The 72,089-nt window shown below is 37.2% G+C and overlaps 2 protein-coding genes, 1 long non-coding RNA gene and 2 pseudogenes across 3 annotated transcripts; 3 read left to right on the top strand and 2 right to left on the bottom strand.

The window, feature by feature from the left end:
- The first annotated feature begins 12,685 nt into the window (after positions 1–12,685).
- On the top strand, positions 12,686–15,022 carry LOC105383128. The gene is made up of 2 exons (XM_048625299.1): positions 12,686–13,201; positions 14,371–15,022. Exons 1-2 carry the CDS (start codon positions 12,925–12,927, stop codon positions 14,415–14,417), a joined length of 324 nt encoding a protein of 107 aa, XP_048481256.1. The 5' UTR covers positions 12,686–12,924; the 3' UTR covers positions 14,418–15,022.
- A 30,949-nt stretch (positions 15,023–45,971) lies between these two features.
- Positions 45,972–47,623, top strand: LOC105389931. Its single transcript, XR_005254810.2, has 5 exons — positions 45,972–46,019; positions 46,191–46,385; positions 46,486–46,621; positions 46,891–47,032; positions 47,110–47,623. It is a non-coding gene; the product is annotated as a putative nuclease HARBI1 (long non-coding RNA).
- Positions 47,624–47,759: 136 nt separating this feature from the next.
- On the bottom strand, positions 47,760–49,831 carry LOC125489427. The gene is made up of 5 exons (XM_048625296.1): positions 49,727–49,831; positions 49,495–49,627; positions 49,202–49,384; positions 48,757–48,883; positions 47,760–48,437 (listed from the first exon to the last, which is right to left on the bottom strand). Exons 1-5 carry the CDS (start codon positions 49,789–49,791, stop codon positions 48,094–48,096), a joined length of 852 nt encoding a protein of 283 aa, XP_048481253.1. The 5' UTR covers positions 49,792–49,831; the 3' UTR covers positions 47,760–48,093.
- Positions 49,832–52,543: 2,712 nt separating this feature from the next.
- LOC125489430 lies at positions 52,544–56,414 on the top strand (annotated as a pseudogene).
- LOC125489429 lies at positions 54,091–58,400 on the bottom strand (annotated as a pseudogene).
- Positions 58,401–72,089: the final 13,689 nt, after the last annotated feature.

Consider the following 72,089-nt stretch of genomic DNA (forward strand, 5'->3'; position numbering starts at 1 on the left):
AATGGATTCCTTGTAATATAAAATCCATAGCTCTCTGGAAAGTAGCAGGAGCTGTATTTAAACGATTCGGCATTCTTTTAAATTCAAAATGTCCGTACTGCGTACTAAAAGCAGTTTTAGCCATATCCTCTTCAGCGATTTCTAATTGATGATAACCAGATGCTAAATCAATCGTAGTAAAATACTTGCTATTTCCTAGCTTGTCGAATATGTCCGCTATATTCGGTATTGGATATTTGTCATCGACTGTGATTTCATTTAATTTACGATAATCGATCACCATTCTATACTTCTTCTCTCCAGTTGCATCCAATTTTTTAGGAACCAAGTGAACAGGAGCGTTCCATGGTGAAAAACTAGGCTGGATAATATTTTCCTGTAGTAATTTATCCACTTGTTGCTTAATTTCCGCAATTTGTACGGGAGCCTGTCTATATGATCTGACATAAATTGGACTATCGGAAGTAGTTCGAATGTGATGTTTAATCTTATTAGAAAACGTTAAGGGAATTCCTTCACAGTAGAATATGTCTTTAAATTCGAAACACAATGAATAAATCAAGTCTCGTTCATGACTGTCAATGTGACTGATCCTTAATTTTTCATTTAAATTATCCTCCAGTAAGAGATTGTTAAGTAAACATGCGTTAGCGTTGTTCTCTAAGGGAATAACTCGAAATGGTTTAAAAATGTTTAAAGGTAACTCCGTGTTCGACTCATTGTTAACTACAATGTTAGCAAACCCGTGCACACAATGGACAAAGGGGCTTTCAATCGACACGTTCGAGCCCGGCCGCCCGCCTCGTCAGGCAGAGCTGGCCCGCCCGGTGCCTTCTGGGAGCACACGGAGCCCGGCCGCCCGCCTCGTCAGGCAGAGCTGGCCCGCCCGGTGCCTTCTGGGAGCACACGGAGCCCGGCCGCCCGCCTCGTCAGGCAGAGCTGGCCCGCCCGGTGCCTTCTGGGAGCACACGGAGCCCGGCCGCCCGCCTCGTCAGGCAGAGCTGGCCCGCCCGGTGCCTTCTACCAGCACGCAGCGCGCGGCGCGCAGTACCCGCGCGCGCAGAACCCCTGCGCAGACCACCCCACCGTCCGACCATCAGTGTTCTCGAGGACGACGAACAGTTTAGGGGGAGGACCAGGGCTGTCACCATGCTACTCCGAACGCGAGGGCGCTTAGTTCGGACTAGAGGGGGAGGATGTAACAAGACTGCTAACCGTTTTCCCGCGAAAACAAATCGCGCGCCGAAAACGGTTAGCGTCCCACGCCGCCGCGCCGTTTTCCTGCGCAGCTCTACTGCGCAGACCGCGTCCCGCGTCCTCCCCTTCACCCGCGCGCACCCCGCGCTCGCGCCACCGGCCAGCGAAGCCCGCGCAGTGAGTCGGCGCCAACCCGTTTCCCGGCTACACGCTCGCTCGCGCTCCTTGCGGACATAAAGTTAATTGTTCTAAAACTACCTCACTTACCTATACACCGTGTCTGTAGAACCTTTAAATACAGTGCTTTGTATTCCCTGAGTCGTGTGTTTCTATCTACCACTCCAACTATAGGACTACCTCATACGGTTAAATTGATAATTACGCAGACTATATTGTTTCTGAAAGTTTTCCTCTTCCATTACTATTTCTAATGCCTGTTCGAGGGTTTCTGGTGCTTTAAGCCTTACTATCCTCATAAGCGGTTCAGGTAAGTTATAAAGAAATACATTAAAAGCTGTATTGTTATAAATTTTTACTTTACTTTCTTTTAATTCCGTGTTACTATAGTCTTGTAGTTTTGCAAATAAATTACTTCGCGTTGATTGAATTCTATTACAAAATTCTTGGAATTTTTCATTAGGTCTAATTTTCATGGTCTCAAATTTTATAGCTATGCACTCCTCTGACCTAGGGTCTCCAAAATGTTGTTTCATTAATTCCTTCAAACTCAACCAAGTATTTATATCGCCTCGTTCACTAACTAATGCGGCGGCTTTGCCTGCTAGACGGCTAGTTATGAATTGCAAATTAGTTATTTCCTGATCAGCGCTACCCGTGTCATATAATGCCATTACGAATTCTGACTTCTTTATGAACAAATTAAGTTGACGAGGAATAGTACTAACGGTATCCATTTTATAAAATTGCCTTTGGTTGATACAAGAAAGTAATTGATTATTCGCGAGCTTTATTATTAAAAATGTCTTTCGCTTGAGCTAGGAGCAGAATTTAATTCGCAGTAGTAAAGTATACGCCTGTAGTGATTAAAAAGTTCTACTATTTTTTTAATTAGTTCGTTAATAACTTTTAAAAGAGTCCTAAGAGCTTCTATGTCTCTTGGAGCACTGTTTGTGGGCACACCTGTATGACTTCTTCGCATGTGTGCGCTTGCACTTATTACATTAAAATGGAATATTAAGATCACACAAGAGAACTATTTCAATTATAGGGAATTTTATACGAGCTTTAAATGATGCTATTAATTATGAACACAAATAGGTAATTCGCAGTGCGAAATATAAGGTTAGCCTGAAGGGCTAGTTAGAGGGTTTTTAAATACCGTGATCTTCGGTGCGTCGGTGCCACCTGATGAGTGATGTCCTCGTTCACGTAGCTCCGCTGCCCGATGATGTTGGCTGAGGAAGAGCTGCTGAGTTCCTCTTCCGAGCTGCTCTCCCGATTCTCTCCTTGCTGCTTACGTTGGTTATCCGCTCTGACCGAATGATTAGTAGTCTTCTTATTTAACGAATTTTTCATCAGCGAAACGCAATTTAATGGTAGAAACAATACTCGATGAGCTGCGCCACGTCCTGTCACGGTCGCCAGTTAAATTAGTTGGGGTGTCACGTATGACGAGTGGTTCTTCAGAGGGTTGTTAGGTCGAAGGGTTGTACCAGTAGTACTGATCTCGTGGTCGCTCGGTACAATGACTGTAAACCCGTAGAACCGTGGAAGGTAAGTCGGGGGTTCGAAGTCCGCCTTCCAGGGGTTTGCCGATGATGGTCTTCGAAGTTGAAGAATGCAGGCAGGGGTGAAGCACTGAATTTACCAATGACGAGGAGTTGGCCGGTTTGGAGTCAAACTCAAGACTTTGGTGAAACTTTTATTCAAGCGGAACACAATAACGTACGGTACGGAGTTCAGGATGAGAATGGACGCTCTGGCTACGGTCGGGGTATTTATACAATGCAAGTAGTCTTGTTCTCTTATCGGAGCATGGTGTTGGAGATAAGTTATTCCACGAAAAGTCGTAAAAGTATTTTTCTCGCCTTAGGTAATAAAAATCCTAGTTACATATTCGTAGTTTCTGCTTTATACATACATAGTCGAAATTATTTAAATACTGTTTTGTGCATGTGCCAAACTGGCTAATAAAATATTAAATTAATGGATAAATAATTGTGATTTGATCACACTTAATTCAGTTGCGTTACTTGTCAAATTAAATATTATAATTCATTGCTAAGATATTAAAATAATCTTGAATGTGTTTTTAGGGCTGTCTTCTTGTAGTATAATTAATGTTGAATTTATGATAATTATATCTTCAAATCTATTTGGGGAATGCACCCATATAACTAGATATCTGTTGTTTGTAAGCTATTCTTAAAGTCTTACGTCCTTTTGAATTTTATGTAAATCATCTTGATCTAAATTCCCAGTTATAGCTTTAATTATTGATCCTAGCCCATTAATCAATCCTCTCTTACTTCAACTTTGAGTATACAAATGATTACATATTTCCTTTAAATGTGCTATGATAATATTAATTCTATCATAAATGTGTTTTACTTCTATTACACTTGATTGTGGATATACTTTCTTAACAGTTATCCTTAACCATTCTTTATTTTCTAATATTGACTTAATATCTAACTTATTAATAATTGTCCATCTTCCTTCTATAATTCTGGTATTTTTCATTTCCACCATTACTAAATGCTCATCGGCACTGAGTGGTCGGAACTTGTATCTGATGACAACGATCCTGTAACAATGAGTTCCTCTATGTGAGAGAGAGATGTGTAAGTTCTGCCGTTGTTTAATGTGTACTTGTTATTCTCCTCACACAAGTTATTAGCAAATTATTTTTGTTGTATGGTGTATCTTTGAATGGCTACTTTCAGGTTGTCAAAACTTGAGTTTGGGTTTTCTACTAAAATTACTTCGAATGGTGTTTTGTTTGTCATGCTATGGTAAGTATTATTATATGCATGGGTTATGAAATTAATCTTTTGATCGTTATCCAATGCAGATTCGCGTTGCAGACGAAACAGTTCTTGTATAGTACTATGCAATCTTTCTACCAGAACAGAATTTGACTTATGATGTTGCGGTGACGTGGTGTGGTTTTGAATTCGGTGTCTAGGTATTTAGTAGCTCATTGAATAATTCACTACACTACGGAACGATTGTTGTCCGTCATGAATGATTTTGGTTGGGGGGACTTTACTTTTTACTGTCGCTTTTATTATGGCGTATTTTGAGAATTTATCTATTAAAGTAACTTAAGTGTTTTTTGGAATAGGGAATTTTCTATTGGCTTCTATTTTCTTTTAAATGGGTTTTAATTCATCATTGTTTAATATGTGCTCTAAGAATTCGATTTCTTCCTCCATGAATACATTTGTTCTTGTTTACTTTTAAATTCGCGTGCCTGAGTGCTACGAACACTCGTTGCAGTTTATTTATGTGTTCCTGTTTCCTTTTACCATTAATTATGATGTCATCAAAATACACTATCCTTAGAAATTTCTTCCCACGGAGATTGAGACGGTCTTATTATGTTTTCATTTAATAATTTATCTACTTGTTTTTTTATTTATTCTTGCTGCACATGCGGTAATCTAAATGGTCGCTGAACTCGCTGATAACTTGGTTCATTATTAATAAAATTAATATTGTTTTGATCTTCGTTGTTGCGCTGTTTGTAACGTCTTCTGTAAAGAGGTCATTGTATGTATTTCAAAGATCCTGTATGTTCAAGTTGTCGTCAGTCATATGTAATATTAACAACTCTTTATCAGGCATTGTAAGTTTCCGTTCTTTTCCATTTCTGTCCCCGTGCCGGTTCAGCGGCTTTGGTGTGTAGAGTACTTTAGACCATATTGTGGGTAATTGTATGCCTTAAGTATAAGACTTATTTCTTTAGTAATTATGATTTGTCCAATAGTATTTTAAAATTAGCATTACCTACGTTATCGTTCGAAAACTTTTCTGAATTTCAGGAGATGTTCCTGAAATGTTTCAGCTTATATAATAATGTCATCTAAATGTTTTTTATCCAATCGGTATTCTTTTGAATTCGAAATGTGCGTACGTTCTTAAAACAGTTTTGGCCATATCCTCGTCCGCGGTCTCTGATTGATGATAACCTGATACTAAATCAATTGTACTAAAGTACTTGCTATTCCCTAGTAAGTCGAATATGTTCTCTCCAGTTGCATCCAATTTCTTAGGAACCAAGCAAACAGGAGCGTTCCACGGGGAAAAGCTAGATCATGTTTTTACTGTAATATTTTAATTCCCTTGTTGTTGAATCTCCGCAATTTGTGCAGGAGCCTGCCTAGCCTGTCTTCACAGTTGAATATGTCTTATTCAAAGCACAATGCATAAATTTCGTTCAAGACTGTCACTGTGCTGTTTGTTTTTCATTTAAATTATGCTTTAGTAAAAGATTGTTAAGCAAACATCCGTTAGCGTTATTCTCTAAAGCAATAACTCCAAATGTTTTGAATATGTTTAAGTATAACTCCGCGTTCGACTCCATTGTTGACAACTATGTTAGCAAACCCGTGCACACAGTGTACAATGGGACTTACAATCGACACGTTCGAGTCAAGCTGTGAAGTCACTAATCTACCTTGACCATGGAGTAGGTCAGTGGGGATTCTGAACGCATGATTATCGTCGCGCTCGATATTTAAAGTGACGTTATCGGTTTTCAGTCGTAAATTTTTAATGTCTACTTTGCTCTCAACACTGTTAAAAGGTCTATTCAACATTACTATCGAACCTGCGTATAAACCACCTATTTCATAGAAGTAATTTATGAATTTTATTGATTCTGAAAATATTATTGTGACAACTTGGTCGTGTTCACTAATTGAATGCCTGCTTACAACTTGGAATGAAATATTTTAATTTTAGATTAATAAAGGATCGTATACTTCCTGTGTCATTGAAATGAAATGAAATGAAATCTCGTTTATTTTGACGTAGAATTAAAAAAAAACAATAGTCATAATAAATATTACTCTACCACCATTTCACAAAGGCCCTCATTAAGGAGGAAAGAAATGACGAAAGAAACTTCTCGAGCATCTTTTCAACTTTTTGCTTATATCTAGTATTTTTTTTTCTAATACAATTTTACTTAATAAAGTAATTTTAGTATTTCCATTTAATTTTTCCAACAGCCTTAGCTGAGGTGGGCAAGCCAACGCGTTTTTGTCATTAAAATAATTATTTATGCTATAAGGTTTATTACATTATGTTGCTTTTCCAAAATTCTTAATATTTTTCTCAGTAAGGTTTCATTCATTCATGAATTTTGCATTAGCTATGTTTTTCACTTATATTACTTGGTGTGTGTGTTTAGAAGTCGTGGGTTGTTCTACGCGCAAAGTATTAGTGTTATTATTTTCAGGATTTGCATTTTAACTCCTCTTCGTAACGTACTTGGGTGGAACAGGAAAGAACTTTCCTTGGAATCCCTGCGAGTTAAGTGATTTTTGACCTGGCGCTACGACTGTAGACGTAGATGGTCTATGCTTATTATTCTTTGGGTAGATTTTTTATTACAAATATTTTTTTGTTGGGAGTATTGTGGGACCTCACTGGGTACCACCAACCGTAGCAATCAACTTGACCTGGTTTTCTTGGTACGTTTACTAACTGCGGATACATAATTTGCTGTACTCTGAATGGAAGTGACTTTGGCTTTGAATCCCTTGTATAGTTTTTGAGTTGTCTGTGAAATTGGTTGCTACGCAGACTATATTGTTTTTGGAAGTTTACTTCTTCCATCACGATCTCAAGTGCCTGTTCTCATGTTTCTGGGGCACTAAGTCTTACTATTCTCATTAGTGGTTCTGGCAGATTATACATGAACACATTGAAAGCGGTGTAATTATATATTTTCACCTTGCTATCCTTTATTTCGGTATTGGTATAGTCCTGTTATTTAGTAAATAAGTTGCTTCGAGTCGATTGGACATTCTATTAAAAAATTGAAACTTTTAGTTTGATCTTATTTTCATGGTTTCTAATTTCAATGGTATGCACTCCTCTGACCTAGACTCTCCAAAATGTTGTTTCATTAATTCTATTAGACTCAACCAAGTATTTATGTCGTCACATAGCTTGGTTGTTTGCGTGTCTATCTCTTGCTGATGGTACACATTCAACCTAGCACCTGGTGAAACAGTCCAGACGATAGCCGACTTTAGATCGTTGGCCTCAACTGCTTTTTCATTACAATCGCTGAAACCGAATGATGTTGGTTCAAAATTAGTTGATCTAAAATCAATTCTAGTAGATTGTATTGATGCGCTGTCATCGTATGATCTTGCGTCTTTCATCCTAATGCATTCAGGATCCATTTGACTAGAATTGGATTCCATTACATACCAGTCACAGAAGTCATTGATGGGTAATTTTTGCTTCCTACACCAGGTCGACGTTACCACTTATAGTCACTGTTGAGGTCTTAAAGGAATGCATCTCTCCTTCGCTAACTCACTTTTTTCAGATGGTTTTGTTAAATGTGCCTGATGGGTGGTTACTCGGAGGGTTGTTAGGACAAGGGATGCACAGGGGTCTGACGGTGTTCCTCCTGGATCCCGTTACCAAGAGTACTTATCTCGACGTCGCTCGGTACAAAGACTGTAAACCCGTAGAATCGTGGAAGGTTAGTCGGGTGTTTGAAGTGCGCCTTCCGGGGTACCGGTGATGGTAATGATGATGGTCTTTGAAGTAGAAGAGTGCAGGCAGGGTCGAAGTAACTGAATTTACCAACGTCGGGGGAGTTGGACGGTTTGGAGTCAAACTCAAGAAATGGTGAAACTTTTATTTCAAGCGGAACAAATAACGTATAACCCTCCTTTTTTCTTCGTCGTAGTCGGGTAAATATAAACATACTCGAAGTCAAAATAATCTGATTCAGGGAGATCCAGTAATATCGAAATACATTTTCTTTTTATTTGCATACACCGTAGGCCTTATTGGTGAAATAAGTGGGTCAGATGAAAGAAGAAGAAACTGCTTTTATGCACACATATACCACGTTAGTGTGCACACATACACTACGTTAGTGTGCCCTGCCAACCATTTGACGTGGCCGTGCTGACACTTCAGGGTTTTATGCGTATGGATTTAATCTAGCGTAATAGTCTTTGGCTCGTTGCATTCTAATCTCGACCTACTCTGTAATACCAGAATTCTGGATATTGAAAATTGCGGTCTTGAGCCGCTCCCCGAAGTTTTTTGTAAACTGGATGGTAATCACTTCAGGCGACTGGCACAGTATTCTGTGAGCGTCTCCTTCTGAGAAAGCTCGGTTGTCACAAAGGAGCATGACCAACTCACCATTTTGTTCATTATATCTTGTGCCTCTTCATTTGGAATTATGTCTTCCGTCTCCACCGTCAACTGATTGTACTGCAATTGCAGTGTCTCCTTGTTCACACTCCAACTGTCCCCCTCCGCCGTTACTAAGTACATCTTCACCGGTTTCATTAGGCATTTCAGCCACTCGTCCGTGAGTTTGATTTGATGTTGTGCCTTGTTCTGGAAATATAGTAACTCTCCTTTCGGCATTGCAACCGAATACTTCACTTTGTCCTTCCCAGCTTGGAATTCCCTATTGACAAGCGGCGCACTTAAAAGTTCTCTTATCCGCTTCTGTGAGAACATATCGTAGTGTTTTACGATTATTGCAGGGAGCAAGGTACTCAAGTAGATGAGTAAGACATGTAATTTTCCTACACATAAATTGCTCTGTCTTAATAATTTTGCCAAGCTTACTGTTGGCCGCCACGCTTTTATTGGTGAAAATATACACAAGATGGTAGTGATTGTTTCTCGTTCTTGAATGGAAACTGATGACCTTCCAAGGAGTTCGGCTGTTAACTTTGGGTCCAATTTTTCTTCGCGTAAATAAAGTGTTGGGGTTTCCAACTGATTGATAGTGAGGATGATTATTGATAAGATGATGTTAATATAAGAGAAATATTTATTTTCCGAAAAACTATGCTAATGATAGATTATAGCTAAATGATAATGAGTAGTGAACCTTGATTCGGATACTAACGTGAACAAAGGAAATTATAATAATAAGTAAGTTGACGCGCGAACTGATGATGTTGCAGAAATAATTAGGTATCTACTTAACCATGTACGGTGTTCCGTACATAAAGAGCAGCTGATTTCAATAACGGATTCGCCGTCGAGGTTGCCCCTCCTTTGTTCATGTCTAGTCGTATCTTCTTCTTCGGTGCTCCTTCGAAGCTCGTGCGATCCACAGACGTCTTGGGAGTTATCTGAATAGGCTCCGGTTTCTCTGATTCCTCCTGGGCCTTCGGTGACGTCTGAGTCGCCTCGAACACTTCTTCGTCCGATGATAGATGGTCGCTCATCTTGTAAGTCACTCGGTTATAAATATAAACTGATATCAAGATTGGTTACAATGTGATAACCGTAGTACACTGGTGTTAATTCCATGAGAACACTGAATACTTTTTGACTCAATATTTATATGATATTCCATCGTGTTAGGTATGCGTAAAGAAAATATTCCAAGATCCATCATGGTAACTGAAGTCTCTCGTTGTGCTGCTGCCTCCAAATTATGTAGCTCTAACTAAAGGTTTAGCTAAACAAATGTAGCATGTCGCATTTGACTTAGCTTCTGAAAGATATGTATTAGGTCCTTACATATGATATTGGCGTTTTGTCGTACTGGCTACTTTCATCTCAAATATTACCTTTATGGTTAGGAATTCAAAATTCAAATTCATAATCATACAGCTATTTATAGTGCCACAATCTTATCTGATCCGGTGGTCAAAATGTGCAACAACGAGACCTCATTGTCAAACGTCATTTCATACTCGTTGCGTTATTTGAGTTGCCAATTTCTGCGAAGAAGCTGACGCTACGTTATTTAATTTGTTTTGTGATTTTCTGGGTGAAATACTGCCAAAAGCGCTGTAATGTGATGCAAGAAAATTAGAACTATATATATTGGTTTTTATACAGGAAGAATAACGTATTAAGGCGCTTTTAATTCCGTTTGAAAAATTGGAAGAACGAGTTGCAGCGGCTACAGGTTAGTGTTGCCAAATATGACGAATAATTTTACCCATATAAAAAAAAACACGCACTCACGCCTTGTACTAATGTACTCCCTTGCGGGGTAGGCAGAGGTGCATTGCTGCACCCACTTTTCGCCAGAGTGTTATGTTAGTCCCAATGTAATAGGGGGCGGGCCTATTGCCATTTTACGGGCACATCCAAGACCCGAGAACAAATATCTGTGTTTAAACAAGTATCTGCCCCAGCCGGGAATCGAACTCGGGACCATCGGCTCAGTAGTCAGGGTCACTAACCACTACGCCATTCGGTCATCCATATAAACGTCATATACAGGGTTATTTGCAAGTAGACCTGATCCTTTCAGGAGGTGATAGAGGAAGGCATTTCCAGTCAATTATACCCTATAATACGAGAGCGGGTCCATAAGTCCGTGACTTTTATAATTTCCCGCCACTTAACTGAAAGAACAACATAGCTTCTGTCAACAGGCAACTGTCAACTGACATCTGTCAAAATTTGGACCAGTTACGTCACTTGGTTTGTGTTTTACACCCGTTCTTAGCAACTACCGGGTGATTTAAAAACATAATGAAAAAACCTGAATTTCGTGTGCTCACTAAGCATGATTTTTTGCGGAATAAAACCATCACTGAAACCAAGGCTAAGCTTGATAAAGATTATGGGGACTCTGCACCATCAATATCTATGGTAAAAAGTGGTTTACTGAATTCCGTTCTGGCCGTACAAGTACGGAAGATGCCAGACGTCCATGGCACCCAGTTGAGGTCTCTACACCTGAAATGATTGAAAAAATTCACGACATGGTGTTGGCCGATCGGAGATTGAAAGTGAGAGGGATAGTGGAAGCCACAGGGATATCACGTGGCTCAGTGGTTTCAAATTTGAATGATCACTTGGGTATGAAAAAGCTTTCCGCAAGATGGGTGCCGCGAGTAGTATAATATTGGGCACGCTATTCCACCTTCCATTCGTTTGTGCTCACGCCACCCCGCGCCGGCGGCGGCGCGGTATGTCGTTCGCCCCAACTCATGTCAGGTGGAATAGGTGCCCAATATTATTTTCATTCCGATTAAATACCTAGTATTTGAAACACAAAATACAAACTACCCTCATTGCTCAACATGAGTATATAAATAGTGATGTTAAAGCGTACTAGTGACACTCGAGTGATGCAAATGTCACTGGAAACATAATTATTGTACATTAAAATGAAATTTGTTAAACAACCCACTTCACTAAACCTCAAGAAAATTGATATAGTGTCTAAAAAAACTTCATTTCGTCATGGTGAACTTTTGCCTACCACTATTCGTTGTTTAGTTTGTGGACCATCTAACTGCGGAAAAACAAACTTAATGATTGGGTTACTTTTACATCCTCAGGGATTATACTTCACTAACATCTATATCTACTCAAAAACTCTTTATCAACCAAAATATGTATTTTTGGAAAAAGTTATGAATATGGTTCCTGGAATGCGATTTTTTAAATATCACGACAGTGAAGAAGTTTTAAGTCCTAATGACGCATCTCAAAATTCGGTAATAATTTTCGATGATGTGGCTTGTGAAAATCAAAACAATATTCGCGATTATTTTGCTATGGGTAGACACAAAAATATCGACTGTTTTTACTTGAACCAAACATATAGTAAAGTTCCAAAGCAACTGATCCGAGACAATGCAAATCTCATTATCTTATTTAAACAAGACGATATAAATTTACGTCATGTGTATGATGAACATGTTAGCACTGATATGACATGGATGCAATTTCGTGAAATGTGTTCCCAAGTTTGGAAAGACGCATATAACTACATAGTCATAAATAAAGATTGTCAAAAAAATGACGGTTGCTATCGATTGAAGTTTGATACATTTATTAATGTTGATGATTGATTTCCATAAATTGAGCTTCTTTGTGATATATGAACCACTTTCGTATTTGCCTTTAAGTGGAAAGGTTTACGTACACTTTGTGAAAATGGACGACGAAAAAGCAATAAAACAACAAATAGTTAAATCTGCTGAGGCAGTCAAAAAGAAGGTTCACAGTTTAAAAAATAGTAGACTCGATTCTGAGATTGCATTAGAATCTATGTTCAAACCAGTAACGGATCCATTAAATCAACTAACAAAAATCAGTAACGCTGTCGAAAATAGAGAAAACAGTGAAGGAGATGACAATTTTATATTACCGAAGGTGACTCTTTCACGGAAGAGAACGTTATCAACATCTAGTGAAATATCTAATTTTGATGACAATGCGAGTGATTCAGAATTGGAACTAAACTCGAGAAATAACACGAGTGATTTATTTTATGAAACAACCTCTGATGCTGCTTCAACGCCAACTGCTAAGTCTTTATCATTGTCACATCACTAGTTATCATATCACATCTCTAGTTCTGTCAATGTCATCGATAGCAACTTGTCACTTTTTAACTTGCTCTGGTCTACAACATTGTGTCAACTGTGTCTGAAATAAAACAATATAAATTACTGTGCCAGTGAAGACTTTTTATTATAAATATATGAACCCCCAAACAATACATGGTGTCAAGTGTGGGGTACAGAAAAAGCTGAGAAGAAATACATTAAAATTGTCAAGATGGACTCCGATAAAGTCAAGCCGATGTCTGCTGAGCATGTGCCGCACAAGGTGAAGATGGACTCCGACAAAGTCAAGCCGATGTCTGCTGAGCATGTGCCGCACAATGTGAATGCACTGCCAATTCTGCACATTTCGACGGATGCACTAAATAACAACGGTGAAGAGTGGAAGAAATGGTGGCAGCAATACGAGTTATACTTGTTAGCATCAGGGCTGGATGCCACGTCAGAAAAAAGGAAAATTGCCATCATGCTGCATTCTATGGGGGGCAAAGGTTTGGAGATATTTAATTCCTTCAACCTAGATATCAATGTCATCAAGCTGGAAGAAGTTAGAAAGAAGTTCAGCAACTACTTTGAGCCTCAGACAAATTTAACATTGTTGCGTCATACATTCTTTACACGCAAGCAAAATAATGCTGAAAGTATTAACGAATTCATGACTGATCTGGAAAATATCAGCATGAAGTGTGAGTTCGGAGATTTGAGAGAATCACTGGTCAGAGATATCTTCATAGCAAATATGTCATCAAATCTATCACACATACGTCAACGTCTTCTACAAGAGTCAAAATTAACACTGGAGCGCACTATGGAAATTGCCAGGACAGTAATTGTTGCACAGCAGAATGCTGAGACAATCTCGAGCACAAGAGATGCCGTCAGGGAAAATGTTCTTCAAGTAAACAGTCAAAGAAGTAACTCAGGAGGTCGTCAAGCTTCATATAACCATAGAAGTCGAGCTTCAAGTCCAACAAGAATGAATCGTCATCCTGAGAGGTCGAGCAGTTCAGAGTCAAGTTCGAGTCATCATTACAATCGTCGTCAGTCACCATCAATGTCGTCGTCAAAGGAGCCCTGTGGAAGATGTGGTCAAAGGCACCGCTACAAATGTCCAGCTGCAGGAGCCAGATGCAGGTCATGTAATTCTTTTGGTCATTTTGCTAAATTTTGTTGGAAAAGTAAAAATATAAGAAATTTAGAGTCATTAAGTCTCAATGATGAAGATGCTGAATGCGCTGAGAGACATTTTATAGGCGCAGTAACTAAAAACATAAACAATTATTCAAGTCAAGCATGGCATTTAAAACTTATGATAAATAAAAAACCTGTAGACTGTATTTTAGACTCGGGAGCAGATCTAAACATAATGTCACTTTCAGATTTTCAGAATATCAATATAAATAACATTAACTTACAAAATTGTAACTTAAAAGTAACAGGATTTGGTGGGAAGGACATACCTATTGTTGGACAGTGTGAATTTAAGTGTGTGTTATATGGGAGAGTCACACATTATATTAATTTTGTCATTACAAACTTAGAATGCCAAACTGTATTGGGTCTTCCTAGTTGTCTAAGCTTGGGTATAATAAAACGGGTCTTTAACATTCAAAAAGATGATTGTGAATCAATATTAACAGAATATAATGATGTTTTCCAGGGTCTTGGATGTCTTCCGCCTGTCGTTCATCTCAACCTCAACCCTGACGCTGTTCCGTGCGTTGATCCACCGAGGAAAGTTCCGTTCGCCCTACTGAAGGATCTCCGTGGCGAGCTGGATCGCATGGTGGAGATGGAGGTCATAGAAAAGGTCACTAAGCCTACTTCTTGGGTCAATTCAGTGGTTGTAACTGTAAAAGAATCAGGTCAGTTAAGAATTTGTTTGGATCCTAGACATTTAAACAAGAGCATAATGAGAGAACATTATCCTTTAGTTAACATAGATGAAATTAGGTCAAAACTTAAAGGTGCCGCATATTATAGTCATCTTGACGCATTTTCAGGATTTTGGTCTCTTAAATTAGACAGTGAAAGTTCTGACTTATGTACCTTTCAAACTCCATTCGGTAGGTACAAATATTTAAGATTACCCTTTGGAATTAATGCGTCAACTGAAATTTTCTATAGGATTATGCTAGATTTGTTTGGAGATCTAGAGGGAGTATTAATTTTTGTTGATGATTTTTTAGTCTATGGTGAAACTGTTGAAATACATAATATGAGACTACGTAAGGTCATGGAAAGAGTCAGGCAAGTTAATTTAAAGTTGAATAAGTCAAAATGTAAATTTTTAGTCGAGGAAGTATGTTTTTTAGGCTATATCTTCAGTAAAGATGGTGTCAAAGTTGATAATAGGAAAGTCCAAGCTATTAAAGAGCTGCCAACTCCAACTAATGTCAAAAATTTACAGAGATTCTTAGGAATGATCAATTATTTAGGTCCATTTATTGAGAATCTTTCAGAAAAAACCAATATTTTGCGAAACTTATTGAAAAATGGTGTAGAATGGGTTTGGGATGAGAATCATGAACAATGTTTCAATAATTTGAAAGAAACCATCACAAATGCACCTGTGTTAGCTCACTATGATACAAAATTGCCGTTAACATTGTCAGTAGATGCGTCCAAGTCAGCTGTAGGAGCAGTAATATTGCAAGAGGGTCGTCCGATAGCTTATAGTTCTAGGACACTAACATCATCACAAGAAAACTATGCTCAGATTGAAAAAGAATTGTTTGCCATACAATTTGGATGTAATAAATTTCATCAATATGTTTATGGTAGCAGGGTTAAAGTAGAGACTGACCATAAACCATTGGTTTACTTGTTTAAAAAGCCATTGCATGATGTACCGGCCAGACTTCAAAGAATGATGTTAGCATTACAAGCATATGACCTAGATGTTATATATGTACCAGGCAAAGAAATGTTAATATCAGATACTCTGTCTAGAGCTGCAATGAAAGAAAATTTTATACCTAACTATGAGTCTGATATGCAATGTCATGTAAATTCAGTTTATTCAAACTTAGCTGTTAGTGAAGCATATAAAATAAAATTGTTAGAAGCAACTAACTCAGATAAAGCTTTGCAAACATTAAAAAAATACTGTCAGCAAGGCTGGCCTAGTAACAAAACAAAAGTAGAAGAAATGTTAAAATGTTATTGGAGTTTTCAGAATGAAATTCATGTCATAAATGACTTATTATTTAAAGGGAACAGATTGATAGTGCCACAGGCTATGATCAAGGAAATGTTAATAAAAATTCATGAAGGGCATCAAGGCATAAATAAATGTCTGAAGTTGGCCAGGGAAATATTGTATTGGCCTACAATAAATGTTGATATAAAAAATATGGTAGAGCAATGTCAAGTTTGTGCCAAATTTAGAGTCTCAAATCAAAATGAACCATTACAAAATTATAAAATAACTAAATTTCCATGGCAACAGGTAGGTATTGATTTTTTGTATTTTGAAAATTCAAATTATCTAATTGTAACTGATTATTATTCAAAGTACATTGAAATAGCTCTGATGGACAAAGGATATTCAGCCAAAAATGTAATAATTCATTTAAAATCAATTTTCGCCAGACATGGCATACCTATGTCTCTGGTGTCGGATGGTGGACCACCTTTTCTATCCTTAGAATTCAAATCATTCTTGTATGATTGGGATATAGAGCATGTAGTCTCAAGCCCATATCATTCACAGTCAAATGGACAAGCTGAAAGTTCAGTAAAAATTATAAAAAACATCTTGAAGAAATGTAAAGAAACAAACACAGACCCATACATAGCTTTATTGCAATATAGAAATACACCCAAAAATAATTTGCCATCACCAGCACAATTGTTAATGTCCAGAAATTTGAGAATGAATATACCTGTAACTCAAAATAGGCTCCAACCAAAAGTCGTTAAGTTTTCGCATTATAAAGAGTGTTTTCAAAAGAGAAACACACATGATGCCAAATATTATAATTCAAAGACAAAACCATTACCTTTATTGCAAATAGGTGATCATGTTTACTTTAAGAAAATTCCTAATGGAAACTGGTTACCAGCAATCGTTAAAGAAAAACTAAATTGTCAAAGATCATACATTATAGAAGCGAATGATGGTATTAGGTATAGGAGAAATAGAGTACATTTGAAATTTAGATTTCATAGTAATGTTTACTGTCATGACCCTCTGCCCATGCGAACCAGCTCGTTGGAAGGAACTGAAAGGGAAGGAATTGAGGATGATGGACAGGTGGAGGAGGTCAAGGCCAAGGGTAGTGAACCCTATATGACGAGGTCAGGTAGAGTTGTTAAACTACCAGCTAGATACATGTAGATTTGTAAATGTATCTATAATCGTAGGACTTCTTTATGATGTATACTTACTTATGTATGATGCCAAGATTATAAATATCTAGATTTGTATAAGATAATAAGTTAAACTTATCTTTAGCTAATAGTAACAAAAATGATCTCTATTGTGTACTTAACTTAGTTCTGTCTGGGTAATTAAACTTTAATATTTTGTATTGTCATAATATCATTTCAAACTTAAGAAAGGGGATGTCACATCACTAGTTATCATATCACATCTCTAGTTCTGTCAATGTCATCGATAGCAACTTGTCACTTTTTAACTTGCTCTGGTCTACAACATTGTGTCAACTGTGTCTGAAATAAAACAATATAAATTACTGTGCCAGTGAAGACTTTTTATTATAAATATATGAACCCCCAAACAATACAATCATCATGGTCTTTATCATCTGAAGTATTTAAAGATGTACCTTACGGAATTAGGTTAGAAAATGGTAAACCTATGATAGGTTCAGAACGTGTTACTATAACCGATAATGCATTCAAAATAGCAGGGAAACTCTTTAAAAAAACTAAAGGACTAGTAGAATTACTATATCAAAAAAAGCCAGATATGAGTGTGGTCACTGAAAATGATAAGCAAAATTATAAAGCTATGTTACTAACCACAAATGCTCACAAACGTAAATATGATCATGGTCAAGCAATTAATAGCAACAGAGGATTCAAGTATTTACAAATTATAAAACCTTTATTAACTTCCCCTTCTTCAACCAAATCCAATTGCACACACCCAAAGGGAAAGGCTTGCCATTGTGGCGACATCTATAATGAATACGCGCAAGCATAGAAGTCAAGATATAGTTCCAGCAAAGAGATATCATGGACGACCAACAGATGGCATGGAAGAGTGAAAGCAAAAAAAATACCAAATCCTACATCGCGGTATCTAAGAATTACAGCTACTCAGTATATATACAGAATCCCGACATGTAACCGTCGGGCAGTTGCCCACCAAGCTAAACCGCCCAGCTTGGTCGGAGGATCCTCCCTTTCCAATGGAGGAGTGGCAACACCTTCGCTCCTCCATATTGGTGACCCCTACAACCTGAACACGACCTGATGATGACCATGCAGAACAGCAGCAGCAGAACATCTTCCACCATGTCGATGACCTCACAGACGATCAGCAGACCTTCCAGCAGCTACAAGATGAAGTCCAGCAGTACCATCACCCCCACAGCATCCTTCAGCAGCCACCCGAGTCAACCAGCTTGCAGATTCCATGGGCACCGTGACCACCAGCTTGCAGCGGAAATGCGCGAGCCTGGTCACACCCTCGAGCAGACAGACTGCAGCGACCTTGCAGTGCACTTCGGCCAGCCGTAGCAGCGTCGGTCCAGGGTCCACCTCTCCTGGTCGAAGAAGCATTGGGGCAACGCACCGGAACAGTCGTAGCAGAGCGATCCTTGCAGTCCACTTCAAGCCGGTACGATCGAGCGGCAACTCTCCCGGTTGAAGCTGGATTGGGGACATCGCCACGCGCCTAACCATGCACTACTCTTCAAGCCGGTACGATCGAGCGTCAACTCTCCCGGTTGAAGACGAAGTGGGGTTACGGCGAATGAAGACCGCAGATACTCCTGAAAGGCGGACTAGCGGCAATCTGGCCTGGTGAACAAGACGTATCAGAAGCACTGAAGAATATCGACCTACGGTCTCGGGGGGGAGTGATGTGGCGACATCTATAATGAATACGCGCAAGCATAGAAGTCAAGATATAGTTCCAGCAAAGAGATATCATGGACGACCAACAGATGGCATGGAAGAGTGAAAGCAAAAAAAATACCAAATCCTACATCGCGGTATCTAAGAATTACAGCTACTCAGTATATATACAGAATCCCGACATGTAACCGTCGGGCAGTTGCCCACCAAGCTAAACCGCCCAGCTTGGTCGGAGGATCCTCCCTTTTCAATGGAGGAGTGGCAACACCTTCGCTCCTCCATACCATTATTTAAAGCAGTTGGTAAAAATGTAGATTACATTTTTTGGAACGATCCAAATGACTTGGTGGAAACTTTAAAATTATTGATAGCTTCGAGAGACGCTGGCAATACTGGTTTAGATGATGAAATTTTATCAGTTATCAATGAGCTTAAAAAAATTAATGATTTATAATGAATAAATACTTCTACATACTAATTTATGTTTTATTATCACTCTAACCTTCTGTTCACTTACATGATGAACATCGATAAATTCGGACATCATGTCCATAAAAGAATGCGTGTATTGGATCCTATTGAATTACTTCCATTTAGTAAAGCCCTTTTTCAAAATGAATCTGGTGATTACGATATAAAACAACGAAGATTAAAAGGATTGAAATTAGCTGTTGATGATGATGAAGCTGTTAGTAAAGCATACGTTGATCGAAACAATACCCTTTTGTGTCAAAAACAAGATTTTCTTGCTGAATTACGAAGTATAAAAACTGAAATAAATCTCCTGCAAAAACAGTTGAGTCAAAAGTGTTCGATGGTAGACGTGGGTAATATTATCAAAGATCAGATAATATCTCTGAGAGATCAAATTTATATATCCCAGTCAACATGAGTAAACAAGGTATTGTCGATGAAATTCATAAAGCGGCCAGAAGAAATTTCCCTCGACGTCCGGTAATTTTAAAAGGAATCGATGATTTATGGCAAGCAGACTTGATTGACATAAAAAGTTATCACAAAATTAACAAAGGTTTTAAATTCATACTGGTAGTTATAGACACCTTTTCTAAGTATGCGTGGGCAGTTCCATTAAAGAGTAAGAAAAAGAATGAAGTTGGTTTCGCGCTTCAAAGTGTATTTAAAAAAGGACGAATTCCTGTCAATTTACAAACTGATAGAGGCACCGAATTTTATAACGATGTATTTAATCGACTTATGAAAAGATTTAATATAAACCATTATTCCACATACTCATCAAAAAAAGCATCAATAGTAGAAATACTGATAAGAACATTAAAAGGAAAATTGTTTAAATATTTCAGTTTTGTCGGAAAGTATAAATGGTTAGGGAAGCCCTTATGTGATGTAGTAGATAATTATAATCATACCGTTCATCGCACAACAAAATATAAACCATCTGACATAAATAAGTTGAACGAGTCAATTGTCGCAAGTAACATACAAAAAAGTAGGAAATCTTTAGCTATATTAAAAAAGAAGAAGTTTGAGGTAGGAGACATTGTTCGTATTAGTAAATATAAAGAGGAGTTTCAAAAAGGCTATACGCCAAGCTGGTCTACCGAATTGTTCACAATAGTGAAAGTGTTACAATCTAAACCTATTACTTATTACTTACAAGACCAGCATGGACTTCCAATAAAAGGTTGTTTCTATGAGTACGAACTTCAAAAAACCTCTTACCCTAATATTTATTTGGTTGAAAAAGTTATAAAAAGTCTAAAAATTAAGTGTTTGTTAAATGGCTTGGGCTCAGTACAAAAGAAAACAGCTGGATTGATAAAGATAATGTTATAAATTAGTGAAGTATATTATATATTAAGTAGATTCGAATTTATTATTTTTCATTACTCGACTAGTTATGAAAGGGAAAGGACTTATCAACTCATTGATAAATAATTTAAATATAGAGTTACACTTACCAGGCTACCAATACTGCGGCCCCGGTACTCGGTTACAAGAACGTTTAAAAAGAGGTGATAAAGGAATTAACCCTTTAGATAACGCCTGCATGCTACACGATATAGCTTATGCACAGTATTAAAATTTAGAAAATCGTCATAAAGCAGACTTGAAGTTACAAAAAATGGCGAAACAACGATTAAAATCAAAAAATGCAAGCAACGGAGAAAAAGTGGCATCTTGGTTAGTAAATAAAATTATGAAAGCAAAAATTAAAACAGGTGCGGGGGTTAAGTCATTTAAATCCTCGGTAACCAAATTGAAATCACTCCTAAAAAAAGTGAAACCGAAAAATGACAAACAAGCTATAGAACTGGCGTATTTAGCTGCAAAAAAAATATTTAATAAAAAAAGCCACATAAAACTACCAAGAATTATTCCCATTCCAAAAACAGGTGGTATACTTCCTCTTATCCCTATCTTTGCCGGTCTATCCGCGCTGGGTTCTTTAGCGGGCGGTATAGGCGGAATAGCTAAAGCGGTTAATGATTACAAGTCAGCCCAGAAAAATCTTGCAGAATCCGGACGCCACAATAAGATGATGGAGTCTATCGCCTTGGGTAAAGGTCTATATATTAAACCTTACAAAAAGGGTAGCGGGTTGTGTGTGCGATCTACAAAAAACTAACTTCCAGGTTACCTAGGCGAGCTCTTACTGATATCGATATTTTAAATCACGCTCACGACGTACCATATTTTCGTGGTGTTTATATGAGAGATACTTTGCCGAGTAAACCAAAAAATATTGAGTGCGCACTCAATATTTTTTGGTTTACTCGGCAAAGTATAAACCCCTCATATAAACACCGTTTTAAATTTAGATATTTCGGTTAATGACGGGACTCACTGGGTAGCCTATGTTAAAATAAATAATCAAGCCGAGTATTTTGATAGTTATGGCTTAAACCACCGATGGAATTAATTAATTATTTATCACCGAATATAGATGTATTCTATAACTATGAAAATTGTCAAAAAAAAACCTATATAACTGTGGACACTTGTGTCTGAAGTTTCTAAAAAATTTTTGGAAATCATTTATATTACGCTCTCAAATATAAACTTCATCATTATCATAATGTCGTTCACCCTATCAATTACTGGCCGTGAATCTGCTTTGTCGACCCATTATTCGCCTGCCTTGCAACTTGATGGTGAATATGAATGCGGACTCGTATTTTTTTCGACCTTTAACTCGATACCTAACGTAGATAAAAACAACAACCGATTTTATTATGGTGACAACGAAGTCATTGAAATTCCTGAAGGATCGTACGAGTTGTTGGATATTAGTGACTATTTGCAATCCCGTTTAACGGACTGCACGTTTAAGTTGATATGTAACAATAATACTTTGAGTACGCAGATATTTTGTTCTAAAGATATACATTTTGAAAAAGTCGGTTCAATTGGCAAGGCATTGGGTTTTAGAAATGAAGTTGTCAAAGCCAATATATTACACGAATCAGTCTTTCCGGTTAGCATTCTCTCAACAACCCTCGTTCGTATCGAATGTGATATCGTGAGCGGCTCTTATATTAACGGACAACCGAGTCACATTATTTATGAATTTGCTCCTAGTGTACCACCAGGATACAGGATAATAGAAATTCCAAAAAACTTAATATATTTTCCAGTTAATCAAGACACTGTTAGTGAAATAAATATCAGAGTATTAGACTCAAACAATAACCTTGTTAATTTACGACAAGAAGAACTGCAACTCTATCTACATTTGAGAAGAAAATGATTGATTTTATCAATAAAAGGTATGAACCTCAAGGTAAAGTTCTCAGTACATTACGTACAGTACAACAGCAACCACCTACAAAAAGAAAAAAGCTAACAAAAGAAAATAAATTTTTTTTGAAGGCAATAAAACTTATAAAATGACAATTTTAAACATATTAGAACCCATCACACATGATAACAGCATTGAAAGCTACGAAGTTCATTCTTACAAACCGTACATAAACAGTTTTAACAAAAATGATGAGATCCGGATTCCTATTAATCAACAAGACCTGTACGTCTTACCGTCAGCGAGTACACTATACATAGAAGGTTCCATCACGGTGTCCCGTTCAGTTGGAGACAAAAAAGAAAAAGTGAGCAGTATTGAGCTCATTAACAATGCAATTCTATTTCTTTTTCAAGATATACGGTATGAACTTAACGGTGTAGAAATAGATAGAATAAAAAATGCTGGAATTACCACCACTATAAAATCTTTGTTATCTTTAAATGAAAATGAGTCGAACGTGTCACGGTTGTGGGGGTGGAATATCGGTGGTATAAAAAATACAACGGGTCATTTCTCTGTCTCCATACCGCTAAACAAGGTTCTTGGTTTTGCTGAGGACTACACAAAAATAATAATGAATTGTAAACATGAGTTGGTACTTTTACGTAGTAATACCAACCTTAACGCGGTTAAATTAGCTAATAACGAAGTTTTAGAGGATATTTCCATTAAAAAAATCGCGTGGAGAATGCCTCATATAAAAGTTTCCGACCGCGAAAGAATAAACTTATTACGATGTTTAGAAAAGGATAGAGCTATAAGCGTAGCATTTAGGAATTGGGACCTTTATGAATACCCTGTATTGCCAAGAAGTACTAAACATACTTGGTCAATAAAAACTACATCTCAAATGGAAAAACCGCGGTATGTTATAGTAGGATTGCAAACTGAGCGAAAAAGCAAGGGAAATTCAGATATGTCACAATTCGATCATTGTTATTTACGAGACGTTAAAGTATTTTTAAATTCTACCTATTTTCCGTATGAAAATTTAGATATTAAATTCGCAGAAGACCGATATCTATTAATATATGAGCAGTACGTTAAATTTCAACAGTCCTATTTCGGACAGCGATCAGCGTTGATGAGTTTAAAACAATTTAAAGAAATAGCACCTTTGTTCGTTATTGATTGTTCTCGTCAAAACGAAACATTAAAAACCGGACCGGTTGATGTGCGTATCGAATTAGAGAGTGACATGGAAATACCCGATCAAACATCAGCATATTGTCTTATTATAAACGATTATGTATTCGAATATAAACCACTGTCTAATATTGTAAAAAAACTAACATGATTGCTGACTATATTTTCGTAGATCTACAAGGATTTCGTGACTATAAAAATGAATTTATTATTAAAGAATTTGCTTATGCAACAAAAGAATTAACTCAGGTTTATTTGGTAAAACCCCCCTATCCATTTTCAACATTATCAAGTAATGAAAAGAAAAATGTAAGATGGTTGGAAAATAACCGAGGAATCTACTGGCGAGAAGGGTTTATAGATTATCATGAATTCAAAAGATTAATTAAACCTATTTTTGAAAATAAAAATGTAATTGTTAAAGGATTTGAAAAATGTAATTGGCTACAAAAGTTGTCACCTAATTGTAATGTTTTAGATATCGGAGAAAAGGGATGTCCAAATCTTAAATTCTTATTGGATAAGTTTAAAAGTAATGAAATAAAGTGCTGTTTTAACCATAAAAAATATTGTGCTTTAGAAACAGTTATTTGTATAAGAAAATGGTACTATAATAATTTATCATTGTTTATTAATTAATTTTAAAATAAGCAGGTATTAAGATAAAACTTATAACAGGATAAAAATAAAAAAATATATTTATCATTCAAGGTTTTTTATTTATGAACTGATTATGTCAACATCGCCCAGCTTATAAACATACATAATTATATAATTCAATAAGTATTTAATTTAATTATCTTCTCACAAAATAAATTACTATAAAAAATAAAACACCTATTTCTAAACGGTTCAATCTAACTATAAAAAATAATTTACGATTAGGTATTATTGATTCACGTGATCACACATTGTTTTAGAATTTTTTTTAACCAAATTTTCTGTCATGTCCATAACTTCATCAACAGGGTTTATCACAACGTATTGCGCTTTTAAAATCACAGACTCACTATCACTTGAATCGCGGTTTAAGTCGATCACTTCGATTCGCACCAATCGATGGCCTTTTCGACGAATTTTGCTCGAGACGAACGATGTTGTTGCATCTTGGTCCATGGATCGCTTTTTCGAAGGCCGAGATTTTTTCTTAAGCTGTTGAGGGCTTGCCGGGCGCACTTCTTCAATATCGCTATCAAACCAGGGTTGACCGCAGGCCCATTGAGTTTCGATAGGCATTGACGGATCGGACAGGATCTGAAAACAGAAATAATAAGTAACCATCCAATCCAATAGGAATAGGTATTATAAATACGTAGTACATTATTTTATAAATGTGAGACTTACCGATAGCGACATGTTGCAGACGTGACAAAGTAAATAAAGAGATTGGTATGATGATCTGCTGGGCGATGTTGACAGAATGAAGTATTACTTGAATAGGTAGCACGTCAAGTTACAATGCACTAGGACAGTGACCTCCTTGCCATCATGATCGCGCATCTCTTTCGTACTTGCACAAATGTTTGCGTTGCAATTTAATGTAGGTCGAGTGCGCTGTTGATTGGCCTCTAACTTGCCTACAGTTAACATAATAATAGCCTTGTTGTAATTCAATGTATAAATAATATATTGTATCATAACGTTAACTGTACTGCAGATAGGATTATATTTTTAAATGCTTAATAGTTATAGTGTAGAGGGATAGAATAAAAACCATTAATAGTGGTACATTGATTTATTTTAATAAAACATAGAACTAACTAAATATACAGTTGAGGTACAGTCAAGTGCAATTAATCCTGATCCCCTATATAGCTATAACTACAACCCTCCCACATAGGCGCCACCTATGTAAAATAACCTTGAACTACATACACCTTGTTTCGTTACTAAGACTTCTGTATGTGTGTTAAAATATGGCGCTAAATATCGACTTTTATTAATTTAAGCGCCATCTTAAATCAAATATTGGAACTAGCTTCATAAAGTTCATGCCAGAATGTTAAAACCTGTGTTGTTCACTTTTAACTATTGCAAGCCAGCTCAGTGTGATACGAAGTGATTGCATTTTTCACCAGTTTAACTACTTGACGGTGTGGTGTAATCGTTAAGGTATTCGGCTTTCTATATGGAGGTTCAGAGTTCAAATCTCTGGGAGGTGTGACTTTTAAAAATTTTTTTTATGTTTTACTTTGTTAATCATTATAGATAGGTTATTTTAGACTATCTTTATCAATATAAACAGGAAATAAAATAAAAACATAATATATAAAAAAAAGAACTTTATTTCACTAAACAAGTAAATATTATTAGTCTGTATGCAGAATAATTATGAACAAAAGTAAACAAATTCAAAAATTGTAGAATTACAACAATGAGAACCAACATGTTACTAAATTTCACAATTTACATCTCTTGTTGTTTTCTACAATTAAATTATAAATAAGCAACAATTTTATTACTAAGTAGTTACTTATAAATATGTAGGTAATCAATTATCTTAACAGTATGAACAAATAATTATCTTACTACTAAATAAATTTTACTCATTTTTAAACTGGGGACCCGTTAAATACCTACTAAACGTATAATAACATAGTTATAATGTTCCATTTCTTCTTTGCGAGTTGTGCTGTTATCGTGTAGAAGATATTTCTCACGCAATGCAAACAGCAACCATAATATCATCCTTAAAATTCTCAAATTAAATCTTGTCATGCGTTAGCTATTTTATAACAGTTCTTCAGGGCCCATTATAGGACATCCATCTTCGGTAACCTTTAAAAACAATAATTTGATCATGCCTTAATGAATATAATAATTGTGACATTATTACTATAGCGTAAAAAGTATATTATGATAATCTATAAGTAAAATAAATTAAAGCCAATAATATATAAAGTAACCAATAAAATTATAAAGAGAAAATACGAACCCAATGTTGTCCTGGCACTTAACTCAATTAATAATGATGACCTTGTTAATAAATTCGTTTGTCATCGTTACAAATCAATAATTTTGATTATATTATAGGTATAAATATAAATCAGATCAATCAGATGGAATTAACAAAACCCATCTCAATGCAACAAAACATTCTCTTCAAGTCAACAATTTCAAATGAGAAATAAATTCAAAATACCCTCTGCGCTTATAATATTTCATATTGTAAACAATTATCACTATTCACTACATAGACTATACTTTTGCTAATGAACCGCAACATATTCACTATTTTGCAAACGAGTTCAATAAGCTTCGTGGCGTAGCGGGCAAATGGTTGGTTTGCGAATAATTGGGCCGCGGGTTCGAGCCCAGATGAAAAACAAAAATAATTTAAATTTTGTATTTCATAATATTATTGTTCTATGAATTCGTTAGTTTGTGTAAATGATGGATATTATCTAAAATCTAAATGATGGATATAAATAGGAGAATAGTAAAATAGTTCTGTGTCTGTCTATAGACACGAGCACTACCGCAACATACGTCACACCGACAAATTGGCTTTGCGTAGTTTGAATTTCTATTTGAAATGCAGGGGGTCAGGTTTTTCTGCACCTGACTGTACATGCTGGTATCTTGATAAACTGAAATTCACCAAAACATCTAAATACTTAAGTGAATTTAGGTAGGTACTTAATTCAAGAATTCGAAAATTATTATTGCGTTCACTATTACATAAGTTTCATTCTATACAAATTGGTATACGTACTAAAATAACCCATTGACAATACGTGCTAGCTACATTACATGCTAAAGGTAAGTACGAAATCTATGCCCACCTATGCACTTGCCAACAATAAACTCCAAAAATATTTTAAAACTTTCTTATAAAATTTTACTAATTAACTATTTACACAAATACATCGTATCTTAGAAACCATATCTTTTCAGTCCAATCTCCTTATCAAGTTATCATAATTTTAATATACAAGAGTTGCCCCAGGCTTTTGTTGATATTTGATTCTTTTGAATTAACCTTTTATCATCGTTTCGCGAAAGAGCAACTTTATTAACACTGTGCGTGAATATCTCATGTTTAATTGACTTAAACAAAATATTCTTCTTACGTAATATTTCCCCAGTAAATAACGTATTTTGGTAGTCATGCAACCCCAAGCTTCGAACAGCGCACGATTTTACTCCTTTTGCTTTTTTAATAGTGCGGTTTGAAGTTTTGATACAATAAAGTTTTGATCTCAAACCAACAAATTCTTCTATAATTTCCCCTCCGATCTCGTCCTTAAAAAGCCCAGGATTTTTTTTGTTCTTTAGTGGGATTTTATATGAGTTATTAGGATCGTAGTTACTGGTGTCGAAGTAACGTAAAAGATCATTTTTCATCGTGTCATAAAAATCTGTGGTTTGTATATGGTAGATAAAACTGTCCGTGTCAGTGTAGCACAGTTCAATACGGTCACCATAAAGAGGTTTCATAACCGAGTAATGGAAGTCATACATATGACTTTTCCAAACGACAATTCCAAAACTGTAAACCCTATATAAATCGGTTTATCTAATACAACTTTTTCTGGTTTCATTTGTACTGCCACTAAGTTTTCATCGAAAACAGATGCGCTGTGAAAATTAGGCAATGAAATCAATTTCTCAGCACATGTTGATTTCTTGGTTTTGTTGCTTTCATCGGCCCATTGGTTTACTAAATGAACATTAATTCTACGTTCATTATTTTCAAGTGTTTTTCCAAATATGCTATTATTTAGAAGTTTAAAAAAATCTTGTTCAAATGTTGATTTAGCCTCTTGACGCAATTTGGTATTGAGATCGATATATTGTTTTAAATAATCGCTTTGTTTGAACGTAATAACGCGATGCGTTTTGCGTAACACAAGACCATGTTTCAGGCAATTTTTTAAATGTACATAATGTATGACATATTTAAATTTGTGGTGCAAGTTAGGTATGAGCTTGCTAGTTTTACCGCCCGGCGGAACGTACTTCTCGGGGCAGAAAGGCAAATCATTATGCGCGTCATGTAAATTATGAGGGTATATTAAATCAACTTCGAGTATGTACCCATATGTGGCATCGTCCGGAATAGACTCGATGTCCAAGGCATTCATTTCATGCTCCTCCAAAACCGGAAGCCTGAAAGAGGCAAAACCTGCGACATACTAAATCCGTACAAGTTGTTAGCATCCACGTACATAATGAATGAATCTGGTTTGGTGGCATCATAATCCGCCATGTAACGATGATTGGCTTGGGCGTACCGTTTCGTAGCCACGCAAACCCCACCGCGGATCCCGTCCTGCAATAATCTTATAATGGATAAGTCGGTAAGTAGTTCCAACCGCACACCGGTTTTCAAGAGCATCGCGTCAAATGACAAACTAGGTGCGGTCAGATAGAAGGCTGGGTCAAGCTGATAAAACCGTTTACAGGTTTTTCGGAAATTTTCGAAAATATCCGCTAACAATAGGACGTCAGTTTTTAGATAGAGATCTGTATATTCGCCTAAGTTATTTATAGAAAACGTTTTCCAAACAGCTTTGGCGTGTTCATAATCTTCGTCCGATAATGATTCATTAGTTACAGAGTTATAAAATGATTCTTTACTAGGCAGTGAACTTTCATCATAGCATTTCCATTCGGACATGTGGTCATACGGATAAACACCCTTGCGTGTAAGTAAGTTAAATTCATACTCGTTTGGGAAATACGAGTTGAGGAATGAAAATTCTTTAGTTTTCATAGATTTTGCGAGTTTTTCTAGACTAGTTCCAAGGAATTTAAATGAATCTATGAAACGAAGTTGAATACTTTCTTCCTTTGAGATTGGGATGAACTTTGTGAATGAAATGTAATTTTCTTTAGTTTTAGGTAGAATTTTGATGGGACCCGGAGCTTTGCCTAATTGTTTTATAAACAAATGACAGTCATATCCTGAAAGATTATGAAAAACAATTGGCACAAAGTTAGGCAGCTTGAACTGTAAATTACAATAGCTAATTAGCTATGAGCTGCGCCGCGAAACGCACCAGTGATGTGGCAGTGGTCCCGAACTCGGTCTTCCCACGAAAAATGTCCACAAATGTGACAGTGGGTGGCTTGGTTAAATTTTATCATATCATCATTATCGAATGTCATGGGTACGGTATCACAAAAAATCTTATGTATTTGACGTGCATCGCGATACAACCAACTTACAAATTTTTCTACACAATCTGCACCGCGATATGTAACAAACTTGTTGTACTTAGAATCAAGCGTGCATACAATATAATATGCAAACGCTACAGGTATGTGCCGTCGTTTTGTGCTTGTATAAGCAAGGTTCGGATCCCCTTCGCAACCTTCATAACACTCTAACATCGTTTCGAAATCAGCATAAATAATAAACGGCATGTTTTGTTTACGAGAATAGTTTTTAAACTCTAAAAACGAACCTTTTTTAGGCAACACTGTTGCGATTTGTCCACACAAATGTCCTTCAACCTCTTCAGGCGATTTAAAAAACAGCAAACATCGTTCACATAAATGCAATTGGTGGTGGTGTTTAGTAATCTGACTCCTTACTAACCGCGGGAGGCTTTTAATCAAACAATAGTGCGAGGATGACCCGTTCTCGAGGAGCAGGAGATGAACGGTTTTTTGTGCTACTTTTGATACGGATCTGTACAGGGGACCAGTTATTGTTTTTCCACCTTTTAACCCATACACAAAAATAGCAATGTCCGGATTATTTTTTTCAAAGGTTGCAATGTCCGAAAACCCTACTGGAAACGACATTCCTTTAACGTTAAAAACACTACAACAATAAGGGTAAGACGTAACTCGGTCAGGATGAGTTTTTGATGGGAATAGCGCGGCTGTAATGCTCCAAAGGAAGCAGTAAGGATCATTGTTTTTTATGTTTAGGCAAGCTTTTTTATTTTTTATAAACTTAGGCAACTCTATAAAACTTGAACCGCGTAGGGGTTGGTATTTATTAACGTTTATTTCAACGTGTGAATTGTTTAGAAACGTCCAACCACTGTCCCGCTCCTGAAATGATTCGATTTTTTTCTTTATACTATTTACGATTCGAATATAAATAGCATCAAAATCGTAATTCATGTGCAAAACCACATTTTTGGTGCCGAAACATTTAATTTCCGTGGTATCATTCTTAAACATGAGGAAGGAAGCAAAATGTTCGAAATTGACCTTCACGCAAACGTGTTTTGCAGTGCATCATCTAAAAGCTTTTTCATTTTATTATGGTTTGCATCAAAAAAGTTATCAAGAGAACGTTGCTCATTATCGGTTGTCGCCGATACTTTGTAACTAACAATGCGACTGCGGAATGCTGACGCTATAGTCACTACACCTTCCTCAAGGTTTTGCGAATAAATTTTATCCCTATGCGTGTTACTACGTAAATGACCTATCCAATTTTTTTTATCAATAAATGTACTACAAGTGGTGCAATAAGGCATCTTAATGAAAGATAGATTGAACTGAAACTGATATGACCTCTAAGGAATTAATTTAGAAGAGCGAAATTATCTCTATCCTAGTTTAAGTGTAATAAAGTGCAACTGTATATCAAGTTAGTAATTTATTGTAAACACAAAGTAATTGTACCTGACAAAGATATATTAGCTATTTTAAAAATATAATTAATTATTTATCCCCATAAAATGAGGGTTCCGCGTCTTCAAAGGCCGAGAAGGCCTCCTTTACGAACTTCTGCAGACTTTCCCACCGCGACGAATCCTGGTCGGTCATCAGCTTCAGCACGACCAAGGCCTTCTTCCACCGTTCGTCCGCCTTGGTACTCACGGCGTCCGCTGTCTTGAACACCTTGAGCTCGATGTAGAATTCCCCGTCGGTGGGGACGACCCGTCGAAGATGCCCGTTTGCTACGCGGGTCAGGAGGCTGGAGGTCACTGGGAACACCTGCGCGGTGTTTCGGGCCACCTTTTCAGACTCGGCGAGTAAACCGAATATGTCCGAGACGGCACCGGTCTTATGTTTCTTTGATCTAAAACAATAGAAGGGAAACATTGTTAAAACTTCGAGTCGAGTACGTATACATTGGGTGCACAGTCGGACGTGACATACAAATGATGACTGTCAATCGGGTCAAAATAAAAAAGGATAACAGAGTATTTAAAAGAAAAAAATAAAAAAAATAAAATAAAAAAAAAACCTTACCGTGAGCTATCTTCTGACAAAGATCCTGCGGAAGCCTTGCGTTTCGAAGATGTGCTTTTCTGTTTTTTCTGCACCGGCACCGGAACCCCCGAGAATTCAAATTCTGAGTCAGACCTGCAAGTGTAAATAACATTATTAGTTTCAGGTCATACTCGGTGAAGACGCAGGCAAACATACACACACACACACAGCTCGTGATTGAGCCTGCAAGACATTGGTGGACACTTAGGTACATACAGGTGGATTACGGATAAAATAATAATCAAATATTGGCTCTGGGCGGGAATTAAATCCCACCCTTATCATAACAGTCAGAGTTACCAACCACTGCGTCACAGGTCGCAGTCGCTGAGCCTCTGGTAAAGTTTATAATGCAGGTACTTACTAACATTTTAAATACGTTGGTTGTTGAAGTTGACTGCTGGAACTGGTAGTCGGATCCAAAGACTTGGATGCACTGATATGATCAGAGATCGCGTATCAATTAAACTTGATAGATATCCACAAGTTCCACGGTGAACGATGAACAAGGAATGAACCACCAAAAAAAGGGAAACTATTTAAAACCCAAATTTGATGTATTCAATAATGTAATAAGTCATGCTTTATGATAGGCTATTTTCCGCTCTAGTTCTTCCTATTTAAGGCTTATTTTAGCGTTCGTAAGTTAAGTTTAGTTACCATAATAAATTATATGAAAGAAAATTGCCTACTCTACAATATTGATATATAACACGTAAGTAAAATTTATAGAATGCAGTTTCGCAATTCATATTTCGTGTAATTAGCGTTGTTTGTGAAGCCGCTTATGCACCATGATTTTGAAGAGGTGTTATAAGTTTGAATCGTATATAGACGAAGATGAGTCTGTCTGAGGTCCGTGGAGGTAGATTCGAAACCGATGAATAAATCCGTAGGCTTTTACTTTAGCTTTTGCTTGACAATTAGTGTGACAATCAATTATTCATCAGTGTGGGAGGCGACGCGTGGCATAGCCTGAATTTAAATTTGTATGGATATTTTTTTTATCTCCTCCGTATTTTGGTGGTTAAGGTAAAATGTTGAGGATGTCTAGACTTGAATAATAACTAACATATAAGTTCTGGTAAAAATTAACCGTACAAGTTCCGATATAGAGTATAAATTAAGTTCCACATCTATTGAGGGGCTGTGTGAAGTTAGCAGCCTATAGCTAGCCGCCTAAAGTTTGTCATAGAATATCCGACCAAATTAAGAAGGTCACGTTGTAAAATTAAGCTAATGTCTCTAAGTTAGATACTAAATTTCAATCAATACTGCTTTAGAAAAATAAAACTGTTGTATAGTGCTCTGAATACTCGTTATTATATAGTCCATATTATTAACATTATTACCCCATAGTATTAGCATTATTATTAATTTATATTATTTATTTGACACTTACAATAGTATTACAGACATTTATGATATAACATAAAGGAAAGTAAATTAAATCTAGGACTTGTCTTAACACCAAAACAATGGGAACAGCACGGTAGTGTAAAAAGCTAAACCACTTAATTTATTAATAAAATATATATTTTTAATTGTTATACTTAATTGTATTATATTTGTAAATTAAACAATAACATTGATTTAGACAACTAATGAGTTAAATTACATAAATGGTAAATTAAATACAAATATTATAGAATTGAATATTAAATTATTCCATTAAATAAATATCCCTAATTATTCCGTAGTATTATGACTTTTATGGTTTTAAGTCGATGAAATATGCAATTTGGGTGACCATCTTAATTCGGTTGGGTGTTCATAGGATTTAAATTTGCAAATATTTAGGCTGATAACTTCACACTGGTCTATTTGTGAGTGCTCGCCAAAACTTTTATTTCCTGAGGAATGTTTCTTGGAGAATTTTTTCTGGTTTACCTACCAGATCATGTAGGTAAATTTTAGGGAACATCATATACCTATTTCTTCACACTCACGCTCATTTCTGGTACCCATACTTAACCGACGCCGTGCGGAGTACGTTGTAGGGTACTGCAGCACCTACATTTACATAGTGTTTTATCCCGATATATCTAATAGTACAAGGCGTGAGTCTATAAATATACTGTATGTTTTTATGTATCTAATAGGGGCGCGCATATAACCCCTCATTGACCGCATTAAGAACTGATAAAAATGGTTGTGATTAGTAAAATATTCGAGCAGCGGGTTGAACCCTAGATCATTGGTGTAACAGTCAGTGAGTGTCAGGCGAATAGTGTAGGAGATAGTTGTTATTATTAGGGTTGATTTTTCAATGGCCAGATAAACGTTATCTGAGGAATAATTTTGATGCGGTCACATCTGAATGTGTGTATTAGACAGTGACATATACAATTTTATTCCTCAGATAACGTTTATCTGGTCATTGAAAAATCAGCCCATAAACTTTAATAAGTATAAGATGAGTAACCTCATACAACCAGTTTAAATAAACCCCGCTTTGTGTGCTTTAAGCACCTACCTACAGACAAGTATATTTAAAGACGACTAGCATCAACACCCAAAGTTCTTGAAGCGATTTTAAAATTATTTAAATTTAGTTACATGTAGCCTTTTTTAATTAGAATCTTGGACCTCATACGTTTTTAACCGCTGAACCATGTCATTAACTATGCATAAATATGAACAAACGAAACTATCGTATTTCAAGGAACTGGCGACTACTTCATGTGCTGCGTAAGCAAAACGTGTGTACACTACTCACGTGTAGGTACTCTTGGTACTGTCGGGTAAATATTTGTCCTGTAAATTATTCTCATATGTACCTTTTAAATAGATACTTACTTACATTATTGTCGAAACTGGGTGAACAGTTTTTGATAGAATTCGTTAAATGTACCTACAGTTTGAGTTTTATGAGTCACTTTAGCATGCATGAATGCGACTCTGAGCGAGCAATACGGTCTGTATTACGTAAGTTTCTTAAGGAACAAAACAAATCCGATACATCTTATAACACATTATTTTTTAGTTGTGTGTACCATTATACTTACAATACATAGCTCATAATATACTGTATGATTCAATAAAAATATAAATTCGCTTAATCTGAACTTAGAAAAACTTCAGAGGTGTTCAATCTTAGTGATTCTCCGCACATCGATAATAATTACTTATTGGCCCTTGTTTTTTAAATAAGCATCTTCTTTGGATGAGAAATTTTATTGTGAGCACCACTTTGAAATCCAATAATAAATTCCTCCATACATAGGGTACAGTAGTTAAGGTAAGAAACCTGTTTAGCTACCCGGCTTATCACGATCCTTTGGTTGACAACTTCTGTAAAGTTATTGCGAGTAAAGGGATCCATCGCATCAAATATCATTCTAACGAGGCGCATTTCATTCCACACCGGTGTTCGCGAGTGATTGTAACTTTCTGTGCCTGTTTGATTTAAAGTAAAGTATAGAATTCAGTGCAGTTTATGATAACCGTGAATACATCATTTTGATCAGAAGTATTTTTTTACCGGAAAGTATTATTTTTGTTGTATTTTCTTCGGGGTGTCTATATCTGACAAAAACATTATAAAAAAGTATACATTATAAGTACATAAATATAATATTTTGCGTTGCTACTCGAAAGACTAACGTGAGAAATCTTTCGTTCAGCAAGAGACGTTAATCTAACCACAAAATAGAAACTATAATTTTGTGTCATTGTCAGAAAAACCAACACGAGAAGTCAATCTGATCGCAAAGTAATTTTGTGGTGTTCAATTTTTCTTACAGTGGGAGACGTCAATCTGACCACAAAATTGAACAAAGTACCTACCTACCTAAATAAAATTTGTAAAATATTTTGTGTCACTGTCGGAAAAACCAACACGAGAAGTCAAACTGATCGCAAAGTAATTTGTGGTGTTGTTTTTTTTCTTACAATGGGAGACGTCAATCTGACCACAAAATTAAACAAAGTAGGTACTTGAAGAAAGTGAATCAAAATATTTTGTGTCATTGTCGGGAAAACCAACACGAGAAGTCTATCTGATCACAAAGAAATTTGTGGTGTTGAATTTTTTCATACAATGGGAGACGTCAATCTGACCACAAAATTTAAAAAGTAAATAGTCGAATAAAATTCAATATTTTGTGTCATTGTTAGTTAAAATCAACAAGAGAAGTCAATCTGATCGCAAACAAATTTGTGTTGTTGATTTTTTTCTTACAATGGGAGACGTCAATCTGACCGCAAATACAGGGCTTTAAATTATACTGTTTTATGTCATTAATGACATCCCCAAAGTACAACTACAATAATACCAATTGCCTTTCACACTCTTATTCATTCTTCATTCATGGTAAAACATAAAAATATTTTTTGATGTATTATGGTTTAGATAGTTACAATTTCGCGTTGTATAAAGAAACAAAAAGATATTCCTAAACTGATTCGAACAACTGTGGTGATGTTAATCCAACACGGATTCGGGGCGTATTACATCATTAAACTGGTAAGTTGCACACACATAACTTTATGTTCGTATTTCAAATAATATTGGGCACCTATTCCACCTGACATGAGTTGGGGCGAACGACATACCGCGCCGCCGCCGGCGCGGGGTGGCGTGAGCACAAACGAATGGAAGGTGGAATAGCGTGCCCAATATTATACTACTGCCGCGTTTGCTCACAAACGCAACCGAATGACAACTTCGCAGAGTGTTTGGCGTAGTTCAACCGAAATTCGGACGAGTTTTTGCGCCGTTTTGTAACCGTGGATGAAACGTGGATCCACCACAACACACCAGAGACCAAACAGCAGTCTAAACAGTGGGATTCTCGGGGTGAATCGGCGCCAAAGAAGGCCAAGGTGGGTATTTTGATGACCTCGAGAAACCTCATTTTTTGGAAGGGATAAAAAAATTGCAGAAACGTTGGACAAAGTGTATAGTGCTCAAAGGAGACTACGTTAAAAAATAAAAAATAAAATTATCCAAAAACCAGTATTTTCTTCAAAAAGTCACGGAATTATTGACCCGCCCTCGTACATTATCCGAAACTTAACCATTTCTAAGATATTTTATATTTAAAGATTTTTTGAATTTTTGCCAAAATTTCATGTTTAAAACCGAAAATAAAAAAAAGTTGCCATTTTTCAATACTTTTTTTGTTTGTTTAGCATTAGTAACATCTTAATAAACTAATTAAAATAATCAAATGTGCATTATTCGACTTTAATTAGACACACACACACACACTCACGCCTTGTACTAATGTACTCCCTTGCGGGGTAGGCAGAGGTGCATTGCTGCACCCACTTTTCGCCAGAGTGTTATGATAGTCCCAATGTAATAGGGGGCGGGCCTATTGCCATTTTACGGGCACATCCAAGACCCGAGAACAAATATCTGTGTTTAAACAAATATCTGCCCCAGCCGGGAATCGAACCCGGGACCTTCGGCTCAGTAGTCAGAGTCACTAACCACTACGCCATTCGGTCGTCTTTAATTAGACACAATACCTCAAAATAGATGAACATTTTTAAAAAATATTCAAAACCTAATAACAAATAAGTTAAATTAAAAAAGAATTTCATATAACAATTTTTTGTGCACTTCAGCTTAAAAACATTGTCAACTTATAAGCTTTCAAATTAGATATTTCAATATCAAATCGATTTAGGTATCACCAAGATATGGCCAAAACAATCAGAGAAGGCGGAGAAAACTAAAACTCCATGTAATTTTATGAAATATTTTCCCAAGAGACGCCCGTGCCCCAGCATCAGCAGTGGGGACGGGATGGGTCGTGATACTCGTGATGAAAAGTATATAATCTTAATTTTTCTTTGATTACATGTGTGAGGACGTGACATGTTACTTTAAATCTTAGGCAATATACCAAGAAGAATTTCGCGCACCTGCAGCGATTTTAGACGAAATAATGATGATTTATGACATACCATTGTTTTCCCAACTTATCAAGAGTTGGCTGAAAGAAATTGCTTTGTAGCAATTAGCCTTTGGAAGGAGACCCGTGCCCCAGCAGTGGGGACGTGATGGGTCGAGATGATGATGATGATGATGAATTAGCCTTTGCACACTGTCTGAATATCTTTTAATTGTATGCTTTTGTTTCTTGTTACTTTAGAAAATGTAAAATAAAGTGTTAAAAAATAAGAATTAATTAATTTAGTTTTTTTTAAGTCTATCTATCTCGTTATTCCCACGACCCACATATATTACCTATACCATTGTAATCTAGATTTAATCTCCTATATCAGAAGCAGAACATAATCAGAACTAATTTTATTTCTGTTCGCCGTGGATAAATTTTCCATACAACAAATGTCGTTTGATATAATTATTATATCCACTTTCATTTACTATCGACCCTATATTTTGATTTATCTATACTTATGAATGTATTATATTTTGACTTTTTCTGGTTTAAAATTAAAACAATAGGTAATAGCAGAAATGCATTGTCGTTTAAACCAGAAATAGGCAAAATTTAATCGATGGCATCACTGGATTCGATCACAGCGACGTCGCCACCGGAACAGATAAGATTGTGGCACTATACTCATGCATTTGTGTTTCACACACACACACGCACTCACGCCTTGTACTTAATGTACTCCCCTGCGGGGTAGGCAGAGGTGCATTGCTGCACCCACTTTTCGCCAGAGTGTTATTGTTTAGCTTATTCCAAATACTTTTGAATAAATACATAAAAATACCGTCAAAGGGGGGCTATTTTCAAAGTTATTCAAGCAAATGTAATTTTTTGCTGTTTTTTTTTGTCAAAAAAACTAGATTGAAAAAACTCGTTGCAGACAAAGGAGCATGACCAACTCACCATTTTGTTCATTATATGTTGTGCCTCTTTCTTTGGAATTGTGTCTTCCGTCTCCATCGTGAACCGATTGTACTGCAATTGCATTGTCTCCTTGTTCACACTTCAACTGTCCCCCTCCTCCTAAGTACAACTTCAACGGTTTCATTAGGCATTTCAGCCACTCGTCCGTGAGTTTGATTTGATATTGTGCCTTGTTCTGGAAATATTGTAACTCTCCTTTCGGCATTGCAACCGAATACTTCACTTTGTCCTTCCCAGCTTGGAATTCCCTATTGACAAGCGGCGCACTTAAAAGTTCTCTTATCCGCTTCTGTGAGAACATATCGTAGTGTTTTAAGATTATTGCAGGGAACAAGGCATGTAATTTTCCTATACATAAATTGCTCTGTCTTAATAATTTTGCCAAGCTTACTGTTGGCCCCCCAGCTTTAATTGGTGGAAATATACACAATATGGTAGTGATTATTTCTCGTTCCTGAATGGAAACTGATGATCTTCCAAGGAGTTCGGCGGTCAACTTTGGGTCCAATTTTTCTTTGCGTAAATAAAGAGCAGCTGATTTCATCAACGGATTCGCCGTCGAGGTTTCCCCTACTTTGTTCATGTCTAGTCGTCTCTTCTTCTTCGGTGCTCCTTCGTCGCTCGTGCGCTCCACAGACGTCTTGGGAACATCAGGAACGCTCTAGGTAGTACTTTAGTAGTTTTTTTAGCTTGACAACTGTTATTTTTTTCTCTATAACTCGCTTAGTTGGTGTGTTCCAGCGCCATCAATTTAAGAATATTTGAACTACTCCTAATACAGTTTTATCGATCTAGTGACCATTAAGCTGCGCATTATAGTTTTCTTTTTATTAGTTACTGTTACTCTTCCCCCAGCGTCCCTCTTACCCCACCTGACCTAATTTCATTTGTTAGGTATCTTGTATGAAATTATGCAAGAGAGGAGGTAAACAGCAAGCGTATTCGGGTTATATCACTGTACGAAATCGCGAAAAACCACATTCCGTAGCACATTACTGTAGATTTAACATAACAGAGCTGGACAAGGAATGACGAAATCAATGTCTCCTTGCCGATACGGATTCTAACGGTTGCATAGATGCTGTAGAATATTGGAAATAAAATTGTAAAAAGTAATGTCGATGGCAAACGCAATTTCCTGCAACTTCCTATTTTGGTGAACTACACTCGCGAGCAACCAAATCGACTCAAGCCTTGACGGCGCAAACATACATTAATACAAGTAAAATTATGAATAGAAATAATAAAAATGATATGTCATTTAAAAGCTTAAGATGTCAGCTTTAATTTGATATCATTATTATTGAAATCCATTCATCATTTTTGAAATAAATGATGTCTGAACGCAATTGTAGGAAAAACGGGAATTTAGGAAAAAAGGGTATGGGTATCGTATTATACAAATTAAACAAAAAATGTTAAGATAAAAATTTATTTATTTAAATCAATACTTTGTATTGCCCCCTCTTGCCCTAATTACAGCCTGCAGCCTGTTTCTCATAGACCTTATCAACTTTTTGACAGTTTCCTGAGGAATGCCGTCCCACTCCTCTAATAAAGCTGTCTTCAGCTCGTCCACGCTTGCAGGGACTGGATTCCTGGCCCGAACTCTTCTTTTGAGCTCGTCCCATAAGTGTTCGATGGGATTCAGGTCAGGACTGAGCGCAGGCCAGTCCATCGTGCGCAATTCCTTCTCTCTCAGAAACTGCCGACTGACTCGTGCCGTGTGGCAGCGGGCATTGTCGTGCATTAGCACGAAGTCTTCACCGACAAATTCTGCATAGGGCACAACATGACCGAGTAGAATGTCGGTGATGTACCGATCAGCTGTTAACCCGCCTCCTCGGCCGCCTCCAGGCACGAAAACAAGTGCGGTTTTTCCCTCTAGAGAAATACCAGCCCACATCATGCAGGAACCGCCGCCATATGCTACTGTTTCAGCGAAACAACATTGGGCAAATCGTTCCCCCGGACGCCGGTAGACCCGGCCTCTCCTGTCACTGCCATGCAGACACACTCTGCACTCATCAGTAAACAGGACCGACCGCCATTGCGCAATGCTCCAATCGAGATGCTCTCGAGCAAACTGAAGACGCGCTTGTCGGTGGCCTGCAGTCAATTTGGGGCCTGATGCAGGTCTTTTTGGTGTCAAGTTGGCTTCCTTCAAGCGTCTTCTCACTGTCCACTCGCTGACAGCCACTTGTCGTACACGTCTCAGTTCTTGCTGCACATCAACGCCCGTAAGGTGTCGATTGCGCAGCGAGGTTGAGACAATGAAGCGGTCGTCTCTCTCTGAAGTGCAGCGGTGGCGGCCCGTTCTTGGTCTTCGATTGAAGGCACCAGTCTCTTGGAACCGTCTGTATACTCGGGATACAGCAGACTGGCTCAAGTGGAGCTGGGCAGCGACTGCTCGCTGACTTAACCCTTGTTGCAGCAAGGCAACAACTTGAGCAGCTTCTTCTGGTGTGGTATCCATGGGTTTGCGAAAACAAGGAATACAATGCAACGAGATGTGTACCGGTCAACTTGCAACAAGCGACTGATAAGGTACACCGGATGTGGAAAGGTTTTATAGCGGGATCAGGTAGCGCAAGGCGTGGATTCCTAATGAGGTAATTAACACTGACGGGCAATTAAAATGCGTCATTAAATCTGCGCTTAGTTTTTTTTTATGGTATTGATCTTAATTGAAAGCCTAATTCTTCAGCTTTCGAATGACATATCACTTTTATATTTACCATTTATCGTTTTAGGAAAATCAATGTATATGTGCGCCGTGAAGGCTTGAGTCGATTTGGTTGCTCGCGAGTGTATTTTATGTCACTGCCAATGCCATTTTCCAACGCTGCTTTTGAACGATTATTTAGTGATCTTAAAAATATCAAAACAAATATGCACATATTAGCTCCTTACATATGAAATTGGCGTTTTGTCGTACTGGCCACTTTGATCTCAAATATTACCTTTATGGTTAGGAATTCCAAATTCAAATTCATACAGCTATTTACTCATGCATATGTGTTTCAAACCCCCTAATTCATTAGTTTTTTCTTCTTTTGTTTTTTTCTTTGTGTCACTCTGTTTACAAAATGGAAAACTTGAAATATCGCGTTATTTACGAGTATGAGTTCCACCGTGGCACCAGTGCTGCAGAAACGGCTCGAAGGATTAATGATGTGTATGGTGACGGTGTCGCAAAAGAAAACACAGTGCGTTTTTGGTTCCAACGTTTTCGTTCTGGAAATTTCGACCTGCAGAACAAGCCTCGTGGACGGCCGGAGACCAAAGTTGATAATGAAGAATTGAAGGCTATTGTGGAAGCGGATCCATCGCAAACCACGTCCGAGTTAGCTGCAGGCTCCGGTGTTAGTGATAAAACTATTCTAATCCACTTGAAGCAAATTGGGAAGGTGAAAAAGCTTGAAAGGTGGGTACCTCATGAATTGAGTGAAGCAAACCGACAAACGCGCGTCGACTGCTGCGTTACGTTACTCAACCGGCACAATAATTAAGGAATTTTAAATCGAATCATTACCTGTGATGAAAAGTGGATCCTCTACGATAATCGGAAGCGCTCATCGCAATGGCTGAACCCTGGCGAACCAGCCAAATCCTGCCCTAAGCGAAAATTGACAAAAAAAAAGTTGCTTGTAAGTGTTTGGTGGACTAGTGCCGGTGTCGTTCACTACAGCTTTCTTAAATCTGGCCAGACGATTACGGCAAATATCTATTGTCAGCAACTGCAAACCATGATGGAAAAGCTAGCTGCTAAACAACCGAGGCTGGTCAATCGCTCTAGGCCACTGCTGCTTCAGGACAACGCTAGACCACACACTGCACAACAGACGGCTACCAAATTAGAGGAGCTTCAATTAGAATGTCTTAGACATCCACCGTACTCTCCGGACCTTGCTCCAACAGATTACCATTTTGCAAGGAAAAAAATTCAACTCCGATGGGGCAGTCCAAACCGCCTTCAAAGATTTTATTGATTCCCGCCCGAATGGTTTTTTTAGTAAGGGGATCAATGAACTACCTATGAGATGGCAAAAGTGCATACATAGCAATGGTACATACTTTGATTAATTTAATATATTTCATTTAAAAAAAAAACGACTTTATGTTCCTCCTATAGAAAACGCCAATTTCATATGTAAGGACCTAATATATTAGGTATATTATGAACCGTATCTGTACGTCGAGGCAGTCAAGAATTATTGAAGTTCAAAACACACCTAACGGAGCTCATGTAAGTTGATTTCATTTACAATCAGAACTCTGTCACACAATCGATTGCTACTTGCTACCTGAGCTGCGGCGCTCCGTTAGGTGTGTTTTGAACTTTCAATAATTTTTGACTGCTTCAATCAAAAATTATTCGGTTCGGTTTTGGTATCATTGTTTAGCTTATTCCAGATACTTTTGAATAAATACATAAAAATACCGTCAAAGGGGGGCTATTTTCAAAGTTATTCAAGTAAATGTAAATTTTGCTGTTTTTTTGTCAAAAAAACTAGATTAGTTGCTTGTAACTTATTATATTATGTAACTTTTTAGCAGTTGTGCATATTTTTATTGTACAGAGATTACTTTTTGCCGATAAAATCATTTTATTTCATGTTCGGAAGGCGTTTAAAACTCGTGATATGTTTTTTTATGAAAACTAAGTATCCAAAACTTTAAAATGGCCGCCATTTCTAGAATATTGAGATTTGACCCCACATATGGAGCGGTTTTCCCGATGAAATCACTCATAGAATACACCCATAAAGTTTGTCAGGTTCGAAAAACAACACATTGTATAATTAAATAGCATTTGGTTTGGGGTTGTCCACCTTCATTGCATTAATACATTATTGACACTTGACGTCTTTTAGCAGGACTTTAGCTAGATACCTGCTGACACAAACAGTGTGCTTATCAAAATCCTTAAATATTACCTAAAATTATTGAAAATTAAATCTTTTTATTAAAAAATTTTTTTGGACATCATCAATGTTACTGTCATTGTGAATAAGAGCTGTGAACATGTCTAGGTAATTCCTATCGAAGGGTCTTATTTGAAAATCAGGTAACTTTACCTTAGAACTGTTGATGTCCTTCCCCATGCAATAGAAGAAACACTCCTCGGTTTCTGTTGGGTGTTCATCGTCCCCAAGCACTGATTTTAAGTGTTCGTACTCACCGAAACAAGTTCTCATTCTTTCCTCCATTAAATGTGATGAACATTCCTTCATTTAATCTGGCGTTAATTTATTCTTCATCATTGTGAGGGTTCCCTTGCATGTGGTCTTGTGAATGTTTACCTTTTCCATTGTTAAATGCTATTAAAAAACAAATGTGGACTACGAAAAAGCCTTCGACTCCATCGAGACCATGTTCATGTTCAAGTACAGGACCACAAGACAAGACCTATCCAACTGCAACGTGGAGTGAGACAGGGGGATGTGATATCTGAAACTGAAAAATATAAATTTATATTTTTTTATTATACGAGTAGTTAGTAAATCTTAAATTTAATCCTGAAGGACCTGGAATACTCGAAGTAATATTTTCTTCTTGATCAATCCTTCCGCAGGTTTTAACCATAACTCTTTACCAGCCTTATAAGATAACATCCGACAATAATACCTAAACGTACTTAAAATAAAAATAAAGTTGAATGAGACAGGTCCTAATTTATGGAAAATTATTCAAAAGTACTCAGAAACAGGAGGTACAGAAGAGGACCTCATTTCGCGGATTGCCAAAGCCCGAGCTACTTTCGCGCGGTTGCGACCAATATGGCAATAACAAAAGTTAACCGGAAGAGTCAAACTCAAAATATTCAGGTCAAACGTTGAGTCCGTGTTGCTATATGGTTGCGAAACGTGAAAGGTAACGATACCCTGATCGACCAGCAGATCAAGCGACGCTAGTGGAACTGGATTGGCCACACCCTGCGAAGAAATTCTGACCATATACCAAAAAAAACAGGATTGGAATCCGCAAGGAAAGAGAAAGCGTGGCCGTCCCAAGCAGACCTGGCGACGCATGAGGCAAGGTAGTGGACGAAGCGAAAAAGATCGGGAAGCCTTGAAGTGAAATCAAACGTGAAGCTCAAGACAGGTTGCTACTGCTGTATCCATTTGTATAATTTAAGAACCCTAATCATTACATTATATTGTTTATTATTGCTTGTCTTGGTTCAATCTTCAATGGAAAACCGGGCATCTTGGATTGGCTTTCATAATTCATATTATCCTCTTCTATATCGTTTCATTCTCCGCATTTTCCTACCATACCTAATAATAATCAAATTGTGACTTATTTTTTCTTCTCTCTTCTTTTAAACAAATCTTTTTTTTTTTTTTTTTTTTTTTCTTTTTTTTTTTAAATATCGAAAGTCAGGAAAAATAATATCAGACTTTTTATGTTATACAGATAAAAAAACTAAGCGAGATAGTAAAGTAAATAGTTATAAACGCCATCCATTTTGCATTAATTAATTATTACATCAAATTTTACTGCTTGAAAACGAACGTTTGCTGATAAGTATTTCATTAGGGTTACCTGTACGTCTAGTATAGGTTGTTGATAGTTGACACAACGTTTATAGTTTCAGTTTTCTTCCATAAGGCCGCTAGAGGCGCTGCTTGTAAATGTAAAGGCCTCTACACACCAAAGCCGCTGACCCGGCGGCATAGCCCGGCGGCCTAGTGCCGGCGGGTTAACATAGTACAAAATGAGGCATGATTGTACAAAATGAGGCCGGCTGGTTGAGCCGCCGGGTCAGCGGCTTTGGTGTGAAGAGGCCTTTACATTTACAAGCAGCGCCTCTAGCGGAAACTATCATAAACTAAAATTGGTAGTATGAGTTGTTTCAAATCGTAGTTTTAAGAAACGAAATAAGTTTACGTGTAAATAATACCTTTTTGGTAGTACGAGTTACATGTACTATGGTAGTAAACTTCAACGAATTCGAAAACTTTCACAGTTGTTGCTCTCACTGAACATTTGTAGGTGAGAATCGTTTTTGTTGTTGGTTAGAATCTTGTAAGAATTTAATTTCGAGTCAAATTTGTGGCCATGCGATCATATTTTGCGTGGCGAATGGCTGCAGAGGCAGAGGAAGCTGAGCGTCGCGAGCAAGAGCGACAAGAACTAAAAACACGGCGGGAGAGTTTGACCATCGACTCTATTTCCGATACCCATTTTATTCAGCGGTATCGGTTAAATAAAGCTGGGTTTGAGTATCTTTGTCAAACTCTTAGAATGTATGGTAACCTCAGGAGCTCACAAAGGGTCTCATTAGAGTCTAAGGTATGTAGTGCACCTCATTCATAAACACATAAGATGTAGGGTTTTATCTCCCTGCGCCACAAGCATGAAACCTTTCCCCCTTATCTCATCCTGCAGCCTTCTACGCCAAGTGGCCTCAAATTCTACGTACTTATACTATCAAAATATATATAAATTTTTCATGTGTTTTAGGTGCTTTGTGTGCTGTTGTTTTATGCCAATTGAGACTACCAAAGGGTGATTGGCGTACGTAGCCAATCATCTATCTCAAGAGGCAACAAGCCGCTACATTGAAGAAGTTACTGAGGCATTGAACCATCCGGATGTGGTCCGAAAATTTATTAAATTCCCAAGCACTCCAGAAGCCAGGGAACAAATAAAACAAGGGTTTGTATAAAAATACGTAGTATATCTTTAAAAACTTACATTAGGTATGTTAATTTATTACAATTAATGCTAATTTGAGTAATTTGTGCTTCATTTTCAGTTTCTACAATTTATACAAAATTCCCGGTGTGGTTGGGTGCATAGATGGCTGCCACTTTAGGATTTTCAAACCCCAAAGAGAAAGTGAGCACCTGTATTATTGTAGGAAGCACTATCATTCCCTGAATGTACAAATGGTAAGTTCCATTACATAGATTATAGTTGGGTCAGTTCTATCAAGTTGTTTTTATGTTTAAATTAACTTATAGCTTTATATTGTATTGAAAGAGTTTCATATACTTATTTAAAAACTTTAGTTCTCCACCAAACAAAGGTTGGTTGGAAGAAATTGCTTCTTGGCAATAAGCCCGCCTTTGTATACACTACTTTTAAGTCGTTTTCTGTAACTGCGTATTTAGTATACAATAAAGCGTTTATAAATAAATACTTACCATATTATTTCTAGGTGTGTGATCATGAATGCCGGATCCTCAGCATCAACCCCAAGTTTGGAGGCGCAAGTCATGATGCTTTTGTGTGGGAAAACAGCCAGATCAACACGCTAATGCAAACATTGCACCGGAATGGTGAATCAAGTTGGCTTCTTGGTTTGTATGATTTTGGAAATTTTGTTGCTAAATTTACTACGGTACATGGTACTAAAATGGAAATAACTTATCAACAGGTGACTCTGGATACCCACAAAGGCCATGGCTTATGACTCCTTACAACAACCCTGCACCTGGTTCTGCAGCAGAATCATACAATGCTGCCCACAGCAGAGCTCGGGTGCTCATAGAAAATACTTTTGGGCGTCTGAAAAACCGATGGAGATGTGTGTGCAAGGATCGTGTACCTATTGCACTATATGCCGGACAAATGTGCAAAAATTATCACGGCTTGCAGTGTTTTGCACAACATTTCAATTGAGTTTAAAGTGCCTTGTCCCGAAAATCAAATGAATGGTTAATATTATTTAATAATTGTATAATATTTAGCAAGTATCAGAAAACTCAGGTAACTCATTAACAAATATTTTTCCATTCTTTACAGTAATTGAAGAATTTCATCGGATTGAGATACCGCGGCAAGAAGACCGAACCCTACTAACACTAGGACGTTTAGTCCGAGATCGTTTGGCCAACGCTATTCATGGAGCAGCTGTGTGAGGCTTCGTTAATATACTATTTTATAAAATCTATTTTTGTTTCAATCTTAACCTAACCAAAACTTTTAAAAAAGAATGTGGAGGGATAGTGTGGACTGTTATTAGGGCTAGTTTATATTGGTTCAGTGACTGGACCCAGTGAGCAACACAGTAGAGAAGGAACTGTGTTGGTACTGACCCCGTATGGACGCTAGTTTCAACCCAGTCCAATGCCACTGTGTCGTGCCTTACTACGTCCAGTCACTGAACCAATTTAAATCAGCCAGTAGGAATGAAAAATAAATGTTTAATGTAAAATAAATGTTTTATGTACAACACAATACACTTTATTTGTCACCATTAAAGAAAATACACATTATATACATTAACTTACTAAATAAATAAAAAAGGTGACATTATTGCAATGGATAAGTATTTAAACAATCATTTATGATTTATAAATTTATCCATTACATTAATGGCCTTAGCAAAGAGAGTTTGCCACTGAGCCTGCATCTCAAGTTATCTTTTCCGCAAATTGAAATGCTCAGTGCCAAACTCTCTTGATAACTTCTGCCACCTCTCGTCACACGCCACGAATTGGGACGCTGCAGCGTCTTGTGGGCGAGGACGGGACTGCCTCGGACGAATCACGCGTCGACGCCCTGTCCTAGGACTCCGCCTTGGTCTCATTGGGGCAGCAAGTATCGGGCTTCGTCCGACGACAGGGCGTCTTGGGCTTCGTCCAAAGACAGGCCGTATTGGGCTCCCCACATGTGCAGAATGGGCCGTAGGCGATTCTACACCATGTACAGTCACCTCCACAAATGGTGTAATACCTCTTAGACCATCCCAATCTTCACTCACTGGGAAAAAATATGATATTGTTAATTAGAATTTATTGCAATAGATAGCCAGATAGTTAAGAAATACATATCTTAGGTACTTATAATATTATAAACGTGAAAGTTTGTATGTGTGGATGAATGTTTGTTACTCTTTCACATCAAAACGGCTGAACCACTTTTAATGAAATTTAGTATAGGGTTAGCTGACACCCTGGATTAACACATAGGCTACTTTTTTTCCCGGAATTCCCACTGGAAAACTTTTTAAGACGACGCGAGCTCTGACGAACAGCTAGTATGTAGATAAATTAGATAGTACAATAAAAGTAATACTTACTGTCCTCAACTTGGCTCACATCTAACTGGAAAGGTGTAGGTGACTGCGGAGGCGGCGCTGGCGCCGCTGCTGCCGGTGCTGGCGGCGGCGCTGGTGTTGCCTCAGTATTAAACGTCAGTTGGTCAATCTGAAAGGATAATAAATTAACTTAATTCTTCTTTCTAATAACATATATATATCTTTACAAAAACTAGTTATTGTGTGCTTCTAAGGATACTTTTTAAAAACTCTGTAAGTACTACGTAACTAAGCAGTGACAACAAAACTATGTCACCATTTCTGGCAATTCTATGTAATGTAGCTGAGTGGGTAAGATTAGCACATCTCTGGTACAAAGAAACCCATTCACATTCCCAGATTCACATTATTAGTATTATTATATACTCAGCCTTTATTCTGTCGACAATACTTTACTCAATTCATAAAGAACAAAGCAGGAACAAACCTCTACTCCAACTTCTTCAATATTGAGAAGACCTGTAGCAGCCTGGGAACCAGTGAGAGCCAGCACCCGCTGCTCCAGGTCCGTCAGCACCAGCCTGCACGCGGGACCGCCACCTGTACCACCGGCAGCGCGGTGAATTTTTGCAGCCTTCCTCTTTGTATTGTTTTTTAAGTCACTCCACACCTTAACATGCAAAGCAAACAATAATTTTAAATAAACGTGCATCCTAATCAATATTACACCTATGTAACATTCAACGTTTTTGAATTATATACTATCGATTGTATAAATACCTTTTTCCACTTGTCTACAGTCTTGGACGTGCCAGTTGTGTCCAAGTTGAGGACACGAGTGAGGTCAGCCCACTTATTTATGGCATTTAACCTGCCGTGGGGTCCATCGGCAGGCTTGTTTAGGTCCCCATTCCTGTAAAAAGCACGAATAGATTAGGTCTAGTAAAATATAATTTATTCCTACAATTTTACCTAAAGTTATCGTAAATATAGTAAGTAGGTAGGTACTTACCTTTCCATAAAATCGACAATTACTTCGAATTGCGTTGCACTTGTGCGAGACATTTTAAAATTCATAGTTTTTATAAAAAAAGCTTTTAGGGTCTGTTTCACAATGTCTGGTTAGTGGCTACCTGACGGATAAAATACATGCTGTCACTGTCTGTTACGAGGGCGATACCGAAATGATCGGGAATAGAAAAAAGTACAAAGATATCATAATATTATTTACTTTTATTGTTTTTCAAAGTAGTCTCCGTGATATTCAATGCACTTTTTCATTCGATTAAACCAATCATAGAAACAGTAATTCCAGTCTGAAGTGGATACTGTCAAAACAGCTGATTTGTAAGCTTCGACCGCCTCTTCTGGGCCGCTAAACCGTTGACCACGTAGCATATCTTTAATTCTTGGGAATGTAAAATAATCATTGGGGCTCAGATCAGGGCTATACGGAGGATGGTCCATCAACTCCACTTTTTCCATATTTAAAAACGTTCTTGTTTTGCGAGCGGTATGAGAGCTTGCATTATCGTGGTGAAGGATTATACGACGATTCAGGTTAGTTTTACGAAGTTCTCTTACGACTTCCGGCAAACAAACTGTTGTGTACCAATCAGCAGTAACCGTCCTTTGTTCTTGTAATGGAATCGTAGCCACATGGCCAGTTTTCGATACAAACGAAGCGACCATTTTTTTCGACACGCTGCGTGAGCGAATAACTTTTGTTGGCTTGACCTCACCTTCGAAGACCCAAACTGCCGATTGATGTTTTCTTTCGGGCTCATATGAATAAATCCACGATTCATCACCAGAGACGATATTGTAGACAGCATTTGAACTGCCTCCATTGAACCGTTGCAGAGCAGATCGACACCAATTAACACGAGCCGACTTTTGTTCCTCGGTCAAACGGTGGGGCACCCAGCGCGAAACTAACTTCTTGACACCCAGTTCTTCATGTAAAATGGTTTGAATGGCTGTCATACCAATGCTGAGAGAAGCCCGAATCTGCTCGTATGTCACATGTCTATCTTCTTTTATTAACTGGCGTACAGCATCGATGTTATCTTGTGTTACCGCTGTTTTTGGCCGACCAGTAGAAGGGACTGTGGTAAGAGAGGAACGTCCACGGCGAAACTCAGAATACCAACGATATATAGTCGTTTTACTTGGTGCTTCAAGTTTATAAATAGAAACAAGCTCGGCGAGACATTGTTCTTGAGATAAACCTCGACGAAAGTTGTGAAAAATTATTGCACGGAAATGTTCCCGCGTAAGCTCCATTTTTTACACCGACTTGTCAAATTCAAATGGTCAATACTCTATTTTTTTTTACTTTTTTTAAAATTCGAAAATGGAATTATGTTTGAAAAAACACTACATTTGATACACCAAAAAGGTTTCACTCTAATTTATTCCTAAGTATTCTATTCCCGATCTTTTCGGTGTAGCCCTCGTATTATTTTTTAGACAGTGACAGCATGTATTTTATCCGACAGGTAGCGACTAACCAGACATTGTGAAACAGGGGCTTAAACTAGTAATATATATGTGAATGCTTGTAAACCAAATTTCTTGACATATATATTTTGGTTACAGTCATTGACATATAATATACGAAATTCAAAACGCCAAAATGACATGTGTGTTTGCTTTTTCTTTTTACAAGTGCTAGAAAGAGGTAGAGTGTGTAGAGTGAAGTTCGCACAATCGAGTTTTAGCATAAACTACAGTGAAACTACACTGCCGGGCAATGAAAAGGTTCCACTCAGAAAAGCACTAAATTACTTCTAAACGGAAAAGGCTAGCTAAATGCCGTCTTCTGCAACATTGAAGTACATTTATCAGAGCATTAGGATATTACCAACTAAAATCGGTAATATTTTGTTCCAATTTAAAATTGAATCTTTGAAAAAATTGGGGTCGTTTGTTGTCGGAATTTTGTGAGTGGAACTTTTTCATTGCCCGGCAGTGTATAAAGTCCTGAAATTAAATGAGGGCACTGCTATCTTTCATGTAGCAACCCTATATAGCGAAACATAACTGACTTTGATACTTGAAATTTTCCCTGTTAACTTCCTACCTATTTATGTATTTAAAAACAACTTACCATCCACAAAAAAGCTCTTATACAAGCTAGAAGGTGTTAATATGAAGGCTAATAGTGAAACCAATAAATATTTATTTAGATAACGTTATTACAACTGTATAAAAAAACTGGATTTGTTGACGAAGGGCACACATGGTAAAGACATCAATTTCTCTTTTTGGACGGCCAGTTCTGTTTCTTCCAGGAGTTAGAAATATTCCATATTTTGCCCTCTTTGGCACGCTGGTCCGATATAACTATAAAATAAATAAAAAAATCTTTTTGAGTTACACAATGCCCCCCAAATTCACACAATGTGAATTTAGTAAGTAACCAAACATATATCTTCAAGTATCAAAATGTTAAGGTTTGACTCAACTGAAACCAGATGAAACCTACAATCAGTAGTATGTAAACAATGTTCGACTTGGTCTCTAAACCTAGGTTTATCGATAAATGAAGCGTTGGTACTAATAAAAAATGAGTTATTACAATTTGTACAATGCTACATACCCGTCATAGACGCTGTACGAGCGTAAACATCCTCCAAATTCGACAAAATGTGTTCAGCTTGATGTTCCGCTAAACATTGTATTAAAACTCGATAAATAACTTCACTAGCTTGACGAATATTTTTCTTCATCTTCCTAATTGCAACCAAGCGTAAATTGTTGCTTTTATCTGGATTATCCTTATAATTAATAAGAAAATTCAAAAAAACAACCAACCACCTATTGACATAAACAATTGTTATGACTTTTATGTTTCTTTTCTTATGGTGCCAGGCTCCTGAAAATTTTAGTTCCTCAAACATTAATTTCAGGACTTTATAGTTTCACTATATATCGCATGAACTATAATCAAAAAATGTAACTCATACTACCAATTCAGTTGAAAACTAATAGTTTGGCGTGCTTACGATTTCTATCAACGTTGACATATATTGCAAGCCCGTACTAGACGTACTGTACTAGTTGATTGTTTAGTTTTTTGTTTTTCCCTCCTTAATGATGCCAGTAAACTTGTCATTTTCTTTTTACATGTTTCTCTTTCGCTGTCGAGTAACGAAGCCAATCTATTCCAAGTGTCTTCTTTCTTGAGTTTGTTATAATGCTCTGGATGAGATGGGTTCCACAAGACTTCCTCTTCTCTGTATTTTTCTATAAAATACAGAGTTTTTTTTCTGTCCCACTCCATAAATAAATCCGACAGACGTGTGATTACTCGCAACGCGCGTGCACTCGGGACGACTTGCAAGTGCGTACTGACCGAACCGCGTAACGCTCAAAGGATTCGCCAAAAAACCGACAGCCGGGTGGAGCACTCAAAGCGAGCAACGAGCGGCTCGTTGCTCGCTGGTTTCCCCGTAACACGACGTACTGACTGGACGAATGCTCACTGTGTAACATGTTACATTACACCTCGTAACGTTGGTCAGTACCCACCTTAAGACTTCATTCTTTAGGAATTCTGATTTTTCCAATTGTGTTTTTAAATTGGCCGATCGTAATCGTTCGAAAACTATTCTTAGTTTCAGGAGATGTTCCTGAAATGTTTCAGCGAAATAATAATGTCATCTAAATAGATCATACAATGGATTCCTTGTAATATAAAATCCATAGGGAATAAATCCTTCAGAGAATTCCTTCACAGTAGAATATGTCTTTAAATTCAAAGCACAATGCATAAATCAACTTTCGTTCATGACCATCAATGTTCAATGTGCTGTTAGGGCCGGCGCCCACTGCCGGCACGGCGTGGCATGACACGGCAGAGCATCCCGCGGCATGCAATGGCATCCTGCGGCGTGCAGTGGCATCCCGCGGCGTGCAATGGCATCCCGCGGTGTTCCGCATCCTGCTGAAAGCCCAGCCACTCTGGTTAGTTTTGCTCCGCGCGTATTCGAAGTTGGTTGTGTCGCAAAAGAACATTTTGTTGTGTCGTTATGGTTGACTGGGATTTAGTATTAATAGCACTTCTAGCTGAAGATGAAGACAGACGAATAAGAACTGCTAATTTAACGAACAGACTACTCTGGGTGCATAATTTATGGAGAACAAGATCTACAAATGGTGAATTCAGCAACTTATTTAATGATTTGAGATACGACATCCGAAAATTCTATGATTATTACAGAATGGACTATGAAAAATTTGAAAAGTTAAGTGACTAAAATCGCATAATTATAAAGAAAATCAAAACTAATTTTCGATCGCCTATACCTGTCACAGAGAGATTGTCTGTATGTCTAAGGTTAGTGCATATTACATATTGCATGCGATGGGGCATAGAATTAGGCAAGATAAACTTAACCACTTCGGTTGAAACAGTTTAGCAGAATAACCTAACAAATTTTTGAGCAGTGTGTGACACCACGGAGCGTTTACTAATATTAAAATAAAAGTCTTGATTTATTTAGTAATTGTTTATTTTTATAATCAGCTATCTATGATCACAAATGTACCTACAGTACAGTATGATAAAAAGCGAAAGTATTATAAAAAATTTAGTTTTCATAATCCGGCAATTGAATATTGGAGTTATTGTCATATATATCACTATTATTTTGATGTCTGGATATAGGAGTAGGTATGTATTCTTTATGAGTAGTACCATAGTTTGGTTCCGTGTTATATTGTTGTTCGGGCTTATTAAATGAAGAAAAATTATGTAAAGGATTTCTTCTTTCGATAGTTGTATTATGGGTTCTGGCAACAGAAGTTGGTGCGTATTGCTGAGATGAATGAAATTCATTTGAAATATCGAATCCTGAACTTGATGTCGAAGGACGACTTCGCTGCACAACTGAACTTAACTCCACATTTTCCAAATGCTTTATTTCTGCATCAGTAACAATACGTAAAACATCGCATTTTATTTCAGCTTGTAATTTTGGTGACAAAGTCTTCGCTGTTGCCGCCATTGCTTGAAAAAATATCTCCATAGGATGTTGTTCCTTCTTTTGGTTTTCAATGTATTTTTTAAATATTTCTGCTGTTGTTTCTGTATACTGTGTTTGCGATGACATGTATGATCGCTGACGAACATGTCTAGCTGGTCTAGAATCTGATGCATGGGATGAACACGACATTTGAGATACAGGCGATTGTGCTTCAGGAAAATTAACAGTTGATGCTGTTTTGGAAGGTTGTGTATTTTCGATATTCTGCGTATCTTCGGAAAGCTGTGTATCGTCGGAAGAAGAGTCTAAATTTGAGAGCTGAGGTCTATCTTGAAAAAACTTTTGCAGAAATTCAAGTTCCTTTTCAAATTTAATTGGTCGCCTCTTTTTGGCAGCGTCACCGCTTTTGGACACCCTGTTTTTAAGGCTTTTCTATAATTGTTACGAAGGCAGCTCCATGCCTTCTGACATTCTTCATCTGTAACAAGAATGAAGTATTTTAAATAACACACGCTTTTAAGTCGTCTACTAATGTTTTTTTTTTTGTTAACCGACTTCAAAAAAAAAGGAGGTTCTCAGTTTGACCTGTATGTTTGTATGTATGTATGTATGTATGTTTGTCCGCGATTATCTCGCGTTTGGCTGAACCGATTTTGATGCGGTTTTCGCAGAAGTATTTGGTATATTCTGGAGAAGGTTTTAGTATATAAAACATTAATAGCTCGCGACTTTGTCCGCGTAAAATCCTTATTAAGTACGAACTTTTCGTAATTGAAGTCGGTTCTATTTTTGTAAAAAATGGTTATTTTGTTACAGGTATCTAATAACAGGAGCTTCTTTTAAGTCTTTAGCTTTTAGCTATCGTATGGGATTCACTACTGTGCGTAAAATAGTCCACGAAACCTGTCAAGCAATATTTACTGTATTAAGATCTACTGCATTGCCGAAACCCACGAGCCAACAATGGCAGTCAATTGCAACCGACTTTGATAAATTTGGAATTTTCCTAACTGCATTGGGGCCATAGATGGTAAGCATTTCAAGATTAGAGCTCCTAATAACAGTGGAAGTATGTATATCAACTACAAGAAGTTCTTTAGCATCGTTTTATTAGCTGTCGTGGATGCAAAATACAAATTTGTGATTGTAGATGTCGGAGCATATGGTCGAAATAGCGATGGCGGTATACTTCAAAGCTCCAAATTTGGTTCGAAACTACGTACCTAATGGTTTTTTAAGCATACCACCGGAAAAAGCTTTATTTTATTTTTATTTTATTTTATTTTATTTTACATTTACGGAAAACTTACAGCTATTAATAATTGGATAGCAATTAAAACGTATAGCTAAAAGCCAATTATCAGTTTTCACTGATACAAAACTTAATACAATAATAAAGAACACATGATTGTACCTACACTCATACTTAATTATGCTAACAATTTACCACATTCAACTCAAAAATTACCCCACGTATTTGTTGCTGATGAAGCCTTTCCACTAACAAAAAATATTATGAGACCATACCCCTCACATCTTTTAAATGATGAAAAAAAGGATATTCAATTATTGCTTAAGTCGAGCACGGCGTATTGTAGAAAATGCTTTTGGAATGTTACAAGAAAGATTTGAACTATTTCAAAAAGGTATAAAAGTTCAACCAAAGTACGTTAACAACATTATACTAGCAAGCACGTGTTTGCATAACTTTATAATAATAATAATAATAATATCCGAGAAACTCAGTAAATATAAGGAACTTGCAATAGAAGTCAAAACTCAATGGAAAGTACGTACAGTCCATATAGTCCCCATAGTCTTGTCTTCAACAGGAATCATACCCAAAACCCTTAAAAATAGCCTAGAAATATTAAACATATTAATTTTAGGTTTAATAATATTAATACAAATAAAATTGATAGCCGTCCGATAGACGCAATATGAGAGATCAGTTGTTTCTTTATAAATTACTTAATAATGAAATTGATTCATCATATCTTTTAAATAATATATGTTACCGTTGCCCTCGCGTTAATTCTAGAAGTAAACTCTTCTTTAGTTTGCCCGCAGTCAAAACTAATTACGCTGCAAATTCATTTTTATATAGAGCTTGTAAGAATTATAATAATAAGTTTAACCATTTAGATCCACTTCATTTCAGTTTTAATATTTACAAAAAACAAATTATACTAAATTTAAGAAATTAATTTTAGATGTAATTTAGTTTCTGTTTTGGTAAAAAGTACTTGTATTTACAACTTTGTTAATATTTTTTTTTTTTTTTAATAATTAACTTATTGCCTTAGTTTAAGTTCTATCTAATAGTGGAAACTTTACTGGTCTATGTATTAATTAAGAACTTTAATTTATTGTATTATGATACTGTCTGTTTCCCTAATACTAATAAATAAATAAATAAATAAGTACTTGAAAGTATTTTTGTATCTTAAAAAAAAAAAAAAAAAAAAAAAACATTCCACTCCACACAATCCACCTTCTACAAAAAGCCACAATCCTGAACACCTGCCGCATCACAAGGAAATTCCTAACCTCATCATCCTGCATCACCGATCCGATTACGTTTGGCTAAGGCCCGCGTGATCTGGATATAAAACATACCCCTCAAACTCAACAGAGGGAGACACACGACACACTACATAAATAATAATAATAATAATTTCTTTATTGCAGGTGTATACCCATAGTTAAAATTAAAAATACATTAAATTCACAAATAAAATAAAATACAATAAAATGGTCAAATTATAAAATTAAAAATACACTATAAAATATAAAAATAAAAAGCTTTCTACCTAAATAAAACTTAAGAAGTAGGTAGGGTCATTTGCGATTTGCGGTCAGCTGTACAGAGAGCCAATGTTTTAAGATTGGGCACCTGTAGTCATTAGCAACGTTCATTAAGATTGCATTCCCAGCGCTGCGCAGTCTGTGCCAGAACGAGGCGATCCGGGACCTCATGATGGCGAAGAAGTCGGGCACCCTCGCCTCGGCGAACATGCTCGACGCACTGCAATACCGCGGCTGGCGCATGAGGATGCGGTATGCGTCATTATACTGCACCCTCATGGCACTCATTGATTTGCGTGTAAATTTGGTCCACAGGTGACAGGTGTACATGTTTTGGCAGTAAGCCCTAAAGAGTGTGATTTTTACATCTTTATTGCACCTGTGGAACCGTCTAGCGAGCATGTTACACCTCACCGAGAGCGCCCGCCGCTCGCGCTCGATGTCCTGGTCGTCGGTGAGGTCCTCAGTCAGGAGATGGCCTAGGTACCTAAACTTCCGCACCCGCACCTTTATCATTGATGATCATTCTATGGAGGCACTTGGCTCTAATACTAATAATGCAATCGATAGAACCAATGATACAGTTTTCAATAATCTGGAAGGGATGGTTGTAAGAGATTGTTTCACGGAATATTTTTCTAATGTTGGTAACGTGTACTGGCAAAATGAAATTGTTAATAGATGTTAGTTTCTATTTCTGACAATAAATAAGTAAAAAAATAACTTACGGGTTTTATTCATTTCTTCTGCAATTTTCTGCCATGCGTTCCTTTTCATATGTTGATCCATGTAGAAACGAGAGGAGACATCGTATATACACTCATGCGAACGAACCAGATTAATCAATTTCTCTTCATCCATTTTCCCGTATTTTACGTGAAGTAATTTACTAATTACTTGCCACGCTCAGTCAGTGTGAGAGAAAAAATCGCGCGCGCCAGTGCGTTTTCTCCCTCCCTTGCCCCCGCGCACCGACCGGAATGCGCCCCATCGAAATGCTGCACAAGTTTCAACCTTATTTCAACTAGCTATACCTCATTCGGGGAAACGACGTAGCAAAGCGCCCTCTTTGTCCCACATTTCCATACAAAAGACAAAGACGACAAATGAGTTAGCCACGCCCATTTGGCCACGTGATTACCTAAAATTGTAAAGCCGTGTCTACACTTTTGAATTAAAGTATGGAGTAGGAAATAAAATAGTGTATGTTTATAATAATATTTTTTATTAATCTCTTTCTGACGACTCATAACTAGGGAATACAATCCCGGCCTTTATTTGGGATCCCGGGATTTCGGGACTGGATGAAGACAATCCCGGGATCCCGGGATTAAGGTCACAAACAAAAACACGTCTAACGAATCAACGTTTTTAGGTTTATTGGAGACACAGTATTTATAATTTAACTTTGTCAGACCATACTTAGTTGAAAAAAAAATATAGTTGAGCAATATAAAGAGATGGCGTTGTAGGCTCAGTATGACGTATAGAGTATGACAAAAAACTCCTCGAGATGGCACTCTTTTCACAATTGTTTATTTTTTCTCTATGAATTTGACACTTCAAAGCCCAAATAGAGAATGAAGATGGAAAAAAAAAATTCATTCATTCAGTGTGTCTAGTGTCGTCATACAAAATAATTTTTCCACACAAAAAAACAATATTTTTTGGGATTTCATTGTTCATTGCACTGGCAACAAATTGACCAATAGTTAAGTTTGACTATAGTTAAATTAAACATCAAAAAACGCATTTACGATTTAACTACTAGGTAGTCATTTAACTATAGTTAATGTAACAAATGTTTATACCATTTTTTACTACGGATCAAAAAACTGGCCCTAAGGGAATAACTAAATGGTTTTAAAATGTTTAAGTATGTATAACTCCGCGTTCGACAAATTGTTAACAACAATGTTAGCAAACCCGTGCGCACAATGGACAATGTGGCTTACAATAGACACGTTCGAGTCAAGGTGAAGTCACTAATCTTGACCGTGACCATGGAGTAGGTCAGTGGGGAATTGGGGATTCTAGTCTCTGCTCTACCGGCAAGTAATATAATTTCTGAATGTGTGAAGTCGTAAACTTGATTATCGTAGCGCTCTATATTTAAAGTTACGTTATCGGTTTTAAGTCGTAAATTTTTAATGTCCACTTTTGTTCTAAACACTGTTAAAAGTTCTATTCTTATCGAGGGTTGTTCTACGTGCAAAGTATTAGTATTTTTATTTTCCTCTTCGTAACGTACTTGGGTGGGAAAGGAAAGAACTTTCCCGGTACATAATTTGCCTCTGAATGGAAGTGGCTTTGGCTTTGAATCCCATGTATAGTTTTTAAGTTGTCGGTGAAATTGGTTGTTACGCAGGCTATATTGTTTTTGGAAGTTTTCTTCTTCCACCACGATCTCAAGTGCCTGTACTAATGTTTCTGAGGATTTAAGCCTTACTATTTTCATTAGTGGTTCTGGCAAATTATACAGAAATACATTGAAAGCGGTTTTATTATAGATTTTCACTTTGCTATCCTTTAATTCGGTATTGGTATAGTCCTGTAGTAAATAAGTTGCTCGAGTCGATTGGACATTCTATTACAAAATTGAAACTTTGGGTTTGATCTTATTTTCATGGTTTTTAATTTCAATGGTATGCACTCCTCTGACCTTGAGTCTTCAAAATGTTGTTTCATTAATTCTTTTAGACTCAAACAAGTATTTATGTCGTTACATAGCTTGGTTGATTGCGAGTCTATCTCTTGCTGATGGTACACATTGCACATTCAACCTAGCACCTGGCGAAACAGTCCAGTCGATAGCCGACTTTTGATCGTCGGCCTCAACTGCATTTTCATCACAATCGCTGAAACCGAATGATGTTGGTTCAAAATTAGTTGATCTAAAATCAATTCTAGATTGTATCGATGCGCCGTCAGCGTATGATCTTGCGTCTTTCATCCTAAGGCATTTGTTTAGTATTCACTAAATTATTATCTATGGTTTCATGTATAGCTGTCTCGCTCTATTGCTCTCTCTCTCTCACATCGTCTTTGTCAACGTAACATTAAGCTCCATAACATTTAATTAATTAAAAATAGAAATACCTCAACTAAAGTTCTCCTAACTACATTTTATGTACCAGTGTAATATCAGTTAACGTGTGCAAATAAACGATAAATCCATAAGAAGCTGTTTCAATCATATACATGAAGTGGTCCATTCGAGCACCGAGCGGAGAAAAGGAAGCCATCTTGGACACCTTGGACAGAACTAGACAGATAAGCAAAATCTCAATTTTTATATTTTGCCGCTCAATTACATTTTGGCAACTTCCGGGCACACCCAGCGCCATCTGTAAGAAAACTAAGAGAAACAGCTCTGTTTTACCCTAAGTGACATACACTACCTTTGAACTTTGAGCCAACGTTTATAGACAACGAGAGCCACCTATCGGAACACCGAAGAAACTCTACTAACTTTATCGACACAACTACTAAAAAGGAATACCTTTGACTCAACTTTGACTACATCACTTAGGCCCACTTGCGTGGATCACAGGGTTAAAAATATAAACTCAGAGGTAACTAACTCAGGGTTAACTTTCTAAAATTTTAACCCGGACTTTTGATTGCGCTAATGGAAAATAACCCTGAGTTAGCTAACCTAACGTTTCTTTTTGCACTCTGTGAATCTATGTCCCGTTCCAGGCTGAAAGGGACCAAGTTTCTATTGCCGTAAAAAAACATTGTCTTCTATCTCGTTTTCACCTTAGGATAAAACTATCCCTCTCTATTTCCATTTTCGCAATCTGTCAGTAATTTGTATTTTGTTTACAAAGTGTCATATTTGTGATTTCCTTGTAGATATAGGTACATTACGAAAATTATAAAAAATTGAAAAGAAGCGGCGGTAAGCGCTCGCTTCTCACACAAAAGATGCGTGTTTGGATCCTAGCGCAGACATATCAATGAGTTCTTTGGAATTTAAGTACAATGTGTGGCAACTTACTACCACACATTCTACTTACCACAAAACGTTCAAGAACCTTATCATAAGCAGCTCTCTTCAATCTAACCGTACCAGCAAGCAATACTCAAACCAATAACAACAGCAAGTATTGATTTTATTGAACACATCGCGGTTGAAAGTTGTGCTTTAGATAACAGCAAAGATAGCCCTGAAAAGAGCTGTTTCTGGAAACAAAGAGGGAGTTCTGAAAATAACAGTTCAGCAAGCTCAAGCAATCAGCAGCAGCGACCACCACCGTCACCGCGGCAGCTCGGAGAGGAGAGCCTCCGACAGCGCAGAAAAGGAACGAGTCCCCGTGCATTCCCAACGCCACGAGTATTTAAGTTAGCACCGCGCGTATAAGTAGGCTTATTTTCTGTAAATAAATTATTATTATTCTGTCCACTCTGAGTATTATTTTCTACCTACTCTACGCAATATCTCCAAAAATGTATACCATAGCACTTACGGTGAAAAAAACATCGTGATCTAGAAGTGTACCCTAAAGTGCATTGTACTCTTTCAAAAACGGCGATATGGCTCGCGACCTATCACGTGAGTACAAAAATGTACAGCGAAAAGTGGGTGAGTCACTTCTGAGTAACTACATTACAGTCATAGTCGTGAGCATATATGTATGTAACCACACCATCGTGCTCTTAATTTCACAAGTGGGACCATTTGCTACTTTGCTAGATAGTGGAAAAATATAAGAATGATGAGTTAATCATCATAATCAAACATTTCCAACGAATTCAAGAATATTGATAATAACCTTTTCTTTTGACGTAAGCCGGGTTAGCGTCTTAACCCTCCAATATTGGGGGGTTAAATATTTAAGAGTTTATCCCAAGGTTAGCGCTCATATTTAAGCGATGCAAGACAAATTAATAATCTAACCCTCCTTATGTCAAATATCTCCGAGTTAATTCGCTAACCCAGGTCTGCGCAAGTGGGGCTTATCGAGCGGCCGGAAGTGATCAAGAAAATTTTCTGCCTCTCCGCCATACTTATCCGAACACGGAACATCTAAAAATTTTGCTACACAATTAAATTAAATGTAATCCGTTATAATGAGTACTACTAAACGGGACATGGATATATTAATAAAGAAACGAAGCAGTATCAAAGGAAAACTAACACGGGTCTTCAACTTCGCCTCACAGTTGGATCCGAAAAGCACCACGCCCACGCACCATGAGGTGCGCGTGAGGCTGGAGGACATGAATTCAGTACTGATTCAATTTGAAGAGATACAGGACAGTATTGAAGAAAGTTAACAGTATTCACAAGAGCATGAAGAGGAAAGAGCGACCTTCGAAAATCGGTATTACCAAACAAAAGCTCTCATGGAGTCGTTCCTCGGCGGCGGCGGCGGTGGCGGCACAACCACACAGCCAGCCACTACACAACATGAGTGTACAGCACAAAGGAAGCCCCAGGTGAAGCTGCCTCAACTCGAGCTGCCACGGTTCGACGGGGACGTCCGGCAATGGCCGGCCTTTAAGAACATATTTTACGCCTCCGTGGACAGCGCGGATCTCCCAACGGTCAACAAGCTACAGTATCTGAAGTCGGCGCTAACAGGGGAAGCTGCAGGGTTAGTCAACTCTCTACTCATTACGGAAGAAAACTACACAAAGGCCCTTGACATATTAAACAAAAGGTATGAAAACAAAACATTAATTGTTAACTTTCACTTGAAAGCCATGCTCAACTTTACTTCAATATCGAAGTTCAACTTAAAAGAGTTTCTTGTAATATTACAACAAAGTTTAGATTCTCTAAAAGCAATAAATCTACCTGTAGACAAGTGGGACACATTACTAGTCTTTTTGATAAGTCAAAAGTTGGACAATTCCCTGCGTGCTGCATGGGAAATCAACCGCAAAGATAGTTCAATTGCTACTATGTCTGAACTGCTTGAATTCTTAAATCTACGCAGAACTGCCTTTGAGTTGCTAAATGATAATAAAACACAACAGTCACCACAGCATTGTACAATTAAAAACTCTCATCATGTATCCACTACTGACAATAATGTTACATGTATAATCTAACATATTTGGTTCGGGCAGATCAGTCATTGCTTTCCCTATAATAAAATGAGAAGGTGTTAAACAAGTTACATCATTAGGTAAATCAGTTAATGGACAAAGCGGTCTTGAGTTTACAATTCCTTCAATTTGAACAATTACAGTATACAGTAACTCATAAGTAAGCTTAGTACTGTAGAGGTGTCTTTTAAGTAATGATTTTACAGACTTTATTCCTGCTTCATATATACCACCCATGTGGCTCGCTAATGGTACTGTAAATTTGAACTCTATTTCGTTTGAAGTACAGAAATCTATAATCTGGCTGTATGAATCATCATTTTTAAACATTTTATACAACTCGTGTAGTTCTGATTTACTTCCTTTAAAATTTGTAGCATTATCTGTATAGCAAGTACTAAAAATACCTCGCCTTGAAATGAAGCGTTTCATTGCACAAATTAGTGCTTGTGCACTAAGGTCAGTCACTAATTCTAAATGAATAGCCCTGGTAGCTAGGCACACAAATAAGCAAATGTACCCTTTATAATATTTGCAATTTCTAGTCATGGCACTGCGTATGGCTATAGCACCACTAAAATCCATGCCAACTTTATCAAATACATGAGTTAAAGTCACTCTTGGAGTAGGAAGGTTCGACATTTGTTGACCACAGACTTGACCTCTATACCTAATGCACCTGACACATGAATGAATAACCTTTTTTACCTCATTCCTGCCATGGATAGGCCAATATTTTAGTCGTATGTTATACAGTGTGTTTTGAATGCCTGAATGTAATAGTTTCAAATGGTAATGTTGTATGATCAGTGTTGTGACATGATCTTTGGCTGGCAGTATAATAGGATGAGCCTGATTGTATGGGATATCAGAATGTTGAATACGACCTCCTGTGCGTATCAATTTGTTTTCATCTAAGAAAGGATTTAACTTTCTTATGGGACTTGACTTGAATGTGTATGACTTGTGTGAGTCATTGTTAGATTTTTCGAGAGTGGACTGTAATTCAGATATTTCTTTATGAAATGTGTGTTCTTGAGTTATTCTTATGATAAAGTCATGAGCTTTATTCAGTTCTGTAACACTCAAGTATGAGGAAAGTTTGTTTGTTTTGTTCGATACATTATGTAGAAATCTAAACATGTATGCAATTGTTCTAGTCAATTTACTAAAATTGGATTGTTTAAGAAACAGATCATAGAAGAAAGAGTAATTTAAGCGAGCTATACTACTAGTGGTATTTACAACTTTTTCTTCTTTGTTCTGGTGTGTACTTATGTCTTCATCAGAAGGTGTGAGTATAGGCCAAGATGATAGATCATTAGCCATCCATGGGGCGCCTTGCCACCACAGTTGACAAGTTGGTAGATCTTTAGGCATCACTCCTCGAGTGATAAGATCAGCAGGGTTTTGTTTTGTGTTTATGTAGTACCAATTCTTACCATTGGTGGTGTCAATGATCTGCATAAGGCGGTGTGATACATATGTGTCATGTTTATGCTTGTACGGTGCTTTAATCCAACATAAAACTATATTTGAGTCTGAAAATAAATATATGTCATTAATCTTTAGTTCATTATTTATCCTGTCTAGAAATCTATTAGTTATTTTTGATAAAAGCACTGCACCACATAGTTCTAGCCTAGGAATAGACTGTTGTTTTTTCAGTGGGGCGACTCTAGATTTTGCCATAACAATGGTGGTTGTTGGAGGTTTGCAGTTATATGTTGCTTTCAAGTAAAGGCATGCTCCAAAGGCTTTGTGAGAAGAATCACAGAAACCAACTAGATATATATTAGTAGGTATGTCTGTGAAATACCGTCTAGGTATTTGAATGTCTTGTAAATTATGTAGTTGACTGATAAACTGTAGCCACTTGGCTTCTAATTCAGATGAAACTAAAGAGTCCCAATCTTTATTCTCTTTGCAGATGGCCTGCATCAAAAGTTTAGCATGTATAGTTGTAGGGGCTAAAATACCTATTGGATCAAATATCTGAGAAATCTGTGACAGAATACTTCTCTTTGTGTTTTTCCTGCTAGTTGGTGTTGGTATAGATATTTGGAGTACATCCAGAATATGTGTCCAGTTCAACCCTAGTGTTTTGACTGTGTCTGTATGTGTAAATTCATAGTTGTTATGTTCAGAAGGGTGATCTCGCTGTGAGATTGGTGAAGTTTCCTTGTTTGTAATTCCTACTTGGTCAAGAATGTGTGGGTTATTAGTTGTCCACTTGTGTAGGCTAAAACCAGCTGTAGACAATAGATCTATTAACTGTAGGCACAATTCAATACATTCCTGCATGGATTGTGACCCTGTGAGATAGTCATCCATGTAACTATTATTCTTGATGCATTTAGAAGCTAATGGGTGTGTATCTGCATGTTTTTCAGCAAGGTCTAGCATCGTTCGACAAGCTAAATATGGAGCACATTTTGTTCCATAGCTCACAGTTGTTAGTTCTAGACATTTGAGAGGTTCATTAGGTGAATCTCTCCAGAGTACTCTTTGCAAACTGCGTTGCTCGGGATTTATAAAAATTCCTCTAAACATTTTGACAATGTCGCATGAAATGACATACTGGTATAGTCTGAATCGTAAAATGACATCTGTCAGATCATTATATATATTGGGGCCTTCATAAAGTATGTCATTGAGTGACACACCTGTTGAACTTTGAGAACTTGCATGAAACACCGTTCTCAGTTTTGTTGATCGACTATCAGGTTTTATAATAGCAAAATGTGGCAGATAAAATGCTGGTGTGTCATTGGGAGAAAACCTGTCTATGTATTGAGCATGACCAAGTTCAATGAATTCATGTATAAAAGCTTTGTACTTTTCATAAATGTTTGGATCTTTCTGAAAGGTTGATTCAAGTTGCCTAAGGTAGCGATAAGCAGTGTTAAATGAAGAACCTAATTCATTAAGTTTTTCTTCTTGTAATCGAAGATTAACTGTGTAGTGACCTGTATGGTCTTGTGTAGTTGTGGCTTTGTATAAATCCTCACAATATTTATCCTCTGGGGACAGTAACTTCACAGGAGGCATCTCTTCCTGCTCCCAAAATGAGTTTAAGAGAGATTCAGTTGACTGTGAAACATGCATGTTGACTCGCTGAGTGCCAGAAGGTAAGTTTGTATTAACAGGACCAGATACAACCCACCCTAATGTAGTTTGTATTAAATGAGGCATGTTGGGACCTAACTTGATGTGTCCTGCTTGTAGTGTGTCATAGAAGAGTTCTGCTCCTATGAGGAGGTCAATAGCACCTGGTTTGTAGAATGTTGGGTCTGCTAGTGTACTAGCTGGTTGGTTTGGTATGTTCCAAGAGTGTGTGTCTATGAATGTATGTGGTAGTGGCATAGTAATGTTATTCATGACTAAGAATGTGAGATTTGTTCGATAGTTGTCATAGTGTGATGAAATATTGGCATTAACACTTACTTGTGTTTGATTGTGGCTGTTGCCTACCCCTTGTATGGTGCATTGGTTGTGGTTTTCCTTAAGTTGTAAAGCTAAGGCAAGTCTGCGGGTAACAATGTTGACTTCGCTTCCAGTATCTAAGAGAGCACGAGCCGTTATCCATTTGCCGTTAGCATCTTGTATCTTTATTCTAGCTGTGGATAGTAAAATTTGTTGTTGGTTAGTATGTGACATAAGCACTGTGGCAGGTGAGGTTAGTTGTGTGTCTTGCTGTTGTGAGGGCACAGTTTCATTTTTGTTAGTTAGTATTTGACTACTTGCTTGTGGCGGGTTAGTAGTAGCATGAGAAGCTTGTGTAAATGGCTTCAGTAAATCAGAACGCACTGTAGTTGCAGGTGGGGAGTCAGTATGTATACTTGAGTGATGCCTTCCCCGGCATGTTTGACATTTATATTTAGAGCACTTATGTTTAGCTTGGTATGGCTGTAAGCAATTATAACACAGAGATTTAGCTTTTATAAACTGTATGCGATTTGAAACTGACATCTCTAGGTAGGTGGGACATTTATATAGGGGGTGCGAGTTTTGACACATTGAATGAAAAGTCTGTAAAATCATTACTTAAAAGACACCTCTACAGTACTAAGCTTACTTATGAGTTACTGTATACTGTAATTGTTCAAATTGAAGGAATTGTAAACTCAAGACCGCTTTGTCCATTAACTGATTTACCTAATGATGTAACTTGTTTAACACCTTCTCATTTTATTATAGGGAAAGCAATGACTGATCTGCCCGAACCAAATATGTTAGATTGTAATGAATCTAGACTAAATGTTTATCAAAAGGTTATAACATTAAAACAAAGATTTTGGAAAGAATTTTATAGTAACTATTTGTCTGAGTTACAAACTAGAAATAAATGGCTACAACCTAGGCCTAATTTAAAAATAGGAGATCTGGTAATTGTTAAGGACGAAATGGTTCCTCCTACTTGCTGGCCCCTGGGCAGAGTAATTTCATTAAATATGAATAAAACTGATAACCTAGTCAGGTCTGTAGTTATACTTACTTCCAAAGGTCAATTTTCAAGGCCAATTCATAAGTTAATTTTACTACCACTTGATAAGGATGTTAGTACATCATTTTAATATGTTAGTACATAAGTTAATATGTCAGTACATAAGTTAATATGTTAGTACATATACTAATATGTTAGTACATAAGTTAATATGTTGGTAACTAGATAAGTTATTTTGATATGATAAATAAATTCATTGATAATTATATGTTTAGAAATAAGTTTTCTGTACCTACTGGTAATAATTACAAACTTTCTCATTTGCATATTGTTTATTACACAACCCATTTAGCACAATGTTTAGAACATATCATAAAGCCTTATTTAATTTAATAATTGATGGTCTAAGATAAAGCTATACTCTATTCTCTTTTTGTTATGAAGTAACTGCAACCTTTAATAGATAACATATTCAAATATTAATGTAATATCTAAAAGTCACCATTGTTTTCAAATGTTATAAAGCTTGATACTACCAACCGTTGTACCTACCTACTTATTATAGCTAGAAAATTAAACAACATTTTAAATTGTAATAGTTTATTAAATTATCAACCACAACTAGTTTACATACATAGGTTTCTTTTACATTGTAATAAACACTAACATTCTGTTATTTAATAGAGGGGCGAGAATGTTTAGTATTCACTAAATTATTATCTATGGTTTCATGTATAGCTGTCTCGCTCTATTGCTCTCTCTCTCTCACATCGTCTTTGTCAACGTAACATTAAGCTCCATAACATTTAATTAATTAAAAATAGAAATACCTCAACTAAAGTTCTCCTAACTACATATTATGTACCAGTGTAATATCAGTTAACGTGTGCAAATAAACGATAAATCCATAAGAAGCTGTTTCAATCATATACAGCATTCAGGATCCATTTGACTAGAATTTGATTCCATTCCATACCAGCAAGAGAAGTCATTGATGGGTAATTTTTTCTTCCTACACCAGGTCGACGTTACCAATTATAGTCACTGTTAAGGTCTTAAAAGCATGCATCTCTCCTTCGCTAACTCACTATTCTCAGATCGTTTAGTTAAATGTGTCTGATGGGTCTGACGGTGTACATTCTGGATCCCGTTACCAGGAGTACTTATCTCGACGTCGCTCGGTACAAAGACTGTAAACCCGTAGAACCATGGACGGTTAGTCGAGTGTTCGAAGTCCGCCTTCCGGAGTGCCGATTATGGTCCTCGATGTAGGCAGGGTTGAAGCAACTGAATTTACCAACGACGGGAGAGTTGGCCGCTTTGGAGTCAAACTAAAGATTTTGTGAAACTTTTATTTCAAGCGGAACAAATAACAAAGAGTTTTTTTTATCTTTAACGTAAAATTAATTTTCAATTTCAAATGCATAATCAAAAACATAACTAATAAATCATTAACTTATTATTAAAATAATACAATTCATGTTAAATAAGTGAATTAAAATTAATAACAATGTAAAATCTTATAAAATATATCAACCAACTAATCCTGCTAGGCGATCTGAAACAAAAAATATGATATTTAACGATGATTATTAAGTCAACCTTCTTTTAACTCTTAACGTATTATATATTTTTTAATGTAATTTCTTGCATATTGGTCATAGATGATGATGACATTTTGCCTAATTTCGACCCTTTCATAATTTTATTGATGCAATTGTACCAATTGTGAATTTGAACTCGGCACACCAGACTGATAAACATATCTAGCAGTTCTCGACAATGCTGACTACATCCCAACCAGCATGCATCTGCTGATTTTAGAAAATCTACTTTAATATATTTTACTACACTCTTTTGGCGACAATGATATTCTAAATATTGATTAATGCAAGTTACTAATTTCCGGAATAAAATGATAAATTGTGTATTTGGATACTTTAGGTTTCTTTCCTTTAAAAGCCTACGCTCTCTATGTGTAACCCAGTCATGTACGTACATCAGTGCAATGTAACTTTTTAATAAGTTGGCGTGATACAAATCCAGCAGTGGAAGCAGAAGAGCGGACTTTTTGCGTCTCCTCCCGCGCCTGCTGCAGCAGCGTCGGCGACGGAGATGCTCACTGCTCTCGGGAAGGACCTGCAACAGGAAAACTAGCTGGAGCAGCATGGTCTTCGAACATTAATCCCTTATTAAAGATAGCCTCCCCCATATCCTCCTCGCAATTAGAGTTCGGAGAATGTGGCCCGAGGACATCAGTCACGAACAGAGACTTAAAGGAGCAGATAAACGAATAAGGGTCGGGATTAACAATCCTATAATTAAGTGCGCGTATTCGGCCAAAAAAAATCTCAAACGGGTCTTGATTTAAATTACGAGTGTAAAAAAAGCTTACACCCATATATTTTAGCTCAGCCCACAAATTTTTAAAACTTTCTAATGCTGTTATCCAGTTTTTTACACCGGGTACCCTTTTTCGATCACCAGCATTAGTATCAACATAATATAGATCCTGCAAAACTCTAAAGGTGTGTATCGATTACGCGCGGCTGGACCGAATGACCGAATGGCGCTGGAGCGAATGACGGTTGAATGACCGCTCCGAGAGTGCGCTTCGCGGAACGGGGTTCAAACATTTGAAGAATATCAGCTAAGCTCGGCTGGCGCGCGTGGCAACTGTTCCAGTGTTTGACCCTTCATCGTGGAAGCCAGTCGTGTACGAGCAGCAGCAGCTTTTGTAATTATTCACTGAATTATAAACAAGAAAAAGCAGAAACGAAAAGTGCGTTGATCTTGGCATAACGCTAGATAACAAGTTGAACTGGAATAAACATCTCGATAAATAACAAAATAAAACAGGCTACGATCGCTTTCTGGCAGTGTAAGCGAATGTTAGGAAAAACCTGGGGCCTTAAACCAAAATTAACATTATGGCTGTACAAAGCTGTCATACGACCTACCATAACTTACGGTTCTGTAGTCTGGTGGCCCAGAACAGTACTTAGCTCAGTAAAAAACAAGCTGCAAAAGCTACAAAGGCTTGCATGTATAGCCATCACAGGATGCATGGAATCAACACCCACGGCCGCACTCGAGGTACTTCTCAACCTTCCACCATTACATCTCGTGGTGAGACAGGAAGCAGCTGCCGCCGCTTTAAGACTAAGAGCAGCTGGCCTCTGGGCAAATAACTCAACAGCGTCACACACATCCATTATGTTGGAAACCATAAAACATCAACCAATGATGGCAGCCATTGGTGATCGAATACCGCTTATCCATATATTTAATAGGCACTACAACATTCAATTGCATGAAGAACCAAGAGATCAGTCCAGTATATATGAACTGAGAATATACACTGATGGATCCAAAAAAACGTCAGGTACGGGTGCTGGTGTCCACTCGGATGACCTAAACATTCACTATTCACTGGCACTAGGCAAATACAACACAATCTTTCAGGCTGAATGTGTTGCTATTACACGGGCCGCTAACGCAGTCAAATCTAGAAAGGTTACGAATCAACGTATTCGTATTCTATCTGATTGTGCTGCAGTTCTGCTAGCTTTGTCTAGCAAAACTATAACTTCGGCCACTTCGGGGCTAGTACTAGAGTGTCACTCAGCTCTAGAATCGCTTGCCTCACAAAACAATACCATAACCCTCCAATGGATAAAAGGGCACAGCGGGTCGCTGGGGAACGACGCTGCTGACGAACTTGCACGAAAGGGATCTGACACTGCACAATAGGCCCAGAGCCGATAGTACCGATCCCTTTCAACCAAATTCGCTCTTGGTTGCGTTCCGTGCGACAGAATGCCACACCAATCTCTGGAGTAACAGTGCCGAGTGCAAACAGACAAAAGCTTTTGTACCACTAATTAATACTAAACTAACACGCAAATTATTATGCTTGGACAGAGCAAACTTACGTGTCGTGATAAGTACCATAACAGGCCACTGATTCATGTTTAAATTAAAAAAAAATTAAAAAGTAAAAATGTTTTTCTTGAGAAAATTATTTCTTTACATAATCTTAATAATAATATCTTAAATAAAATTTA

The sequence above is a fragment of the Plutella xylostella genome, chromosome 14 (genome assembly GCF_932276165.1).
Source record: "Plutella xylostella chromosome 14, ilPluXylo3.1, whole genome shotgun sequence".
Classification (NCBI taxonomy): domain Eukaryota; kingdom Metazoa; phylum Arthropoda; class Insecta; order Lepidoptera; family Plutellidae; genus Plutella; species Plutella xylostella.

Excerpts from the sequence above, each read along its gene's own strand:
- LOC105383128 (XM_048625299.1), top strand. The coding sequence starts at position 12,925 with ATGGACTCCGATAAAGTCAAGCCGATGTCTGCTGAGCATGTGCCGCAC. Across the intron at positions 13,202-14,370 it reads GCATTCTATGGGGGGCAAAG|GGTCTTGGATGTCTTCCGCC; the intron begins GTTTGGAGATAT and ends GATGTTTTCCAG.
- LOC125489427 (XM_048625296.1), bottom strand. The coding sequence starts at position 49,791 with ATGAATTTTAAAATGTCTCGCACAAGTGCAACGCAATTCGAAGTAATT. Across the intron at positions 49,628-49,726 it reads ATTGTCGATTTTATGGAAAG|GAATGGGGACCTAAACAAGC; the intron begins GTAAGTACCTAC and ends TGCTTTTTACAG. Across the intron at positions 48,884-49,201 it reads TTGAAGAAGTTGGAGTAGAG|ATTGACCAACTGACGTTTAA; the intron begins GTTTGTTCCTGC and ends TTATCCTTTCAG.